The following is a 72,089-nucleotide window of genomic DNA, read 5'->3' on the forward strand; positions in this document are numbered from 1 at the left end:
CGGCTCCAAATACACGTATCACCTTTAATTAATTATTCCCTTTTTCACTTGGAGGTTTAGCCAAATTAAAATGCACACTTGGTAGTTAATACTAGTAGGGAGCACATGATGCACAAAACCTGATCAAGCAAACAAATAACATTGTAAGCATTTGCATTTAATGCAGGGGAATTAGCAAGCAAACAAAATGTGAACAAAATCTGTTCAAATGTAGGTGAACCCCAGGCATGCAGTAAACATCCTATTGAAAGAGTAAAGACCTCAACAGTTCGACTCAAGAACAGGATTGAGATTAATAAAAGGATCAGGCGTGTCGACCAATAGCAGAATAATGTGGTGCTTCCAGTTCCGAGTTGGAACCTGGCGCCGCAGAGGAGACAGATGTGCAGCGGAATATGCCATCGATTGCCCCCAGGCATTTTCAACAGTTCTAAAGGCTTCCACTGTCAGAAACGAAGCACCGGGGAGCGCACAACACAAAAGTTAAATGAAGGTTAAATAGAAGCACTTCAAAGTGGGAGATCCTCCACAGAAATATAACAAAAAAGGTTAACGTGTGTGTTGTTGAGACAGCTGAGCAGCTTGTAGCTTTTGGGTATGGCAAGTCTGAGGTCCAGTTTGGGCCGACTGCCTCAGGGCCTGGCAATACAGGTATCATTTACCCAGTAACAACGACGACTAGCACATAAATAGGGTTTTTCACAAATGGCTTGAGACGGCAGTTTTCACCCAATCCCCTCTCGGTTGATGCTGCAACTACTTCAATGCCTCAAAAGCTGGGATGATAACTCAGCAGTACGGAGGGATGGTCACACAGCCTGTTCTACCTTATGTGTCCAACATCCCCTTCTGCTGCTGGTGATACTGACCTGTCACTATCAGGTGGGAAAAAAGGAAAGGATGATGTTGGTTTAGAGATATTAGGTATATGTAGTAGTGTAGGGGTATTAGGTAGATATAGTGCTGTATTGGGTATTAGGTATATGTAGTGGTGTAGGGGTATTAGGTACATGTAGTGGTGTAAGGGTATTAGGTAGATGTAGTGGTGTAGGGGTATTAGGTAGATGTAGTGGTGTAGAGAATTAGGTAGATGTAGTGGTGTAGAGTATTAGGTAGATGTAGTGGTGTAGGGGTATTAGGTAGATGTAGGGCTAATAGGTAGAAATAGAGTTATTATGTAGATGTCGTAGTTTAGAGTATTAGCTAGATATAGTGGGTATGGGTTTTAGGTAGATATAGTGGTGTATGGGGAATTAGGATATGTAGTGGTGTAGGGGTATTAGATAGATGTTGTGGTGTAGAGGTATTAGGTAGATGTAGTAGTGTAGGCATATTAGGTAGATGCAGTGGTGTAGTGTAATTAGGAGATGTAGTGGTGTAGGGGTATTAGATAGATGTAGTGGTGTAGAGGTATTAGGTCGATGTAGTGGTGTAGAGGTATTAGGTAAATGCAGTGGTGTAGGGGTATTAGGTAGATATAGTGGTGTAGGGGTATTAGGTAGATGTAGTGGTGTAGATGTACTAGTTAGATGTAGTGGTATTAGGTAGATGTAGAGGTATTAGGTAGATGTAGGGATTTTAGGTGGATGTAGTGGTGTAGAGGTATTAGGTAGATGTAGTGATGTAGTGGTGTATGGGTATTAGGTAGATGTAGTGGTGTAGGGTTATTAGGTAGATGTAAGGGTATTAGGTAGATGTAGGGATATTAGGTGGATGTAGTGGTGTAGAGGTATTAGGTAGATGTAGTGATGTAGTGGTGTATGGGTATTAGGTAGATGTAGTGGTGTAGGGTTATTAGGTAGATATAGTGGTGTAGGGGTATTATGTAGATGTAGTGGTGTAGGGGATTTAGGTAGAGGTAGTGGTGTATCGGTATTAGGTAGATATATTGGTGTAGGGGTATTAGGTAGATGTAGTGGTGTAGGGGTATTAGGTAGATGTAGTGGTGTACAGGTATTAGGATAGATGTAGGGGTATTAGGTAGATGTAGTGGTGTAGGGGTATTAGGTAGATGTAGTGGTGTAGGGGTATTGGGTAGATAAAGTGGTGTAGGGTTATTAGGTAGATGTAATGGTGTAGGGATATTAGGTAGATGCAGTGGCATAGGGGTATTAGGTAGATGTAGTGGTGTAGGGGTATTAGGTAGATGTAGGGGTATTAGGTAGATGTAATGGTGTAGGGGTATTAGGTAGATGCAGTGGCATAGGGGTATTAGGTAGATGTAGTGGTGTAGGGTTATTAGGTAGATGTAGTAGTGTACAGGTATTAGGATATATGTAGTGGTGTAGGCATATTAGGTTGATGTAGTGGTGTAGAAGTATTAGGTAAATGCAGTGGTGTAGGAGAATTAGGAGATATAGTGTTTTAGGTGTATTAGTTAGATGTAGGGCTATTAGGTAGATATAGAGGTATTAGGTAGATATAGTGGTGTAGGGTTATTAGGTAGACGTAGTGGTGTAGGGGTATTAGGTAGATGTAGTGGTGTAGGGTTATTAGGTAGATGGAGTGGTGTATGGGGTATTAGGTAGATGTAGTGGTGAATGGGTATTATGTAGATGTAGTGGTGTAGCAGTATTACGTAGATGTAGTGGTGTATGAGGTAGATGTAGTGGCGTAGGGGTATTAGGTAGATGTAGTGGTTTACAGGTATTAGGATAGATGTAGGGTTATTGGGTAGATGTAGTTGTGTAGGGGTATTTGGTAGATATAGTGGTGTAGGGGTATTAGGTAGATGTAGTGGTGGAGGGGTATTAAGTAGATATAGCGGTGTCGTGATGTATCGGTATTAGACAGATCTCGTGGTGTAGGGGAATTAGGTAGATGTAGTGGTGTAGGGGTATTAGGTAGATGTAGGGGTGTAGGGGTATTAGGTAGATGTAGGGGTGTAGGGGTATTAGGTAGATGTAGTGTTGTAGAGGAATTAGGTAGATGTAGTGTTGTAGAGGAATTAGGTAGATGTAGTGGAGTAGGGGTATTTGGTAGATGTAGTGGTGTAGGGGTATTAGGTAGATATAGTGGTGTGGGGGTATTAGGTAGATGTAGTGGTGTAGGGGTATTAGGTAGATATAATGCTGTAGGGTTATTAGTTAGATGTAGTGGCATAGGGGTATTAGGTAGATGTAGCGGTGTAGGGGTATTAGGTAGATGTAGTGGTGTAGAGGTGTTATGTAGATGTGGTTGTGTAGGGTTATTAGTTAGATGTAGTGGTGTAGGGGTATTAGGTAGATGTAGTGGTGTAGGGGTATTAGGTAGATGTAGCGGTGTAGGGGTATTAGGTAGATATAATGCTGTAGGGTTATTAGGTAGATGTAGTGGCATAGGGGTATTAGGTAGATGTAGCGGTGTAGGGGTATTAGGTAGATGTAGTGGTGTAGGGTTATTTGGTAGATGTAGTGGTGTAGGGGTATTAGGTAGATATAGTGGTGTAGGGTTATTAGGTAGATGTATTGGTGTATGGGTATTAGGTAGATATAGTGGTGTGGGGGTATTAGGTAGATGTAGTGGTTTAGAGGTATTAGGCAGATGTAGTGGTGTGTGGGTATTAGGATAGATGTAGGGGGTATTAGGTAGATGTAGTGGTTTAGGGCTATTAGGTAGATGCAGTGGCGTAGGGGTATTAGGTAGATGTAGTAGTGTAGGGGTATTAGGTAGATGTAGTGGTGTACAGGTATTAGGATAGATGTAGGGTTATTAGGCAGATGTAGTGGTGTAGGGGTATTAGGTTGATATAGTGGTGTAGGTGTATTAGGTAGATGTAGTGGTTTAGGCGTATTAGGTAGATGTAGTGGTGTAGGGGTATTAGGTTGATATATTGGTTAAGGGGTATTAGGTAGATGTAGTGGTGTATGGTTATTAGGTAGATATAATGGTGTAGGGTTATTAGGTAGATGTAGGGGTATTAGGTAGATGTAGTGGTGTAGGGTTATTTTGTAGATGTAGTGATGTAGGGGTATTAGGTAGATGTAGTGGTGTAGGGGTATTAGGTAGATGTAGTGATGTAGGGGTATTGGGTAGATGTAGTGGTGTAGGGGTATTAGGTAGATATACTGGGGTATTTGGTAAATGTAGTGGTGTAGAGGTATTAGGCAGATGTAGTGGTGGAGGGGTATTAGGTAGATGTAGTGGTGTAGGGGTATTAGGTAGATGTCGGGCTAACAGGTAGAAATAGAGTTATTACGTAGATGTAGTAGTGTAGAGCATTAGGTAGATATAGTGGTGTAGAGTATTAGGTAGATGTAGTGGTGTAGGGATATTAGGTCGATGTAGTTCTGTAGGGGTATTAGGTTAATGTAGTAGTGTAGAGCATTAGGTAGATATAGTGGTGTAGGGGTATTAAATAGATGTAGTAGTGTAGAGCATTAGGTAGATATAGTGGTGTAGGGGTATTAAATAGATGTAGTAGTGTAGAGCATTAGGTAGATATAGTGGTGTAGAGTATTAGGTAGATGTAGTGATGTAGGGGTATTGGATAGAGATGTAGTGATGTAGAGATATTAGGTAGATGTAGTGGTTTAGCCGTATTAGGTCGATGTAGTGGTGTAGGGGAATTTGGAGATGTAGTGGTGTAGGGGTATTGGATAGATGTAGTGATGTAGAGGTATTAGGTAGATGTAGTGGTTTAGCCGTATTAGGTCGATGTAGTGGTATATGGGTATTAGGTAGATGTAGTGGTGTAGGCTTATTTGGTAGATGTAGTGGTGTAGGGGTATTAGGTCAATGTAGTGGTGTAGAGGTTTTAGGTAAATGCAGTGGTGTAGGGGAATTAGGAAATATAGTGGTGTAGGGGTATTAGGTAGATGTAGGGCTATTAGGTAGATATAGAGGTATTAGGTATATATAGTGGTGTAGGGTTATGAGGTAGATGTAGTGGTGTATGGGTATTAGGTAGATGTAGTGGTGTAGGGGTATTAGGTAGATGTAGTGGTGTAGGGTTATTAGGTAGATATAGAGGTATTAGGTATATATAGTGGTGTAGGGTTATGAGGTAGATGTAGTGGTGTATGGGTATTAGGTAGATGTAGTGGTGTAAGGTTCTTTGGTAGATGTAGTGGTGTAGGCGTATTAGGTAGATGTAGTGGTGTAGGGGTATTAGGTAGATGTAGTGGTGTAGGGGTATTAGGTAGATGTAGTGGTGTATGGGTATTAGATACATATAGTGGTGTAAAGTATTGGGTATATGTACAGTGCTTCAAAGATCTATGTATTCTTATCAATAATTAAGACATGGACAGATGGGCCCTTTTCATGTACTTGCTATATTTGGCACATCCAGAATGAATTTGAAAATGAGGATGCAATTTATTTGTTTTGCTTGGGAATATGGAGCAATTGACTGCTACACAACTCTTACATGAGATACGTGGAGCCGAGTCATTGTAAAAACCCTGTCCTGTCTGTGACACATTAAAGAAATGTCTAACTTGCCCCTAATGTGCCAGGGGCCCCCCTTTAGTACATCAACTTATCACAACAACGTCAAGAAAATAGGTTCTGTGTCTACGTCGAAACACAATGGGGACAATTAACTGCAAACTATGAGGACTAAATGAAGCCGTGGGGGAATGGTGTTGAACTGAGGCTCTGCAGCTTACCAGGGAATAGTGACACTGTTTTGAAGGTCAGTTCCTCCTGCATTCAAACCCCATACCATCCCCTTGGGGTCCCCTGCCCTGTTAAAATGCCTATCACAGGAAACTAGAGAGGCTCATTGTTCTCCCCTCTCCTGTTGACCCTTACCGCCCCATTAAAATCTAGCCTGAAACCCAGCCTGAGGGTCTTCAGCCATCATCGGCACGCATGCCTTGGTAAACAGCGTTGCATACTAACGAGAGGGTATGCGCAGAGTTGGAGGAGACTGTGGCTTGCATCCTAAAATGTGACAATAGAAACGATCTCTCATACTTATAGGCAAATGCTGAATCAGAACTGGGGACTGGCGTGCTGAAAGCTTTGATGCACTTTCACATTGACTATTGATAGAATACAAATGTAAAGCTACCTGTATGGTGAATGTTAGGGAATAAAAGTCAATGCTACTCCACAAACACACTGTTCACTGATAGGGTTATCAGGTGGTTGATGGTTTAGAATGTTTCAGGCCCTAGAAGGGTGTCATGACGTTGGCATGGGGGTAGGTTTATGACAGTCATAAATACCTCTTCCCCCCCTTTTTCCTCTCTCTACCCTACTGATGTTACATTTGCAAAACCCTTGGTTAACATAGAGATTCTGAGAACATCAGAAAGTGGGGGGAAATTAGCAATATTCTGGTAATCCGACCAATTGAACATATTTGCGGTGGTACTTAATGAATATGATGTCAGTTCGGTTGTCATCTGAGACATTCTCATCAATGATAAGATGACATAAACTCTACAGTGGAAAGTCTACACATCAGAGTTATCGGATTCAAATGGAATTGTTGTTCAATTTAAATGTTTGAATATTAAATTATTCGTGATGGGATGAAATGTGATTTCAGCTTCTAAAATGTGAGATTTGGGTTTTCATAAGATAGGGGCCCTGCTCAACCAGTGGCCCGCCCCTGTGAAGGGACATGGGCTACGTATAAAACTTTTCAAACACGCCCTCCTCCCCCTTCCTATATAAGCCCTTGACGACAATATAACCTCCTGTTCCGAGGACATGAGGACGACGGTCCGATGTCAGAATGGTTCAGATAATAACTACAGAACGAAGCCGACATCAGCATGAGCTTTGGTTGCGAATGGTATGAACTTTGAACTCTTAATCACTACAGAAGTGATACCTCCTAGCCATTGAGTTAGCAACAGCCGCTGCAAACGAGGGTTAGAGAGGAACAGACAGAGTATCCCGTCTACCACACAACGACGTTACTACAACGTATTCAATTTACCAGCAGAGACATTCTTCTTAGGTCAAAGGACAATACGGCCTTCCATCTACCACCAACCTACCGAAGCGCAGCTCAGAGCTTGGTAATTTAGAATGCATAAGATACTGTACGATAGCACAGCTTCGCCCTTTGTTCCTCAGTCTTCCCGCTCTTTCACTCAAACCCAGTCCCTTTTTTTTGTGTAACCAGCTGTCATATATGTTCCGCCCACTAGGGACGTTTTCCTTTATGATGTCATTTGTAATCAAGTTATGATTTAAATATGTATATGTGTAATTCTGTGTGATTAGTAAGGTATTTAGTAAATCAATAATTCAACCCAATTTTGTATTGCTGATTCAACTTGTTAGCCAGGGTTCAGATTTTACAAATAGAATTTACAACTTTCAGTTGAGACTGAATTAAGATGACGATTAATATTGACTGCTATTGATGTAAAATATTACTAGGTCTTTAAGAGTTTATTCAGAAGATAACAGCTCTATAAATATTATTTTGTGGTGCCCGACTCTAGTTAATTACATTTACATGATTAGCTCAATCAGGTAATATTAATTACGGAGAAATTATTTATAGAATAGCATGTCATATCACTTAATCCGGCATAGCCAAAGACACGAGAAGAGTGACAGCTGATTTGCCTCTCTCAAAATACCATTTCACATTTGGATTTTGGGATCATCATAAGGCGCCTGTCAAGACTATAGGTTTAAAGGGATAGTTCATCAACATTTCTTAATACTTATTTATTTCCTTACCCTGAACGCAGTCTATGGACAAGGAGAGGCAGTAATCCATGCTTTCTTTTTTTTTTTACTTCTAGCCACTTTTACAAGTCGCTAACATGAGCATTTTCGAACAACAAACAATGAAAGTCAATGTAGCCAGTATTAGCATTTTCATGAAGCAAATCATGCCCAGACGATCAATCAGAGATTCACACCAATTATACAGACAGAATAAATGAAACACTGTGCGGTGAACAGAGGATGTGTTCCCATAATCTTTTATTTGACTATTGCGATGCAACTTCTTTATATTACAATTACAAAAATGTAATTGGTCGTCTGCGTAACCCGTGTGATACTTATCCTTGCCTTGAAATGACAATTGCAGAGGTAGTGGAATTACTGACACAATCTGACATACAGTATGATTGTCTATTCTATTACAACACTGGGACTCAGCTACTGACAGAAGCTCATGTTTGTACCTGCTTAAGTGAAATCGTTGAAGTGGGCACACAAAACAATATCATATACATCATTCGCTCAGAATCGGTGCATTAAACTTTCCTACGTGCTTGCATCCTTAGACTAGTATGGTAATGTATGTGTTGTTATGCATACAACCAACGTAGTTGAAAACATGGCCTTTTATATTGTTTAAGAGGCGTTATCACCAAGGTGTTATGCTCATTGACTTCTTTGTGTCCTTATTTTTTATTTAATCTTTATTTAACTATGCAAATCAGTTAAGAACAAATTCTTATTTACAATGACAGCCTACCCCGGCCAAACCCGGACCACGCTGGGCCAATTGTGCACCACCCTATGGGATTCCCAATCACGGCCAGATGTGATGCAGCATGGATTTGAACCAGGAACTGCAGTGACGCCTCTTGCAGTGCCTTAGACCGGCGGTGCCAATCAGGAGCCCTTATGTAAGGCAGACATTCAAGTACTGAAATGTTAGGATTTTTGTTTGTCACTGTGGCTGGGTTCCCTACCACATAAATCCAAGTGTATGGTCTCAAAAATGTGCTGAACATAACAACTGTGGAAGACTGAAAATAAAAATAAATGTCACATTCATTTCTCCAAATGAATTACTCACATTAGATCAGATGATGGATAAGGATTTGTAAACATCAAGGAGTAAACTGAGAAAAAAATAGACAAATTAAAAAAAAAAATACTGTCACAGTTGACTCTCTCAAAATGCAGTGTCAACACCAATTAAACAAATTAATTCATTGTTAATTGCTTATGGATGGATAATATTTAAATGCAATATTCATCAGGGTCTAATAAGGCACAGTAACTTGTTAACTTACACATTTATTCATAATACCTTTTCAATAGTGTGAAATTAATGACAGCTTTTAGCCTCTTAGTACAGCAAGACATTTCTGCAATTGCAAATCATCTGCAGTTTTTAATCCCCATGTTGATATCCAGATCCATCTGTGAAAACAGATGTGTGAAATAAAAATTGATTGTGGCTAAATATGTATTTTCATACTTATAGAGCGTTTTCCTTGCCACACCAACAATGTCCATTGCGCGGTTAAGCTGCTAAGTGTTTTTCAGCCCTTCTGATGAAAAAAGAATGGCTATTAAAGTGTTTTGTCACAAGTCCTGTATGAGTCATAATTGAGATACAGTCTAAGCTGTGAATTAATCAAAAGAGGATTGTTTTACTTCCAAAAAAACAATTTCCGTTACGCTATGACACAACCCGAGTCGATTACATTATGTCCAGAGTCAGCACATCAAGAGAACTCCATCTTTAAATACATAATTACTCGAGTTACAGCCTTACCATATTAGGCAATATGTTCAATAGCTACAGCAGGATAAAAGACATGTGTGTATAAGAGATAAAAACTGAAAATGTATTAACAAAAATAAAAAGTAGAAACATTCATTGAAATTCCTTGTGATGTATCAGATGCTGTTTGACCATCTGATACCATGTATAACTATTTAGGCTTAGCATTTCGTTCAGATTAACCTGTACAGAAAAATATATATTTATAAGTCACCGACATACCAAACATGCCCAACATACAACATTATAATACAGAATCCTTCATACATAGGAGCCAAGTGTATTTGATAAGGCTAATGGTGCATAATTGTTATTCAATTGACCCAAATTTAAATATTGACATTAATAATAGTCTGAATCAATATAATTTCATTTTGGTCCTCAAATAATATGCAAATCATTTCAGCATGACACATTTAAAAACGCATCACATCGCCTTCACATTACTATGTACAGAATAATCTGGATACTGTAGATTCATTGTATATAATGAGTATAGTGAACTATTATTTTTTTTCAATATATGTCATATATATTATACTTAATTGTGGCACAAATCCAAGTTACAGCCTGGTCGTTATACTGTGTTGCATTGGAATAAAGAAAATACTATATAAGTGAAAGTGTTACAACCTTATTTGATTATGTTTCCTTCACAATAATAACAGGATATAACTTGTAAGAAAAGGAAAGAAACCGCTGAATATTGAAGAGTTAAATAATTCCAAAAACAGCACAACAAATCCTTCAGTTTAGCTCATCCACATTGTCTATGGAATGACAATAAGCAATTGATATGGTAGCTTAAGGGAAAAGCAACACTATGATTTTATTATTTTAGAAATAATGCCTCTGATTATACAAAACACAAACTCAAATCATTCACATACTACACATGGTTGAAAATGGAAATGAACATGATTTTGCTCCAGAACAAACATAATTGCCTACAAATGGCTTTGCCACAGCAGCACATGACTGCAGTGTGTTTATTAAGTCAATCTACTGTTAATGTACACCCTGTGAAATACTAGTATATACACACACCTGTTGAAGCTATAGAAGGAAAATAAAAGTACAAAGAAAATATATTCAATGGCCATAAAAATAAAATAAAAACAAACTTAAAATACAGAACATCAAAACTAAAGAGAGATCATTTTTTATTTATTACTTATTTCATTTTGGAATTTCTTATCTTTTGACATCACAAAAGAGCAGCCAATGTGTCGCTCTGCTATTTGAGGGCAGCTCAGATTGTAACATTTGGTCTAGGTCTTTTGAAACCAGTAGGGGGCAGTGCTATTTGATATATAAAAATGATTGCACAGTTCAGTCATCCTTTAAGAACTACTGCATACTGACCCCTATTGTCAGTGACCGGGAATAGAGACTGCAGCCGCAAGCAAAAAGTAGGCCAGATAACAAGTGACACTTGCCAATGTAATTCGAGCCCACAGCCAAGTTAAAAACTACCAGAAACCACATAATGATATGAAAAAATATATTTCTAAATATGAAATAGGCTACACATAAATTGGGACGGTAAGCAAATTACCACAATCTAACAAGTGTATAAAAATCTGTTTCAAGCTGTGTTGAGCTATTTGACCAGAACACAAGAAGTGATGGATGTTAAGAATTATAAAAAAATATGAATAATTTTCACTGTAGATGGCATCCAGCCAACGCCGGATTTAGAATCAATGTCAAACAATGTTATGGTATATTGCACATTAAAATATATTGCATATAACATTATATAGTTAATTACTGTTAATTTAGGTAATTATTTGCACAAATTATAATTAAACATATATTAAATCATATTGACATTTGTGGTGCAGTGAAAGAGATATTATTAATTAAGTGAAGCTTACTTTCAATTGTGTAAATACGGTACTGCACATGAACGTTGTTCATTATTATGTTAATAGAAATTGCTGACATAATTCTCCAAGCAAACATTATGCTTACTACAACTTCCCTCAAAAAGTCATTTCAGAGAGTTAGAGTTGAAAGGAAGAAATACTGTACTTAAAAATGAAGGTCACATAAGAAGCTGTTTTACCGTTTCACAACAGGCATGTTCATTTGGTGATTTCTATAACACTTCAATAAATACTTTTTCATGTATACTTTTTCATGTACACACAGTACCAGTCAAAAGTTTGGACACATCTACTCATCCAAGGATTTTTCTTTATTTTGGCTATTTTCTACATTGTAGAATAATAGTGAAGACATCAAAACTATGAAATAACACATATGGAATCATGTAGTAACCAAAAAAGTGTTAAACAAATCAAAATATATTTTACATTTGAGATTCTTCAAAGTAGCCACCCTTTGCCTTGATGACAGCTTTGCACACTCTTGACATTCTCTCTACCAGCTTCGTATTAGTATCCTATAATTCATTTCAATAAACAGGTGTGTCTTGTTAAAAGTTCATTTGTGTAATTTCTTTCCTTCTTAATGCTTTTGAGCCAATCAGTTGTGTTGTCACAAGGTAGGGGTGGTATACAGAAGATATCCCTATGTGGTAAAATACTGAGTTCATATAATGTCAAGAACAACTGAAATAGGCAAAGAGAAACGACAATCCATCATTATTTTAAGACATGAAGGTCAGTCAATTCAGAAAATGTCAAGAACTTTGAACGTTTCTTCAAGTGCAGTCACAAAAACCATCAAGCGCTATGATTAAAATGTCTCTCATGAGGACCGCCACAGGAAAGGAAGACCCAGAGTTACCTCCGCTGCAGAGGATAAGAGTTACCAGCCTCAGAAATTGCAGCCCAAATAAATGTTTCAGTTCAAGAAACAGACACATCTCAACATCAACTGTTCAGAGAAGACTGCGTAAATCAGGCCAAATTGCTGCAAAGAAACCACTACTAAAGGACACCAATAAGAAGAAGACACTTGCTTGGGCCAAGAAACACGAGCAATGGACATCAGACCGGTGGAAATCTGTCCTTTGGTCTGATGAGTCCAAATTTGAGATTTTTGGTTCCAACCACTGTGTCTTTGTGAGATGCAGTGTAGGCTTTTCTGGTGACACTGTGAGTGATTTATTTAGAGTTCAAGGCACATTTAACCAGCATGGCTACCACAGCATTCTGCAGCGATACGCCATCCCATCTGGTTTGCGCTTAGTGGGACTATAATTTGTTTTCAACAGGACAATGACCCAGCACAACTCCAGGCTGTGTAAGACCTATTTGAACAAGAAGGAGAGTGATGGGATGCTGCATCAGATGACCTGGCCTCCACACCCGACCTCAACCCAAATGAGATGGTTTGGGATGGTTGGACAGTAGAGGGAAGGAAAAGCAGCCAACAAGTGCTCAGCATATGTGGAAACTCTTTCAAGGCTGTTGGAAAAGCATTCCAGGTGAAGCTGGTTGAGAGAATGCCAAGAGTGTGAAAACCTGTCATCAAGGCAAAGGGTGGCTACTTTGAAGAATCTGAAATATAAAATATATTTTGATTTGTTGAACCCTTTTTTGGTTACTACATGATTCCATATGTGTTATTTCATAGTTTTGATGTCTTCACTATTATTCTACAATATAGAAAATAAAGAAAAACCCTTGAATGAGTAGGTGTGTCCAAACTTTTGACTGGTACTGCATATTTGACACAACTTAGTTGCATTCTTTACGTAAGGCAATGTATCATTGGTGTAAGTTAAACAGCTACTCCCAGAAATGACCATTGACTACAAAAATGAATATCCCTGTATATACGTACATCAATACAATGGCTAGGGATAGGTTATATTGCTCATGGATTCTTTATTTGGTATAAACCAACAATATGCACATTTATAGATAATATTGATTGTGAATATCAAGTATTCTTAATAAGGCCCTTGGAAACACAGCCAATAAAATGAATTTACATCCAACCTCATTAAATATGATTAAATTGCATTTGTTTCATTGTTGTTTTGGATGAGGCCTAAACATGGCCAGTTTAGAAGTAGTGCAGTGTATACGGACTCCATGTGCAATATGCAATAGTAAATAAAACAGTGGGTGTGTTATCGTTAGATTAGAAGCTTGGCAGTTGTGCAGGTTTAGCTAACGAACACAACTGACACAGTGCGCTAAAGGACAGTATAATACATTGGGATTGGAGCCACCAAACCGAGAACTCATCTCTGTTCCTGTGTTGCAACGATATCTGTCTCTCACCATAACCCTGGTACTAACGGACATTATGTGTCCTGGCATGTCAGCTCCCAGCATAGGAAGCTAGGATATTAATCTGTATTGATTTCAATCAGAACAGTTGAATTGGGTTGCTGGTGTGGTAGGTTTAGTGGCACAGACTAAATACATGAGCAGTGCTAGATTTCTGTCGACAGGTCGCATTTCACAGACAAAAGCTTCTTTCTCATATTCCAAGCCTTGTGGCCTCCTAACATGCGTTCTGTATCTTACACCATTATCTCCGGCTAGTCTGATGTCTGAGTAGTAGTCAGGGCAGTCACCCCTTCCTCCAGCAATACACCTTGCAGTATCCCACAACATGGTTGTCGTTGTTACTCTGGCAGTTTGAGTGTTTCGGAAACAGAGGGGCCACTGCGGGGAGGCCCCCGAGCGGAACCCTGGAGAGTAAAAGACCAGGAGGAACCCCCCTTGAGCTCTGTCTGCAGTTTGATAGTGGCAGAGGGGGACGTGAAGGTGGTGGTGAAGGGGGGTGTGGTTGGCAGTAGGGAGGGGCTCTAGATGTTGGTCTCCCTCTGCATGGCGTCCTCATCTTTGGGGTCTACCATGTCCTCCAAAGCCTGGGCGTCCCCGTCTGTCTCCTTTTGGTCCTGGTCCCGGTCGGGGTCCTCTGTTTCAGTCCGTTTGTACATCTCCTCCTGCTTGCGTTCCTTGGCCAGGAGTCTGTAGTTGATGAAGTTGCCGATGAACAGCCAAATGCTGGCCATGATCACCACAGCCCCACAGCAAAAATACATGTACTTGTAGTTTTTGGTGATGTCCACCAGTTTACCTGTAAATAAGAGCATAGAAAGGGTAAATGTGATGAAGGCCTGTCATATCGCTATTTTCTGCATTTCCAAATATGCCTTTATCAGTTTCTTCATGTCTACTGATCTTTAATGAGGAACATTATCTCAAATAAATGAAGCATTTTGTCAAGGACCAATAATCACAGAATTAACTTTCCATTTGTTGTTATTGTAATTAGACAAATAAGCACATATTATAAGAATGCCAAAATGTAATATTGCTTTTCCACTCTAAATCAGCAAACTCTATAACCAAGATCAAACCAAGTGAATGATTACTAAGCAATAGCACTCCTTAAAACTATAATTGAGTGACTTTAATTTATTCCTTTGGCATATCAACTGCTTAAAAAGTAAACAACGTCTCAGAACTGAATTAAGTAGTAATGAGTTGAGAGATCAGTGACATACCTGCCAGGGGTGGACCAATGAGGACAGGGCAGCACTCCACAATGGTGGTGAGCCCCACGGCACTGGAGAACCTCTGAGCCCCCACCAGATCCATCAGGGTCTCAAACAGCACCGAGCTGACCATGCCGAAGGCAAAGCCAAAGAATACGGCATACACCACCAGGCCTGTGTAGCTCTCCACCAGGGGGCAGAGGATGTGGCACACCCCGTTGTAGAGCACGGCGAAGCTGAAGAAGTACTGGATCCTGGGCCGGATCCACTTGGAGTTGGCCAGGAGCCCCATGGAGGGCCGGGCAAACATGTCCACGAAGGCCAGGATGGAGAGCAGGAAGGCGGCCGAGTACTCATCCACGCCTATGTCCTTGGCGTAGGCCGTCAGGAAGACTATTGGTGAGAAAAAGCCCAAGAACATGATGACGTTGCCCGACAGGTAGATGAGGAAACCGCGGTGCTTGAAAAGCGACAGGTCAATGAACTTGTTGACAGTCCCCAAACAAGTGGTCGTCTCCTTCTTCTTGGTGGCAGTTTTGGCAACGACCAACTCCTCATCCTTCTTGATCTTGCCCAGCGGTGGCCCCAGGGGCCTCATCAGGGAGCCAGCCACACAGCAATTGAGCAGTATGCCCCCCAGGATGAGGAAGCTGCCCCTCCAGCCGAAGGAGTTGAACAGGTACTGGTTGAAAGGGGCTAGGCTGCTCAGGAACACTGGGCTACCGGCCATGGCTATTCCGTTAGCGATGGGACGCTTCTTATAGAAGTACTTGCCAATCATAGTCAGTGCTGGCTGAAGGTTAAAGGCTAGGCCCAGGCCTTTGTGAGGAGAGAGGATAATATGATTTAGAGTTAAAAAAATAACATACATTTCTAACAAGAAAATGATCTGATAAGATAATTCAGGCATATATGACAGTGAGCATAAAGTACACATTCGGAATAATATACATTTTCTTCAAGTAGCCAGACAGTGGTCATTAAATGATTTGACAAATCAAGCTTAACTGTACTCTTGTAATGTATCTATAGTCTTTTACTATGATCTTTGTGAAACACAGATTGGAAAACTCCGAATCAGTTGTAGGCCTATTTTCAACCAGCCACTTAAGGAGTTTGACACTATAATCAAATTAACTCTGAATGAGGTGAAATGGATTTCATCGGAATTACCTCCTATAAGACCGATGCAAACATAAAGCTCCACCACGCTGTTGCAGAAGGAAGCGGATATCAACCCGATAGAAGACAGCACTCCCCCCATGATCATGACAGGTCTGCAGCCATATGTGTTTACCAGTACACTGCTTATGGGACCTGGAAGAGAAACAAATGAGATACTAAAAACATGGTCTTTCATCCAACCCATACATTCAGCCTGCAATAGACTCGGGTAATCATGTAGTGATTACTTAACGGTTTAAGCTTGTTAGCGTTGAAAGACAGCGTGCAACTTCCCAGCTCTGGAAATAGAGGCACATAAACAAGGCATTGTTGATACTGGTAAACAATGTACAACATCGTGTTGTGTGTTCTGCATGTATTCTTAAGGGGGCGAGGGCTACATTGAGAGATCAGTAACAAACAGGCATGGGTATAACACAGCATTATCTTAGTAGTCAAACAAACAAATGGCCTCATTGCCAATAAGTACAGAGCACGTTGACAAAACATCTGTTATTTTCCAGCGTAGCTACGTATGTATCAGAGATCCCATCACGACAAGCAATACATGTACTGTTGGACCAACAAGACCAATGACACAGAGTGCAGGTGAGGTCTTGGACATAACTCAGGACCTAGACAATTAACCAATGGGTGCCTGTCAGCCTTGGACAGGTTGCACTGAGAGCCAAACAGAGAGTGTTAGTCAAACGGAATGAGTCAGAATCGATCAAGCATCATCGACACGCTGAGTGAAGACATTGAACTGAGCTCTGGTTGGACACGCAATGGGTCTCTCTGTCTCCTAAGCTTTCAAGGCACAGCTTCCATGCTAATGCAAAACAGAGACCCAACGTGGCAACCAGTTATCTTATGAAGTGGATGATAGACACTGACTGTATGAATACACACTGTATGGGCATAGATAGGTTTCATATGTGACAGCGAGAGAATGCTGGTTAACGTAAATGGACTCTGTTGAATTGGAGCATCCCCAGATATATTTGCAGAAAGTGCACTGCAATGCAATGTTTTCATATCTGAAAAGAGGGGGAATCATGAACTATGATACACACACACCTTGAAGTGAGCTGAAGACCTTGGCTCCATGGCCCATTTGTCCCTCAGCTCAGTTTCTCTGTAATTCACAATTTTTCATGAGTAACAGTAAGCACTCTATATTGGTAGTAAACGCACAGATGAGTTGAGTGGGGCCGACCAGCATCGCGCTACTATGCCACACAGCACTTTCCATTTCCTTGTTACCTTCAATAAGGGCTTGCCACACAACTTCTTCTTAGAGGCATACAACACAAGACAATGGGCAGGAAGTGAATCTTAGCAGATTTTGGTTTTAGTGGGTCAACCCCTGTTATTGAACCCTCTCTATGGTCATTGATAGTACATCAAACAGACTGGTCCAAACAATTCCTTTTAAATTGTGTCCTTGTCAAATTTCTAAAAGTTGTTGTTGAGGGAAACTTTGTCCTTTGTATTTCTAAAGTCCTGTTATGTTTGAACCTCTGGTCTCCATTACCTGATAGGGTGAGGCATGACTCTGCTTCTATGGCATGTCACAATGTCCTCTTTCATGACAGACTTTAAACAAAAGGAAGAGTAAATTGAATAAGAAACGATAAGAGTAATGAAAGATTTTTCCCTTTTTTGAATAATGCCCCCATTAGCAAGCAGAAGATGTGCCGTATCTGTGTCGGACTCGGGGAGCGGTGCTATTTAAAAACAGGTTGGGGAAGAAGTCGCCTGACTTCATTTGCTCTGCGTGAATCTTTTTCCGACCTTGAGGAGAGGAGCCCTCCTCATTTGCATACAGAGCACTTATCAGTATTCTCCCGAGTCTGGTGGTGAAACCTGGATAGGCCAAGTGGAGGGAGCCCTTGAGGTTTCATATTAACTCATTTTAAAAAGGAATTCATAAGTGAAGTTTAATTGCTGCAATAGCTGGACACACTTTCCAGGTTGCCAAAAGCAAATTAGGAGTTTGTTTTGACAGTAACTATAAGGACAAACAATTTGACTACTATTGACCGTGCTTCTACACCTGCATTGCTTGCTGTTTGGGGTTTTAGGCTGGGTTTCTGTACAGCACTTTGAGATATCAGCGGATGTACGAAGGGCTATATAAATACATTTGATTTGATTTTGATTTGACATTCAACATGGCATCTTTGAACATACTGTATCTCAGCCCCTACCAACATCCTTCGGCTCATTAATAAAACATTTTATTGAAATATGATCAGATAACATAACTTAATGTTGCTTGTGTCTAGACTTGAGGCAAAATATGGGCTCAATCATGGAAACAAATACCTACAAGAGGATGGGTACACCCGTCATTTACCCTTCCAGCTGTGATTTATTTCACAGGACATAAAAGCTAGACAGCAGAAAGATGGAAGTTTGTGTAACACATTTGTGTACCACTCCCTGATTTGTGAGGTTGGAAAAGAAAAGGTTGATAAGCCGTCAAGATAGCTGACTATGCAGGAAACTGATGTTTGCAATCCATCATACTATTAATGTCTCTCTCATTATGGAAAAAGCGCTGATATTATATGAAGCTTAGAGTTGTTTTCCAGAGCAGTCATACAAGGACGCAAACATGAATTCTATCAGTGGTTGATCGACTAATAACACAGCTTAGCTAGCCATATTTCTTCTGGACAGTTCAGTTAGCATTGAGGCTAATGTACCTGGCAGTGAGAGAGCTCTGCTGTGCTGACTGTCAACAGAGGAAGGTACTGTATGTAGCCATGCTGCCTAGCCTAGTCAAGGTCAACTCTCCCTCTCTCTGTGTGGATTAGTGACATTGATCCAACACTGACACACACACAGCCTCCATATTAGCACGTCACTGCAGAGCGACACTCAGCCAGGCTAGAAGGGAGGGACGGGAGAACATGACATCTGCAGTTGGCATATAGATGATGCAATAGTGTGCAATATTTCACAATATTTCCCTTTGGGCTCTTTTCTGTACCCATCATCATCATTACTAATCATTCATCTCAGTGTCTGTGTTACACCCTGGGTTACAGAGACAAACATCCAGGAAGATATGAAATAGTTGCCTTCACTTCCAGTTGTTGCGCATTTGTGGTCGTATCTAATTATATGTGTGTGAGGCCGTTCATCATAAAAAATAGGTTGGCTGCTGTTTGAAATCAGCAAGAGCCACACATTGGCATATCCTGATGTTTGAGGATATGGCAAGCATTTCCAGTTTGTTTGCTCTGTGATTGCGTCCAACCAGCATCATAAGTGGCACTGCTATCTTATCAGTTAGGGAGTCTGCCTGATGACTGCCCTGGAGAATTCAGTAAGTGTCTGACCTCTGAACTCGATGTGAAAACAACAGGTACGTTGTAAAAGAGCCACAGGTCTCCTTTCTCTTCCAAGAGGACAAACACCCTCAATAAGCAGCTCTCTGATTGGGGTAAATATTTGGTGATGCGTGATTGTTTTCCTGCCATGTTATTCCAGAGAGCAGCATATGTCAGTTGCTTGTAGAAATAAAGAATGCATTAAACACTGAATGGACAATTGCTTTATCAGCCTACAGCTGGTGCAAACACATAGGACAAGAGAGCAGGTGTTTAATGAATAGCTGATGAAGCTCTGTTCTCCCCTTTTGCTCAGAGATCAATATGAATGAATTACACTAAACATTTTAATGAGGGACAAGTGCCTTGTACAGGCTTGTCACATATAGAGGATGGTATTGTGTGTCCTTGGCTCTCTATGGCCAACTGGCCTTCACTGTCACCATCCTCACAACAACGGTCTAGGATACAATAAACCCTGTTGACAGCAACAATTAGAAATGACTGGATAGGATGGCATCCGCTAACAGATGGCCAGCGTGGCATTGCCAAGCAAGGTGCCTACTGGCTAACCTAGTGAGGGGTAAAGTCACGCTGAGAAGGAGAACGTGATGCATTACTACTAAAATACGCTTATGACTAGTCACAGAAACCGTGTGTTCTTCTTGAATGTCAATTTAAATATGGTCATAGGTTCTCATAGGAGACACACAATCAGATCAGAACAGGTACCTTGCCCAATACAATACTACAAAAGGTCACATGGTGAAGAAAATCTCAGGGCACTGCATATTCAGGAACCCAACTCTTCTTAACAAATCAGACAGACGACTTCCTCAAGAGACTACCTGGACACCAACTTCTTGTCTTGGTCTTACCTCCTGCGTACATGACGGCCAGCATGATGGAGGAGATCCATGCTATCTGGCTGTAGGAGCAATCGAAGATCTTCTGGATGTCCTTGAAGTAGACGGTGATGGCCTTTGGGAAGGCGTAGGAGAAGCCGATAGAGATGAAGGATCCCAGCACCACGGCCCAGCCCCAGCCCCCGTCCGGAGGGGTCACTGCTGGGGGGCCTGCGGCAGGGGGTGGCATCTCTGGCCCGGCTGGCTCTCAGCGCTCACTGTTTACTGGAGGGGGAAAGACGAAGAGGAAAGAGGGCTCAGTACAGGGGAGACATGAAGAGGAAAGAGAGGGTCGGTACAGGGGAAATATGAAGAGGAAGAGAGGGTCGGTACAGGGGAAATATGAAGAGGAAAGAGGGGTCGGTACAGGGGAAATATGAAGAGGAAAGAGAGGGTCTGTACTGGGGAAATATGAAGAGGAAAGAGAGGGTCTGTACTGGGGAAATATGAAGAGGAAAGAGGGGTCAGTACAGGGGAAATATGAAGAGGAAGAGAAACCGTTGAAAAGCTCTCTTGGTTGGGGAACTGAACAATAATGATGATAATGACGTCTCCATTCCTTCTAAGATGAATTTCTGTACTGTAAACTTAGGCTTGAAAAACAAATAAAAAGTGTAAGTTATAAAAAATGTGTAATAAAAAAAAGGTCTCATATGTGGACTACTATTCTCTCCCACATAAGGTGGGCCACTTATATGGACCATTACGCACTATATTCAGAGGTTAAAGGTTGTTTGGAGACAATTGTAGCTAACACCAATACCACATTGACAATGGCATGTTTTAACACCTCTTGGTGTTCGCTATTTTAATTTTTGGATGAAAAACGTTGCCGTTTTAAACAAGATATTTTGTCACGAAAAGATGCTTGACTATGCATATAATTGACAGCTTTGGAAAGAAAACACTCTGACGTTTCCAAAACTGCAAAGATATTGTCTGTGAGTGCAACAGAACTGATGTTACAGGCGAAACCCAGGAAGTGACGCATTTTTTAAAACCGCCTCATGCCAATGACTCCTTATATGGCTGTGAATGAGCTACGAATGAGCTTAAGTTTTCCACGTATTCCCCAAGGTGTCTACAGCATTGTGACGTCTTTTTACGCATTTCCATTGAAGAATAGCCGTAAGGGACAATATTTAGCAAGTGGTCACATGGTGTCTCCAGCAGAAAATCTTGCGTAAAATACTGAGGTAGCCATTTTTCCAATCGCTTCTTATGAGAAACCAATTGCCTCGATGGATTTATTATCGAATATATATGTTGAAAACACCTTGAGGATTGATCCTAAACAACTAATTTAGGAGCTAATTTGTATAAAAGTTTGGCGTTCTAGTGGTAGCATTTTCCGGTCGATTTCTCAGCCAAGCATGATGAACAAACGGGAGCTATTTCGCCTACAAAAATAATATTTTTGGAAAAAAGGAACATTTGCTATCTAACTGGGAGTCTCCTGAGTGAAAAAATCCAAAGTTCTTCAAAGGTAAATTATTTAATTTGGTTGCTTTTCTTATTTTCGTGAAAATGTTGCCTGCTGCCAGCAGAGCCTAGCATAGCATTATGCCATGATAAACTTACATGACAAATGCTTGTCTAGCGTTGGCTGTAACGCATATTTTGAAAATCTGAGATGACAGTGTGATAAACAAAAGGCTAAGCTTGTGTTTGAATATATTTCATTTGCGATTTTCATGAATAGGAAAAGTTTCTAGGGGTATTTATGTCCGCTGCGTTATGCTAATTCGTTTGAGGCTATGATTACGCTCCCGGATCCGGGATTGCTAGTCTTAAATGTATGTCCTATTGTTTCCCACCGGTTGAGGCCATGTCCCTTTTGTCATTTAAACTCTTGACTGTTGGGTCATAAGACCAAATCTCAGCTCCAGAATGCACGTGGGCGCACACACACTAACAGAGTTAATCACCCTTGTCACAAGGTTGAGTTTCTACCTGAAACCAGACCAGCCCTTGCCCCACCCACTTTTCACCTTGAGGGTATCCCCCTGGTGTGACAGGGGAGAGGTGTACGGGCAGCAGTGACCAAGATCACTTGTCTTTATTGACAAAGCAAACATGTCTCTGATCGTATATAAACACATACACCACACATACACACTTTCTAAATTGTTCGAGAGATATCATGGGTAAGAGGCAGCTGCTTAGTTCCAGGCACACAATCTACAACACCTGATGAGTGATATTGATAGGTGCCTCCGTGATCCAATGAGCTTAATCAACAACAACAAAAATATTGCATCAATTATATAATTCTGATTTCACATACGTTGACATGACACAACTAACCACTGGCTTATGAAGGCATTTCAACATCACAAGTAAAAGCTTATTCAAATGGGATTATTGTAGTTTAGCAAAACATGCACAGCCATACTCTAGACGATACAGCTTAACAGGGGTATGGCATGGCTTTGATTAGGTGGGTTAGAAGATTGAAGGGAGACACATAGATCTAAAGGCGACCCATAGCACACTAACTCTATTCAAAAAATAAGAATTTGTTCTTAACTGACTTGCCTAATTAAATGAAGGTAAAAAAAAAAAATAAAAAAAAAAAAATTCAAGGTAAAGTGTTGAGAAAAGTGGTTGAAGTTCCAACCAAACCAGAAGGGCACAAAAACACTAAAACTAGAACCTCCCATTTCAATCTCAAGAGTGGCTGTAAAACAGGCTCCATGACAACAACAGGGTGCACTGAAGTCAGTGGCATCAATAAATTATATCGTCTCTGTCTCTCATCAAGACGTGGCCAGATCAGATTGCACTGCTGTGGAGCCTCATTCATATTCAGCCCTGTCTCAGCTGTCAATAACAGGCAATTAGCTAAACTAGTCGCCATGTGCTGTGATTGGTTGACCTCCCAGAAAGAAAAAGGAAAATGTGAATGAAGACAGTTACTAAAATCAAATCAAACTTTATTTGTCACGTGCCGAATACAACAAGTGTATACTTACCTGTGAAATGCTTACTTACAAGCACTTAACCAACAGTGCAGTTCAAGAAGAAGAAAATATTGACCAAGTAGACTAAAATAAAAAGTAATAATAAAAACACAATAAGAATAACAATAACGAGGCTATATACAGGGGGCCCTGGTACCGAGTCACTGTGAGGGGGTACAGGCTTGTTGAGGTAATCTGTGCATGCAGGTGGGGGCGAAGTGACGATGCATAGAAAACAAACAAACAGCGAGTAGGAGCAATGTCAATGTAAATTGTCCGGTGGTGATTTTATGAATTCTTCAGCAGTCTTATGGCTTGGGGGTAGAAGTTGTTGAGGATCCTTTTGGTCCTAGACTTGGCGCTCTGGTACCACTTGCCGTGCGGTAGCAGAGAAAACAGTCTATAACTTGGGAAACTAGAGTCTCTGACAATTTTATGGCTTTCGTCTGACACCACCTATTATATTGGTCCTGGATGGCAGGAAGCTTGGCCCCAGTGATGCATTACCCTGTGTGGCGCCTTACGGTCAGATGCCGAGCAGTTGCCATAGCAGGCGGTGATGCAACCGGCCAGGATCCTCTCGATAGTGCAGCCGTAGAACCTTTTGAGGATCTGGGGACCCACGCCAAATCTTTTCAGTCTCCTGAGGGGGAAAAAAGGGTTTGTCGTGCCTTGGTATGTTTGGACCACGATAGTCCGTTGGTGATGTGGACACCAAGGAACTTAAAACTGTTAAGGATCAGCGTGGCAGACATGTTGTTTCCTACTCTTACCACCTGGGGGCAGCCCATCAGGGAGTCCAGGATTCAGTTGCAGAGGGAGGTGTTTAGACCCAGAGTCTTTAGCTTAGTGATGAGCTTTGTGGTTATTATGGTGTTGAACACTGAGCTGTAGTCAATGAACAGAATTCTCACATAGGTGTTCCTTTTGTCCAGGTGAGAAAGGGCAGTGTGGAGTGTGATTGAGATTGCGTCATCTGTGGATCTGTTGGGGCGGTATGCAAATTGGAGTGGGGTCTTGGGTGTCCGGGAGGATGCTGTTGATGTGAGCCATGACCAGCCTTTCAAAGCACTTCATGGCTACCGACGTGAGTGCCAGGGGGCGGTAATCATTTAGGCAGGTTACCTTCGCTTCCTTGGGCACAGGGACTATGGTGGTCTGCTTGAAACATGTAGGTATTACAGACTCGGTCAGGGAAAGGTTGAAAATGTCAGTGAAGACACTTGACAGTTGGTCCGTGCATGCTCAACGTCACTATAAAGACATTAAAAAGTATATTTTAGTTTAATGCTAAAACTGATAGTAGTTGAAATTTGAGATTTTATCAGCTGGTTTATAACTACTACATGACTTCTGACACACACACACACAACATTGTTTAGGTAAGGAATACCTCCAGCCTAGCTTTTCTAAATAAAGGTATTGTTTCATCACAACTACAGTGCCTTGCGAAAGTATTCGGCCCCCTTGAACTTTGCGACCTTTTGCCACATTTCAGGCTTCAAACATAAAGATATAAAACTGTATTTTTTTGTGAAGAATCAACAACAAGTGGGACACAATCATGAAGTGGAACGACATTTATTGGATATTTCAAACTTTTTTAACAAATCAAAAACTTAAAAATTGGGCGTGCAAAATTATTCAGCCCCCTTAAGTTAATTCTTTGTAGCGCCACCTTTTGCTGCGATTACAGCTGTAAGTCGCTTGGGGTATGTCTCTATCAGTTTTGCACATCGAGAGACTGACATTTTTTCCCATTCCTCCTTGCAAACAGCTCGAGCTCAGTGAGGTTGGATGGAGAGCATTTGTGAACAGCAGTTTTCAGTTCTTTCCACAGATTCTCGATTGGATTCAGGTCTGGACTTTGACTTGGCCATTTTAACACCTGGATATGTTTATTTTTGAACCATTCCATTGTAGATTTTGCTTTATGTTTTGGATCATTATCTTGTTGGAAGACAAATCTCCGTCCCAGTCTCAGGTCTTTTGCAGACTCCATCAGGTTTTCTTCCAGAATGGTCCTGTATTTGGCTCCATCCATCTTCCCATCAATTTTAACCATCTTCCCTGTCCCTGCTGAAGAAAAGCAGGCCCAAACCCTGATGCTGCCACCACCATGTTTGACAGTGGGGATGGTGTGTTCAGCTGTGTTGCTTTTACGCCAAACATAACGTTTTGCATTGTTGCCAAAAAGTTCAATTTTGGTTTCATCTGACCAGAGCACCTTCTTCCACATGTTTGGTGTGTCTCCCAGGTGGCTTGTGGCAAACTTTAACCGACACTTTTTATGGATATCTTTAAGAAATGGCTTTCTTCTTGCCACTCTTCCATAAAGGCCAGATTTGTGCAATATACGACTGATTGTTGTCCTATGGACAGAGTCTCCCACATCAGCTGTAGATCTCTGCAGTTCATCCAGAGTGATCATGGGCCTCTTGGCTGCATCTCTGATCAGTCTTCTCCTTGTATGAGCTGAAAGTTTAGAGGGACGGCCAGGTCTTGGTAGATTTGCAGTGGTCTGATACTCCTTCCATTTAAATATTATCGCTTGCACAGTGCTCCTTGGGATGTTTAAAGCTTGGGAAATATTTTTGTATCCAAATCCGGCTTTAAACTTCTTCACAACAGTATCTCGGACCTGCCTGGTGTGTTCCTTGTTCTTCATGATGCTCTCTGCGCTTTTAACGGACCTCTGAGACTATCACAGTGCAGGTGCATTTATACGGAGACTTGATTACACACAGGTGGATTGTATTTATCATCATTAGTCATTTAGGTCAACATTGGATCATTCAGAGATCCTCACTGAACTTCTGGAGAGAGTTTGCTGCACTGAAAGTAAAGGGGCTGAATAATTTTGCACGCCCAATTTTTCAGTTTTTGATTTGTTAAAAAAGTTTGAAATATCCAATAAATGCCGTTCCACTTCATGATAGTGTCCCACTTGTTGTTGATTCTTCACAAAAAAATACAGTTTTATATCTTTATGTTTGAAGCCTGAAATGTGGCAAAAGGTCGCAAAGTTCAAGGGGGCCGAATACTTTCGCAAGGCACTGTATGTAAACACGGTTGTTATTTAACAGACACCATGAGTATTTGTCACCTGTATTATGAGGGCTTAACGGAGGGTGAAGTGGTCCTGAAAATGTATTCTTACAGGCATTCTGGGCATCTTCCCGTCACTCTGTTCAGGTGCTTGACTTACATTTTCTTTTACAATTCTAACTTAAGCAAAAAAAAATTGCTAATCACTAAAATATACTGTATAATCCTCTGTGCATATTCCCATGTGTTGCTCTTTTAATTAAACTCAAGAGATTGTCTATTTTTCAAAACATCCATATGGTAATAAAGTTTAATCTGATTATTGTCTGGGGTTGATAGTGGGGTTGATTGATTAAACGTGACGACTATGCATAACATGGTCTCAGGACTCATAAGCTGCTTAGGTTTATAAATCTGAATAGTATACTGAAAATACCAAAACACACAGTGTAAGCGATGATAAGTCACACAAAAATGTGCGGTCACGCACAAAAAAAAACTTTCTGTGAGTAAACAAAGCAAGTTTGTTTAGGCTATTTGACATACTACTGTTTTTCAAGAGAAGTTTATTCATTATTTGTGCTCCACAGTAGTTTCTCCCCATGATGTCATCATGTGTCCTCTGTAATGTGTCTTTCCTCTGTTTGGTGTCTCCGAATAGCAGCTGACACAGAGGGATGGGCAGATGCTTTCACAGCCAGAGACAACCAACCACAGTCCCACCCAACCAGAGGGATGTGTCCCGTCTAAGCCAATCACAAGACACCTCAGATGCCTGTCCTTGCCCGTTGTTGAACTGAGCAAACAGTGTGCCTACCTGTGCTCAAAACACTCCTGTTATCTTAAACTTCAGGGAAGGTTAAATGGACAATGGAGCCTTAGAATTAGAATGCAGAGGCAGGCAGCCAACAACTACAACAGCATTCCTCTAATTGAATTATCTCAATGACAAGCTGATCAAAGCATGTAACACAATAGTGTGTGTGTGTGAATCTGTCTGTGTTCTGTTTCAGGTGAGCTACATTGAGTAACCATGGAGCCTGACACAGAGAAGACGTGTAACTGAGTTAACGGACACAATGCACCACCTGCAGCAACACGACTGACTGCCCATGAGCCACATGACGAGCAGGATTGGTGGCTTTGTGTCTCTTGGTACACCCAACAGGATTATGTAGGATAGAGTGTGCAGAGTGAAAACGAAAATGGATAGGTAACCTACTCTAGAGCTATCTTGGCACCACGCTGACAGAACAATTTGAGTAAATATAGAGCCACTCTGAGGCTGGTTGCGGTTTTGAGCTGTGCAATTTACAGGATAATCACCCTTTTTTCCATTGACATTGTGTTATAATTTTGGTTTTATAAATAGCAGCTACTCCATTTGCCACCGTTGTAGAGTTGAAGTAAAAAAAATGATAAACAAACACTTACATTTTTCTCATATCTAGTCACTGCCTAAATGTAAAACAGTCAGTGTAGCAGTGTCTTGTTGGGCCCTTGCACAGAGGTATGAATGGCATTCAGGCATTGCGAGGTCACTAACGTCGCCATGCTGTACTCTGGTTTGTGTATCCACAGGCCTTCAGGCAGGTACAGGCCACTACTGTGGCAGTCTAAGTCCTCAAGGAATCTTGTGTCACCTTGGATGAAACTGACAAGGAGATTTGAGCCAAGTGTTTTCATAAGCATCATACACTACCTGAAGACATGAGGAAGAGATGGAGGGAGAGGGAGAAGATGAGTGCTTGTAAAGGGGACTTTCCAGGAGAACAAAATGGAGAGCAGTTATTGATCACATCAATTCAGGGAGAACATCTCCAGAGCAGAAGCCAAAAGAAATGTCTACTCCGCCTTCTCTAAATGTTGCTGGTTCGAATACCTGAGCTGACAAAGGTGTAAAACCTGTCAAAGTGACCTTGAGCAAGGCACTTAACCCTAATTTGTTCCAGGGGCGCCGCACTACTATGGCTGACCCTGTTAAAGCAACACATTTCACTGTATGTGACAATTAAACATATCCCCCCCCACCCCCTTTTTATTTTATCTCACAGCACCAATGTTCTCTAAACAACAGCCAGAGAGTCTTGTACAAAGTCACGACAAAAGACAGTAACTTTGCCGGCTGCTTTCCACCAGACACTGGGTGATGAATTCATACAAAGCTCATAAGGTCATCAATAAAATATCAGTGTGCCCTCGGTTCAGATTATAATTTTTCAACGCCGATACCGATTATTGGAGGACCAAAAAAAGCCGATACCGATTAATCAGCCGATTAAAAAAAAAAAAAATGTAATTATGACAATTACAACAATACTGAATTAACACTTATTTTAACTTAATATAATACATCAATAAAAATCTATTTAGCCTCAAATAAATAATGAAACATGTTCAATTTGGTTTAAATAATGCAAAAACAAAGTTTTGGAGAAGAAAGTAAAAGTCCAATATGTGTCACGAACGTTGGTTGAATTAATGGACCAAGGCGCAGCATACATAGAGTTCCACAAACTCACAGAAAACAATAAAGCGCAAAAACGAAACGTGAAGCCAATGTAGTGCTCGCAGGCAACTATACATAGACAAGATCACACAAAAACCCGGTGGGAAAAGGCTGCCTAAATATGATCTCCTATCAGAGACAACGATAGACAGCTGCCTCTGATTGGGAACCATACCAGGCCAACATAAAAATGAAAGAACTAAACTACCCACCCTAGGCACAGGGCGTGACAATATGTGCCATGTAAAAAAGCTAACGTTTAAGTTCCTTGCTCTAAAATGAGAACATATGAAAGCTGGTGGTTCCTTTTAACATGAGACTTCAATATTCCAAGGTAAGAGGTTTTAGGTTGTAGTTAATATAGTATTTATAGGACTATTTCTCTCTATACCATTTGTATTTCATATACCTTTGACTATTGGATGTTCTTACAGGCACTTCAGTATTGCCAGTATAGCAGTATACCTTCAGTATAGCTTCCGTCCCTCTCCTCGCCCCTACCTGGGCTTGAACCAGGAACACATCGACAACAACCTCGAAGCATCGTTACCCATCGCTCCACAAAATCTACGGCCCTTGCAGAGCAAGGGGAACAACTACTCCAAGTCTCAGAGCGAGTGACGTTTAAAACACTATTAGCGCACACCCCGCTAAATAGCTTGCCATTTCACATCGGTTACACCAACCTAATCTCGGGAGTTGATAGGCTTGAAGTCATAAACAGCTCCATTTTTATTTTACAAGTTTTTTTTTATTTTTCAAGTCAGTCAAGAAAAAATTATTATTTTCAATGATGGCCTAGGAACAGTGGGTTAACTGCCTGTTCAGGGGTAGAACGACAGATTTGTACCTTGTCAGCTGGGGGGTTTGAACTTGCAACCTTCCAGTTACTAGTCCAAAGCTCTAACCACTAGGCTACCTTGCCACCCAATGCTTGAAGCACAGCGAAGCTGCTGGCAAAACGCACTAAAGTGCTGTTTGAATGAATGCTTACGAGCCTGCTGCTACCTACCACCACTCAGTCAGACCGCTCTATCAAATATCAAATCATAGACTTAATTATAACATAATAACACACAGAAATACGAGCCTTTGGTCATTAATATGGTTGAATCCGGAAACTATCATTTCGAAAACAAAATGTTTATTATTTCAGTGAAATACGGAACCGTTCTGTATTTTATCTAACGGGTGGCATCCCTAAGTCTAAATATTGCTGTTACATTGTACAACCTTCAATGTTATGTCATAATTACGTAAAATTCTGGCAAATTGAGCCAGGAGCCAAACTGTTGCATATACCCTGCCTCTGCGTGCAATGAACGCAAGAGTATCGACACAATTTCACCTGGTTATTATTGCCTTCTAACCTGGATTTCTTTTAGCTAAATATGCAGGATTAAAATATATACTTCTGTGTATTGATTTTAAGAAAGGCATTGATGTTTATGGTTAGGTACAGTCGTGCAACGACTGTGCTATTTTCGAAAATGCGCTTTTGTTAAATCATCCCCCGTTTGGTGAAGTTGGCTGTCTTTGTTAGGAAGAAATAGTCTTCACACAGTTCGCAACGAGCCAGGCGGACCAAACTGCTGCATATACCCTGACTCCGCTGCAAGAGAAGTGACACAATCTCCCTAGTTAAACGAAATTCATGTTAGCAGGCAATATTAACTAAATGTGCAGGTTTAAAAAAATATACTTGTGTATTGACTTTAAGAAAGGCATTGATGTTTATGGTTAGGTACACGATGGAGCAACGACAGTCCTTTTTCGCGAATGCGCACCGCATCGATTATACGCAACGCAGGACACGCTAGATAAACTAGTAATATCATCAACCATGTGTAGTTAACTAGTGATTATGATTGATTGATTGATTGTTTTTTATAAGATAAGTTTAATGCTAGCTAGCAACTTACCTTGGCTTCTTACTGCATTCGCGTAACAGGCAGGCTCCTCGTGGAGTGCAATGAGAGGCAGGTGGTTAGAGAGTTGGACTTGTTAACTGTAAGTTTGCAAGATAGAATCCCCGAGCTGACAAGGTAAAAATCTGTCGTTCTGCCCCTGAACAAGGCAGTTAACCCACCGTTCCTAGGCCGTCAATGAAAATAAGAATGTGTTTCAATGATATAATGAAAGCAAACTGAAAGCAACCAAATGAACTCTCATTCTCTCAATACATTAATTCTAGGACTTGGCATGTCAAAAGTGTAAGCCAGGGTTGAAGGGGCTTGAAGCCTTTTCGATAGCAGGCACGTGACCTCGACGTCACCTTAAAGTAATGCATGTACTGTAGCTAAAGTGTATTCTTACAACTAGTTCATTATTAACCACAACTGCCAACTCTCACGTCACACAAAGTGATTCAATGTTGACGTAAACATTCATCAAGATGGAAGGTAATCTAGCAGAAACACTGATCCAGTATACAGTTGCCTCTTTGAAGCCCTGTATAGTAAAGACGCAACAGCAACAGCAACCTGCATGGTTTCTCAATAGAAGAAAGACTACTGCGAGACAATGGGGCCATTGACAGCCAGAGTAGACACACCCTGCCCAGCAGTCAGGTGTCTTTCCATGAAAATAATCAATAGGTGTTCGATACCTTATTATTGTAGTTTCTGCTTTCTAACTTCTATGGCAACACACACAGAAAGTAGTCTTACATGAACAACTGGTAATGGCAAAGCACACAATAAGTCTATCTACCACATTTAGGGCTATAAGGAGACATTTTGAGCAACAATATACCTGTTAATATAATGGCATTACAAGAGTAAATACCAAGTTACTACACAGGTATGAGAACAACTTGGTGTAAAGTGTTACCAGGTGCCTTTTACTACAGGTTCTCTTAACCCACTACCGAGCTGATTCTGTTCAAATGCATGGGTGGTGACTAATCTACCATCTACCAGTTAACCACACCCACTTAGACTACTTATTACACGTCTTCAGCTGCTAAGTACGTACCTTTAATTACCATGGAAGGCCTCGAGCGGTGTTTGTGCATAGTCAGCAGGTGCGATTGATTTAGCTCACCCAGCACGCCAGGTAGGTGGTGTTAACTTTTGGAACCGTTCCATTGGTCTTTAAGTGGCAACCCTGCCCTCCAGGCGCACAGGGCGAGCTAAATCAAGTGGTGATTTCTGTCTAGGCAGAGTGTCATGGCCCCCGGAGCAACATCCAGTGCTGCCAGTGCCAAGAACTAACCTGTTAATCCATGCCAGTATTTGCTGCAGCGTCAACGCCTAAGTAATGGTATGGGAAAACGTGACATATTACACCACACATTTTAAGAGTAAAGTTTTAGTAGTTTGATAACGGCGTGTAGAGGATTCTTCTAAATTCTTCTACAACAAACATTTTTTAATTAGCTTACATTGATTTGAGGGACATGTAATCCAAGTATTTGTTTGAGAGGGGGTCAAAGGGGACCACTGAGGAAGTGTTAGGCTATGTAAACACCAAACAGGACATTCATAACTGGAGAAAAAGCATAAACAAACTGGGCTCTGACCAAACATGAACTGTCTCTTACAACTTCTTTTAATAAGCTACGGCTGTAGAGGACTGCTCAACTACTCACAGGGGATTAGAGTCTGAGCTCCACTTCCCTCCCTGTTTTCTACGACAGCACCATGGGACTGGAGCACTGGACACAGCACCTAAGCCACGTTGTTGATCAAGGGTTCTTGTGCCAGGCTAGGGACTTACTGAAGGTATGCAACCTAATACAAACCTGACTCCAGTTGACATATTACAGGGTATACATCAACTGCATTTGTATGCCTAATATTCTGTGGTGTAGGATACCGGAAAGGGTTTCATATTGAATATTGCAAGCACTTATTAAACATCATGTATACTAGGGCTGGAAATTGCCAGAGAGCTCATGAAATATTATCACGATATTTACGGTAAGATGCTTATAAGATATGTATTGTGATTCTCATAATTCTATATGTATTGCGATTCGATACGATTTGATGTTCCAAATTTTCAAACATATGGGAACACATTGCTCACTAAATCTGCTGCAGAGACAAGAGAGCATGAGAAATGTTGTTTTGATTAGTCATGGAAATAAAAGTGCTGGAAACATGTTGTTTCAATATTTAAAAAGAAGATGGAGAACAAGCTTAAGGATGAACAATACCAGAGTTCTGGCGCAGGTACAGCTGACTAGTGCTAGCTAACGCTGATTAGAAAATCATTATTACATCTATATATTTGTCCAAAACAATATTGCGAAATGTAACTCTATGGATTTTCCCCCCATCACTATTGTGTGCGCAACAATAATCATAACTACTGCTTTGTAAATACTATGTCAACACCACAAACTTGTTTGGGAATTATTGTAACACATAAGGGCTAAAACCTCAGCAACTCAGCAGCCCTAAGGATTGATTTCTACCCACATGCTCAGGGAGAACACTGCTTTTTGTTGACATGAAAACAGTGAACCACATTAGTGCAGAGGACAATGAATGTGGCTTGAGGGCTATGACAACAGTCCAGTATTTAGGATCGAGTCAGAAGTCATATTACCCTAATCACACCAGTGAATGACGACCTACGGGCTGCTGACGATGGCTGGCTGGTCACTGCTTGTTTTAGTCCAGATGACAAACCCCTTTCCCCAGTGAGTTGGCTGTCTATAAAACTGATTTATCACCAGAGGGGTTGGGAAGTCAGATGGAGATGGATGGCGAGGCTGATGACAAAGGGCTGTGGAGATGAGTCAGCTAAGCATGAAAATAACCATCCATGTATTATTTAGCTACATAGACTAGCGCACTAGCATGCACCATTTCTATTGGGATTTTAATGGTTCCTAGCCATCTGTCAGGTCAACTATGAAGTGGTGGCTCAACAAAGTGGAGAGGCCCATATGTGGGTTACAGTACACCAATGCTACAAAGGATTATTATGTCTGCAATGTCTACATACTACCTTGCCTTTAGTAACCCAAAGAAAGTAGTCCAGTACCAGAGGCAGAACCAGCCTACGCCAGTACCAGAACTTCTCCAATAGGCCTCTCATAGAGCAAAGAGCAAAGTATGACCTGGGGAGGAATGTGAAAACACCTCAAGTGCATTATTAATTCATAATCAATATGTGCACATAGCAAGATCTATGGCCCATTGTTCTTTGTCTACATTTCTTTCAACAATGCAAGTCATAAATTGCCCAATTTCCCATAACATCTCTCATTACCCAAGAACCAGGCAGACTTCGCAGGTCATTTTGTAAAAAAACAGGTTTATCTCATGCTAAATATCCCCCTTTACCTTCCCTATATCAAATCAAGGTGGAAACAAGGCAGGCCAAATGTGACTGACAGGTGTTATATTTAAAGCCCACCAGCTGACCAGGGGAGTGAAACATCCTCTGCATGGCCCAAACCTGCTTAAGGAACAACCTTCAGATCAGATCCTTAGATAATAATAGACTAGTAGGATTTAGTAACTGTGTCATCTCTCAGTGGGAAAATGGCTACTTCACATTAGGTATCGAGACGCACGTGATGAGAAGAGAGATGTACATTAGACCTACTGATTGATCAGTGATGACTCAAACGAGGATGCACTACGCGCGTGTAGATCCTAATCCGTGTGGTCAGATACTCTGTGTGCGTGTGCTGCTGATACAAACCGGATGGAACCAGCCAAATATGCATACCATAATTTACAATGGGCCTACATTAAAAAAAGTACTCAGAATTCTCTAGACTACTGTAGTCTATAAGCATCATTCGCACAATCTTGGGAGTATTCTAAGTGTAACGAAGAACATGTCTGTCGGTGCCACATTGGGTTAACTCCGTGATTACGCACAATATATGTGAATTTCAAACTGAAACATAATATAATTCAAAATCCAGCCGATTGTTTGTTTTATAAAGCATTACGCCTACGTGTTGTAGGCTATTCTTGCCCCGATGACCAAGCAGCTCTCTCAATGCCGACGAAGCAACGCGTTTCATTGTAGGACAAAAAAAACGCACGGGCAGTTTCGTAAGTGTTATTCCATCACGCATAACTTTCAGGAAACGCATATTACCTTTTGCGAATATAGGCGCGGTCTATCCCCAAATGTGGTATGTGGTCCTTGGTCGCTGACCTTGTCAGTGTTGCGGGAAGATGGGGCTGTATTCTATTTGAATTCCCTTACTAGGAAGCTGAATGTGACGTACAGCGTTGAAAGAAGGCGGCCCATCCTGCTGCTACTGTTGCTATTCTTGACCACGGGTAGCCTAGCGCTGGAGACAAGAGACCAGACAGAGCATCAAGTAAAACCAGCCGGCTTGCGGCGGTTGGGAGGAGAGGGGGGCGTTCGACAATTTGTTTGAGGGAGTTTCTCATTCTTTTGTTATTGAAACCTTATGTGGTTTCGCTTCCACTGGAGAACGATTCCGCGTGTTGTGCCCCCATTCAACACTTCAAAACAAGCTCGAAGTAGGTCATCCGTTTTATCACGGGGATTCATTTAAACAGTCGTGTAATGAGAGAGCTGTCAAAACGCTTGTTTCATGCTAGTAAACTATGCATCAAAATATTGTAGCGAATATAATTTCACATCCCTTATGTTGGCCAATTTGACCAGTTTATCTGTTTGAAGAGCAATTGAAACCCAGAGCGCCAATCGCCCATCTTGTGATACACATGTATATATATATACACAGAACAAAAAATATAAACGCAACATGCAACAATTTCAAAGGTTTTACTGAGTTACAGTTCATATAAGGAAATCAGTCAATCGAAATGAAATCATTAGGGCCTAATCTATGGACTGGGAATACACATATGCATCTGTTGGTCACAGATATCTTTACCTTTAAATAAATAAAAAAAAGGTAGGGTCATGAATCAGAAAACCAGTCAGTATCTGGTGTGACCATGATTTGCCTCATGCAGCACCACCCATTTCGTTTGCATAGAGTTGATCAGGTTGTTGATTGTGGCCTGTGGAATGTTGTCCCACTCCTCTTCAATGGCTGTGCGAAGTTGCTGGGTATTGGCGGGAATCGATCCAGAGCATCCCAAACACGCTCAATGGGGGACATGTCAGGTGAGTATGCAGGTCATGGAAGAACTGGGACATTTTCAACTTCCAGGAATTGTGTACAAATCCTTGTGACATTGGGCTGTGCATTATCATGATGAAACATGAGGTGATGGCAGAGAATGGCACGATAATGGGCCTCAGGATCTCGTCACGGTATCTCTGTGCATTCAAATTACCATCATAAAATGCAATAGTATTTGTTGCCCATAGCTTATGCCTACCCATACCGTAACCCCACCGACACCATGGGGTCACTCTGTTCACAACATTGACATCAGCAAACTGCTCGCCCATCAGCAAACTGCTCGCCCAAGGGAGTAGTACACAGCGTTTTACCAGATCTTCAAATTCTTGCCAATTTCTCGCATGGAATAGCCTTCATTTCTTAGAACAAGAATAGACTGACGAGTTTCAGAAGAAAGTTCTTTGTTTCTGGCCATTTTGAGCCTATAATCGAACCCACAAATGCTGATGCTCCAGATCCTCAACTAGTCTAAAGAAGGACAGTTTTATTGCTTCTTTAATGAGCACCACAGTTTTCAGCTGTGCTAACATAATTGCAAAAGGGTTTTCTAATGATCAATTAGCCTTTTAAAATGATAAACTTGGATTAGCTAACACAATGTGCTTTTGGGACACAGGAGTGATGGTTGCTGATAATGGGCCTCTGTACGCCTATATAGATATTCCATCCAAAATCAGCCGTTTCCAGCTACATCATTTACAACATTAACAATGTCTACACTGTATTTCTGATCAATTTGATGTTATTTTAATGGACAAAAATGTGCCTTTCTTTCAAAAACAAGGACATTTCTAAATGAATCCAAACTTTTGAACGGTAGTGTATATCATTGAGTTAATAAAGCCGCACACAAACATGGTCTCTTTTTTGTTTTCTTGAGTAAGGCAGCTCCAAAATGCAGGTGCTTCAGCCCAGCTCAGTGCTTTCTGTGGTGGTGGGGCAAGCCAGCAGAAAATACATAGCATTGCGCTGTGATTGACTCAGTGTTCTGTCACTCATGGGGAAACTACGTCACCGCGAAGTCTAAGGGGAGACCTCAAAAATTCTAGCTATTTGGGTGCTGACATAGAGTTACATTAGAAGTGCACATCAAAGAAGGCTCAAGGTCATTGGCCACAGATAAAATAACATGAAATCACGTTATATGTACAGTAGCTTTCATCATGAATCAAGTTGACAATCTACTGGCAAATCCTTTTCAATCCTTGTCATATGAAGATAAATAATGAAGAGAAATTATAGATAAAACGTATTGGTGCTCATCGGCCATTGGACGTAAACATTACACAAGTTGGAAATCGCAAATTCAACAATGAGTGGTGTGTAAGGAAGTGAGCACAGCACAACAAAGTCCAAAAATGTATTGTATGCTGCTGCATAAATTATGTAATATGCCAGGGAGATATGTACAGTACCAGTCAAAGGTTTGGACACACCTACTCGATTAAGGGTTTTTCTTTATTTTTACTATTTTCTACATTGTAAAAAAGTAGTGAAGACATCAAAACAATGAAATAACACATATGGGCTATTCAGTCTGTGTCAGGGCTATTTGACTAAGAAGAAGAGTGATGTAGTTCTGCATCAGATGGCCTGGCCTCCACAATCACCCGACCTCAACCCAATTGAGATGGTTTGGGTTGAGTTGGACCGCAGAGGGAAGGAAAAACAGACAACAAGTGGTCAGCATATGTGGGAACTCATTCAAGACTGTTGGAAAAGCATTCCAGGTGAAGCTGGTTGAGAGAATACCAAGATTGTTCAAAGCTGTCTTTAAGGCAATGGGTGGCTACTTTGAAGAATCTCAAATATATTTTTTATTTGTTTAACATTTGTTTGCTTACTACATGATTCCATGTGTGTTATTTCATAGTTTTGATGTCTTCACTTATTCTACAATGTAGAAAATAGTAAAAATAACTAAAAACTCTGCAATGAGTAGGTATGTCCAAACATTTGACTGATACTGTATCTATTATATATAACAATAATTATAATAATAACACAAGGAATAAACAGAAAAATAATAACACAGGTAGTCAAAAGTACTATAGTGCCTTCAGAAAGTATTCACACCCTGTGTCTCCAGATTTTGTTGTGTTACAGCCTGAATTTAAAATGGATAAAATTTAGATTTTTTTGTCACTGGCCTTAACACAATGCCCCATTATGTCAAAGTGGAATTGTGTTTTTTCGAAATTTTTACAAATTAAAAAAATGAAAGCTTAAATCTCTTTAAGTATCCAACCCCTTTGTTAAGGCAAGCCTAAATAAGTTTGGAGTAAAAAAAAATATGCTTAACAAGTCACATAATACGTTGCATAGACTCACTCTTTGTACAATAATAGTGGGATTTTTTTTATGACTACCTCATCTCTCTACCCCACACAGACAATTATATGTAAGGTCCCTCAGTCAAGCACTGAATTTCAAACACAAATTCAACCACAAAGACCAGGGAGTTTTTCCAATGTCTCGTGAATAAGGGCCTAATGGTAGATGAGTACATTTTTTTTAAAGCAGACATTGAATACCCCTTTTAATGGTAAAGTTATTAATTACACTTTGGATGATGTATCAATACACTACAAATATACAGGCGTCCTTCCTAACGCAGTTGCTCAAGAGAAAGGAAACCACTCAGGGATTCCACCACTAGGCCAATGGTAGGGTTGAATGGCGGGAATCCGGTTACCGAGATTTACCACCCAAAACCACTCCCCTTTACCTGAGATAAATAACTGCGAGAAACCGGTAAATTATAATATATTATTTATATGAGCAGCATGGCGTGAAATGGAACTGTTCAATGATATGCAATGTCTAAATCTGGCTTCTATATGGCCTCTGCTTGATGAATCAACACTCAGGGTGGGGACAGACCCATCTCAGTATGGAGTGCAGTTCACAATCAAATCAAATCAAATTTATTTATATAGCCCTTCGTACATCAGCTGATATCTCAAAGTGCTGTACAGAAACCCGGCCTAAAACCCCAAACAGCAAGCAATGCAGGTGTAGAAGCACGGTGGCTAGGAAAAACTCCCTAGAAAGGCCAAAACCTAGGAAGAAACCTAGAGAGGAACCAGGCTATGTGGGGTGGCCAGTCCTCTTCTGGCTGTGCCGGGTGGAGATTATAACAACATGGCCAAGATGTTCAAATGTTCATAAATTACCAGCATGGTCCAATAATAATAAGGCAGAACAGTTGAAACTGGAGCAGCAGCACGTCCAGGTGGACTGGGGACAGCAAGGAGTCATCATGTCAGGTAGTCCTGAGGCATGGTCCTAGGGCTCAGGTCCTCTGAGAGAGAGAGAGAAAGAAAGAGAGAATTAGAGAGAGCACACTTAAATTCACACAGGACACCGAATAGGACAGGAGAAGTACTCCAGAAATAACAGACTGACCCTAGCCCTCCGACACAAACTACTGCAGCATAAATACCGGAGGCTGAGACAGGAGGGGTCATGTAGACCAATCATCTCATCATAGTAACTTTTTTTCTTGTGACAGATAGGCCTAAATTTGCTGCAGTAATATAAAGACCGAATGCGCTTCTAATTTACCCATCTCCATCTGACTTTCGGGGGTCACCTTGTCACCTTGTTTTTTAATTGTAAAGATTTTATTATTTATTGCAGCTGCAGAGTTTTAAAACAGCCTCTCACTTGAATATTGTTGCTTAAAATCAGTGCACACTCTCTCTCACAGTCTTTCTCTCTCTCCATCAACTCCATTGCAATTGCATCCAATTCACATATAGCCCTATACAAACTCAGCAAAAAAAGAAACTTTTTTAGGACCCTGTCTTTCAAAAATAATTTGTAAAAATCCAAATAACTTCAGAGATCTTCATTGTAAAGGGTTTAAACACTGTTTCCCATGCTTGTTCAATGAACCATAAACAATTAATGAACATGCACCTGTGGAACGGTCGTTAAGACACTAACAGCTTACGGACGGTAGGCAATTAAGGTCACAGTTATGAAAACTTAGGACACTAAAGAGGCCTTTCTACTGACTCTGAAAAAAACACCAAAAGAAAGATGCCCAGGGTTCCTGCTCATCTGCGTGAACATGCATTAGGCTTGCTGCAAGGAGGCATGAGGACTGCAGATGTGGCCAGGGCAATAAATTGCAATGTCCGTACTGTGAGACGCCCAAGACAGCGCTACAGGGAGACAGGAAGGACAGCTGATCATCCTCATGGTGGCAGACCACGTGTAACAACACCTGCACAGGATCGTGACATCTGAATATCACACCTGCGGTACAGGTACAGGATGGCAACAACAACTGCCCGAGTTACTCCAGGAACGCACAACCCCTCCATCAGTGCGCAGACTGTCCACAATAGGCTGAGAGAGGCTGGACTGAGGGCTTGTAGGCCTGTTGTAAGGCAGGTCCTCACCAGACATAACCGGCAACAATGCCGCCTATGGGCACAAACCCACCGTCGCTGGACCAGACAGGACTGTCAAAAAGTGCTCTTCACTGACGAGTCGTGGTTTTGTCTCACCAGGGGTGATGGTCGGATTCATGTTTATTGTCAAAGGAATGAGCATTACACCGAGGCCTGTACTCTGGAGCGGGATAGATTTGGAGGTGGAGGGTCCGTCATGGTCTGGGGCGGTGTGTCACAGCATCATCGGACTGAGCTTGTTGTCATTGCAGGCAATCTCAACACTGTGCGTTACAGGGAAGACATCCTCCTCCCTCATGTGGTACCCTTCCTGCAGGCTCATCCTGACATGACCCTCCAGCATGACAATGCAACCAACCATACTGCACATTGTGTGCATGATTTCCTGTAAGACAGGGAGGTCAGTGTTCTGCCATGGCCAGCGAAGAGCCCGGATCTCAATCCCATTGAGCACGTCTGGATCGAAGGGTGAGGGCTAGAGCCATTCCCCCCAGAAATGTCTGGGAACTTGCAAGTGCCTTGGTGGAAGAGTGGGGTAACATCTCACAGCAAGAACTAGCTAATCTGGTGCAGTCCATGAGGAGGAGATGCACCGCAGTACTTAATGCAGCTGGTGGCCACACCAGACACTGACTGTTACTTTTGATTTTGCCCCCCCCCCCCCCCCCCTTTGTTCAGGGACACATCATTCCATTCTTGTTAGTCACATGTCTGTGGAACTTGTTCAGTTTATGTCTCAGTTGTTGAATCTTGTTATGTTCATACAAATATTTACACATGTTAAGTTTGCTGAAAATAAACGCAGTTGACAGTGAGAGGACGTTTCTTTTTTTGCTGAGTTTATATAAAAATTACAGTGCATCCGGAAAGTATTCAGACCCCTAGACTCTTTCCACATGTTGTTAAGTTACAGCCTTATTATAACATGGATTAGATTAAAACAAATTCATCATCAATCTACAGACAATACCCTATAATGACAAGCAAAAACAGGTTTTTAGACATTTTTGCAAATGTATAGTAAAAAAAGTTTTTAAAACTTATTTACAGAAGTGTTCAGACCCTTTGCTATGAGTCTCGAAATTGAGCTCAGGTGCATCCTGTTTCCATTGATAATCCTCGAGATGTGTCTACAACTTGGTTGGACATGATTTGGAAAGGCACACACCTGTCTACAGTTTATAAGGTCCCACAGTTGACAGTGCATATCAGAGCAAAAAGCAAGCCATGATGTCGTAGGAACTGTTCGTAGAGCTCTGAGACAGGCTCTAGAGAGGCACAGATCTAGGGAAGGGTACCAAAACATTTATGCAGCATTGAAGGTCCCCAAGAACACACTGGCCTCCATCATTTTTAAATGGAAGAAGTTTGGAACTCTTCCTAGAGATGGCCGCCTGGCTAAACAGAGCAATCGGGGGAGAAAGGCCTTGGTCAGGGAGGTGACCAAGAACCTGATGGTCACTCTTACAGAGCTCCAGAGTTCCTCTGTGGAGATGGGCGAAGCTTCCAGAAGGACAACCATCTCTGCAGCACTCCACCAATCAGGCCTTTATGGTGGATTGGCCAGACGGAACCACTCCTCAGTAAAAAGCACATGCCAGCCCGTTTTGATTTTGCCAAAAAGCAGCTTAAGGACTCTCAGACCATGACAAACAAAATTCTCTGGTCTGATGAAACTCTTCGGCCTGAATGCCAAGCATCATAACCCCACAGCATCATGCTGGGGGGTTATTTTTAAGCAGCGAGGAATGTGAGACTAGTCAGGATCGAGGGAAAAATGAACGGAGCAAAGTACAGTGCAATCGTTGATGAAAACCTGCTCCAGAGTGCTCAGTACCTCAGACTGGGGCGAAGGTTCCCCGTCCAACAGGACAACAACCCTAAGCACACAGCCAAAACAACGCAGGAGTGGCTTCGGGACAAATCTCTGAATGTCCTTGAGTGGCCCAGCAAGAGCCCGGTCTTGAACCCGATCTAACACCTTTGGAGAGACCTGAAAATAGCTGTGCAGCGACGCTCTCCATCCAACCTGACAGTGCTTGAGAGGATCTGCAGAGAAGAATGGGAGAAACTCCCCAAAAGTGCCAAGCTTGTAGCGTCATACCCCTGAAGACTCTAGGCTGTAATCACTGCCAAAGGTGCTTCAACAAAGTACTGAGTAAAGGGTATGAATACTTTTGTAAATGTGATATCTCAGTTTTCTATTTTTAATACATTTGCAAACAGTTTTTGCTTTGTCATTATGGGGTATTGTGTGTAGATTGATGAGGGGGGAAAAACGATTTAATCCATGTTAGAATAAGGCTGTAACGTAACAAAATGTTTAAAAAGTCAAGAGGGTCTGAATGCTTTCTGAATGCACTGTAGACGTCCTTGCCTACCTCTACCAGGTAATAAATTCAATGCAGTATTTGCCTTATATTTGACTAATTATTTATGGGTTATGCACAATAAGCTTCTAACATATAGTCTCTGCCTCTGGCCTCTCCTTAACGAATACTCCTTAGCTCTTGGAGTCCCATTCAAGAAAAGCTCAACTGGAATAGCTTGCTGGTTATTATTTTTTTTGTTGCATTTCTTATACCTGTAGACTATTCGAAGACGGACACAAGCTATTTTTTGCTAAATGTTAAATACAGCAGCCAATAGAACATGACAGAAGAGTGAACACTCGATGGCGGTAGGCCATAGCAGTTATATATTCAAACCCATAACCATTCAATCTTCGTAAAGAGAAGTCATTAGAATGATTAAGATAAGGACAATGAAACATATTTAATTTAACTGTTGAAAGCGAGGAAGGAATGAAGCAATAGAGAAAGAGGGGATAGGCTAATAACATTAGTGGAAATATTATGAAAAGTAAAGTTGAAGTCAGAAGTTTATATACACTTAGGTTGGAGTCATTAAAACTCATTTTCAACCACTCCACACATTTCTTGTTAACAAACTATAGTTTTGGCAAGACAGTTAGGACATCTACTTTGTGCAAGACACAAGTAATTTTTCCAACAATAGTTTACAGACAGATAATTTCCCTTATAATTCACTGTATCACAATTCTAGTGGGTCAGAAGTTTACATACACTACGTTGACTGTGCCTTTAACCAGCTTGGAAATTTCCTGAAAATTATGTCATGGCTTTAGAAGCTTCTGATAGGCTAATTGACATAATTTGAGTCAATTGGAGGTATACCTGTGGATGTATTTCAAGGCCTACCTTCAAACTCAGTGCCTCTTCGCTTGACATCATGGGAAAATCAAAAAACATTGTAGACCTCCACAAGTCTGGTTCATCCATGGGAGCAATTTCCAAACGCCTGAAGGTACCACGTTCATCTGTACGAACAATAGTATGCAAGTATAAACACCATGGGACTACGCAGCCGTCATACCGCTCAGGAAGGAGACGCGTTCTGTGTCCTAAAGATGAACGTACTTTGGTGCAAAAAGTGCAAATCAATCCCAGAACAACAGCAAAGGACCTTGTGAAGATGCTGGAGGAAACAGGTACAGAAGTATCTATATCCACAGTAAAACGAGTCCTATATCGACATAACCTGAAAGGCTGCTCAGCAAGGAAGAAGCCACTGCTCCAAAACCACCATAAAAAAGCAAGACTACGGTTTGCAACTGCCCACGGGGCCCACAGAGGACATTTTGGAGAAATGTCCTCTGGTCTGATGAAACAAAAATAGAACTGTTTGGCCATAATGACCATCGTTATGTTTGGAGGAAAAGGGGGGAGGCTTGCAAGCTGAAGAAAACCATCTGAAACATGAAACACAGGGGTGGCAGCATCATGTTGTGGGGGTGCCTTGCTGCAGGAGGGACTGGTGCACTTCACAAAATAAATTGCGTCATGAGGGAGGAAAATTATGTGGATATATTGAAGCAACATTTCAAGACATCAGTCAGGAAGTTAAAGCTTGGTTGCAAATTGGTCTTCCAAATGGACAATGACCCCAAGCATACTTCCAAAGTTGTGGCAAAATGGCTTAAGGACAACAAAGTCAAGGTATTGGAGTGGCCATCACAAAGCCCTGACCTCAATCCTATAGAAAATGTGTTGGCAGAACTGAAAAAGCATGTGCGAGCAAGGAGGCCTACAAACCTGATTCAGTTACACCAGCTCTGTCAAGAGGAATGGGCCAAAATTCACAGAATTTATTGTGGGAAACTTGTGGAAGACTACCTGAAACGTTAAACAAAAGTTAACAATTTAAAGGCAATGCTACCAAATACTAATTGAGTGTATGTACATTTCTGACCCACTGGGAATGTGATGAAAGAAATAAAAGCTGAAATAAATCATTCTCTCTACTATTATTCTGACATTACAGATTCTTAAAATAAAGTGGTGATCCTAACTGACCTAAGACAGGGAATCTTTATTAGGATTAAATGTCAGAAATTGTGAAAAACTGAGTTTAAATGTATTTGGCTAAGGTGTACGTAAACTTCCGACTTCAACTGTATATATGCGTCAGCCTACTAATTACACAATTAGGCCTTATTATATTTCAAATTAAATTCGCTAGCCTATAGGCCGCATGTGCTGCACCAGAATCGCATGTTCTCTCCCTGCTTTATCATGTTTTGAACAATGTGCGTAATTCCAATCTATATAATACAATACAGTACAGTAATACAGTTCACACTCAAAAATATTAGCCTACTGAAGCTAACTTAATTTACTTACCCAAGAGAGCATATATCTATCAACATAAATGAGCTTTTATGTTTTTCTATTGTGAATAGGGGGGGTCGTTATTGGCCCTGCGATGGCCGGGGTAGGCCGTCATTGTAAATAAGAATTTGTTCTCAACTGACTTACCTAGTTAAATAAAGGTAAACATATATATATATATATATATATATATATATATATATATATATATATATATATATATATATATATATATATATATATATTAATGTGCAGTAACCTATATCATACAGAAAATGTATACGGATAATGGCACAATCATTTGGGCTTTTTTGGGCTTGGGTGTAATGAACACTAGGGGAGACAGAGAGCTGGTTCCAAGCGCAGGGCACTGCAGGTGTTTATTGCAAAGGACCACATGAGGAGGCAGGTAGCTGGGTCCAGGGGCAGGCAGAAGGTCATACACAGAGGGTCCAAAAGGGCAACAGTACAGGCAGGGAAAAGGCTAGTAACGTAGTCTGGGAGATCAGGCAATAGGTAGATAACAGGAAATCCGCTAAAGTACAGGCAGGGAATAGGCAAAAGGCGTCTTTCCTGAAGCAGGCAAAAACTATCATACATGGGAGCAGTAAACCACGGGAAAACCAGAGCTCTGAAAGACGTGTAGCGCAAAACACACAATACCTCACAGTGATGGAGTGCAAAGAACTGAACTAAATAGTGTGGGATAATGGCATACAGGTGTGTGAACAGCTGTGCCCTGGACACCATATGTGAAATGATTGCCCCCCATCTATCTTCAGAGCTCGTACTGTTAGGTGACCTAAACTGGGACATGCTTAACACCCCGGCCATCCTACAATCTAAGCTTGATGCCCTTAATCTCACACAAGTTATCAATGAACGTACCAGGTACAACCCCAGATCCGTAAACACGGGCACCCTCATTTATATAATCCTAACCAACCTGCCCTCCAAATACACCTCTGCTGTCTTCAACCAGGATCTCAGCAATCACTGCTTCATTGCCTGCGTCCGTAATGGGTCAAACGACCACCCCTCATCACTGTCAAACGCTCCCTAAAACACTTCAGCGAGCAGGCCTTTCTAATCGACCTGGCCTGGGTATCCTGGAAGGATATTGACCTCATTCCGTCAGTAGAGGATGCCTGGTTATTCTTTAAAAGTGCTTTCCTCACCATCTTAAATAAGCATGCCCCATTCAAAAAAGAAATAGAACCAGGAACAGACTGCCCTTGAACAGCACAAAAACATCCTGTGGCGTACTGCATTAGCAACGAATATCCCGCGCGATATGCAACTTTTCAGGGAAGTTAGGAACCAATATACACATGCAATTAGGAAAGCAAAGGCTAGCTTTTTCAAACAGAAATTTGCATCCTGTAGCACAAACTCCAAAAAGTTCTGGGACACTGTAAAGTCCATGGAGAATAAGAGCACCTGCTCCCAGCTGCCCACTGCACTGAGGTTAGGAAACACTGTCACCACCAATAAATCCACGATAATTGAGAATTTCAACAAGCATTTTTCTATGGCTGGCCATGCTTTCCTCCTGGCTACCCCTACCCCGGTCAACAGCCCTGCACCCCCCCACAGCAACTTGCCCAAACCTCCCCCATTTCTCCTTCACCCAAATCCAGATAGCTGATGTTCTGAAAGAGCTGCAAAATCTGGACCCCTGCAAATCAGCCGGGCTAGACAATCTGGACCCTCTTTTTCTAAAATTATCTGCCAAAATTGTTGCAACCCCCATTTCTAGACTGTTCAACCTCTCTTTTGTATTGTCTGAGTTCCCCAAAGATTTGAAAGCTGCCGCGGTCATCCCCATCCTCAAACGGGGAGACACTCTAGACCCAAACTGCTACAGACCTATATCTATCCTACCCTGCCTTTCTAAGGTCTTCGAAAGCCAACCGACCATTTCGAATCCCACCGTACCTTCTCCGCTATGCAATCTGGTTTCCGAGCTGGTCTTGGGTGCACCTCAGCCATGCTCAAGGTCCTAAACGATATCATAACCGCCATCGATAAGAGACAATACTATGCAGCTGTATTTATTGACCTGGCCAAGCCTTTCGACTCTGTCAATCACCACATTCTTATCGGCAGACTCAACAGCCTTGGTTTCTCAAATGACTGCCTCGCCTGGTTCACCAACGACTTCACAGACAGAGTTCCATGTGTCAAATTGGAGGGCCTGTTGTCCGGACCTCTGGCAGTCTCTATGGGGGAGCCACAGGGTTCAATTCTCGGGCCGAATCTTTTCTCTGGATTCTCTGATCCACCTCTACGCAGACGACACCATTCTATTTACTTCTGGTCCTTCTTTGGACACTGTGTTAACTAACCTCCAGACAAGCTTTAATGCCATACAACTCTCCTTCTGTGGCCTCCAACTGCTCTTAAATGCAAGTAAAACTAAATGCATGCTCTTCAACCGATCGCCGCCCACACCTGCCCGCCTGTCCAGCATCACTACTCTGGACGGTTCTGACTTAGAATATGTGGACAACTACAAATACCTAGGTGTCTGATTAGACTGTAAACTCTCCTTCCAGACTCACATTAAGCATCTCCAATCCAAAATTAAATCTAGAATCGGCTTCCTATTTTATAACAAAGCATCCTTCACTCATGCTGCCAAACATACCCTCGTAAAACTGACTATCCTACCGATGCTTGACTTCGGCGATGTAATTTACAAAACAGCCTCCAACACTCTACTCAGCAAATTGGATGCAGTCTATCACAGTGCCATACGTTTTGTCACCAACACCTCATGTACTACCCACCACTGCGACCTGTATGCTCTCGTTGGCTGGCCCTCGCTTTATATTCGTCGCTAAACCCACTGGCTCCAGGTCATCTATAAGTCTTTGCTAGGTAAAGCCCCGCCTTATCTCAGCTCACTGGTCACCATAACAGCACCCACCCGTAGCACACGCTCCAGCAGGTATATTTCTCTGGTCACCCCCAAAGCCAATTCCTCCTTTTGCCACCTTTCCTTCCAGTTCTTTGCTGCCAATGACTGAAACAAATTGCAAAAATCACTGAAGCTGGAGACTCATATCTCCCTCACTAACTTTAAGCACCAGCTGCCAGAGCAGCTCACAGATCACTGCACCTGTACACAGCCCATCTGTAAAAAGCCCATCCAACTACCTCATCCCCATACTGTTATTTATTTTACTTATTTTGCTCCTTTGCACCCCAGTATCTCTACTTGCACACTCATCTTCTGCACAACTATCACTTTTTTTCGATTGTATTATTGACTATATGTTTGTTTATTCCATGTGTTGTTGTTTGTGTTGCAGTGCTTTGCTTTATCTTGGCCAGGTCGCAGTTGTAAATGAGAGCTTATTCTCATCCAGCCTACCTGGCTAAATAAATATGAAATAAAAATTAAATAAAAATGAGAATTCAGGTGATTGGGATCTGGAGAGTGAGCTGCGTTCAGGGGATCTATGTGTTTGAGGGTGAGTTGGAAGCAGACCAACTGGGTTCATTGGGTTCATTAAATGTTGTTAACGTAGGGCTCATGAAATGTATTTAATATAGGGCTCATTAAGCTAAGGTAGCGTCAGGTTTGACATTTTCATGATGACCAAAGCTCTTATCAAATCCAGACATTTATATGCATTATAATGCTTTTGAATTACACTTCAGGTTATGGCGGGAAATACCGGGTTACCAGGGAAAATTTGATTTATTATCGGCATGGAACATTTGTAAAATACCGGAGAAATATTCAACCCTAACCAATGGTGACTTTAAAACAGTTACAGAGTTGAATGCCTGTATTAGGAGAAAACTGAGGATGGATCAACAACATTGTAGTTACTTTGCAACAAGGCGCTAAAGTAATACTACAAATAAATTGGCAAAGCAATTCACTTTTTGTCCTGAATACAAATTGTTATGTTTGTAGCAAATACAATACAACATATTACCGAGTACCACTCTCCATATTTAAAAACATAGTGGTGGCTGCATCATATTATGGGTATGCTTGTAATTGTTAAGGACTGGGGAGTTTTTCCAGGATAAAAAGAAACAGAATAGAATTAAGCACAGGCAAAATACTAGAGGAAAACCTGTTTGTCTGCTTTGCACCAAACACTGGGAGATGAATTCACCTTTGAGCAGGACAATAACCTAAAACACAAGGCCAAATCTACACTGGAGTTGATTACCAAGAAGACAGTGAATGTTGCTGAGTGGCCAAGTTAGTTTTGACTTAAATCTACTTGAAAATCTATGACAAGACCTGAATATGGTTGTCTAGCAATGATCAACAACCAATTTAAAGAATTAGAGCTTAAAGAATTTTGAAAATAATCAAATGCGCAAATGTCGCACAATCGAGGTGTGGAAAGCTCTTAGAGATTCACAGCTGTAACCACTGCCAATGGTGCTTCTACAAAATGTTGACCCAGGGGTGTGAATACTTATGTAAATGAGATATTTATGTATTTCATTTTCAATAAACTTACAAACATTTCTAAAAATGTTTTCAAATTGTCATTCCCGGAGGATTGTATGTAGATGGGTGAAAAGACATTTCTGTAACTCTACGTGTGGGATAAGTCAAGGGGTATGAAGACATTCTGATGGCACTGTATACAGTATATACTGTATATAATACTATAGTAGTCTATTGATGCTAGGTAAAATGTCAGGGCTGCAGCTATCCATAACTTCGGTTGGGAATTCCTGCCCTCCCTCTACATTCTGACACAGCAAACATGGTTAATTCAGCATTCTCAACAGAGATATGATAGTGATTACATGGAGCCAACAGTGATTATTTCAGTGCAAAAGTCCTAGACCCTTGCAGACAGGCAGTTGCTGCTCTCATTATGCCATATTTATCCTCCTGGAACCAGGTCTGCAGCTCAGTCAGATGATTTATAATTTTTTTTATCATATTTAGATATTTAAAATAATTCCAAAAGTTGCTGCCCTTATTAATTAAGGGCCTCTTCACTCTCCTTAAGTCCACATAGTGTTATGTCCTGTTTGCTTTGGCATGATCACGATTCCTTTCTACAAATGAATAGTCCATGACCTCCAGGTTAAATTGATTTAAAAGTTAATTTACTCCTGGTTTGATTGCGATGATTTGCACTGTAGCCTTCAAACTGATCCAGTGCAAAGTAGTGGGGTTGGCTAGCCTGGTGCTTGACGCATGCCTCGCGAAGGTACTTCCAATCATTATATCTGTCTCTAACAAATTAGCCTTCCACAGTGGCCTCAGGGAAATGTCTACACATGTTACAGAAAACAGTGTCCCTTTAAGAACTGCAAATAAAACTGTCCATACCACTTCCATGAGAAACACCACACTTTCCATCGATCACTGTAGTGGGGAACACTTGCATGTCATGGACTCGTAATGACATGCTCACCGTGACGAGGTGGGGCCGGGCGATGGTGAGCTAGATTGGCTGTGGAAGTCGAAGTAGTAGCCATGCTAATATCCTCATGAGCAAATAATTGCAGAGGGTCAAAACTATTTGCACACAGTTAGCTAACTAGTAGGCATGTTAGATCAACCAGTTAGATCCCAGGAACTGCCTACTGCCTTTTCAAAAAAAAATAACAGTCAGGAGACAATACAACACATCAAATTTGCCAAGTCTTGGTTGATCTTTGCCATGCGCAATTCAGTCATCATGCACTTTTGAAGGTTATTCCAAAAAAACTTCCCAATTAAATGTTGACTACAAAGTCTACCTGGCAGAATGATATCATGATTATTTGTATCAATCATGAGGGCATTTGCTTTGCAAACTCTGCCATCACATGTGCACTGTAGGACTACATTGCACAGTACAGAAACACCACTAGCCAAACATCTACACAACTGAATTAAAGAGCAACTACACCATCCCAAAACATATTTTTATAGATTTTTCCCAGTCCTAAAAAATGGTCTCCTGATGTACAGTAGTTTGGGCTTTGTTGTGGACTCACATGTTTGTATTGTTTCTATAAATAAGTGTGATTTTGAAAGTTAAATCTGAAAAAACTATAGGAAAACAGAATTTTTCACACGTTCTTCGACAGGTAGGCTGTTTGGATTTTTTTTTCTCATAATTACAGTACTGTATACCCACTTCTCCAGGCACCACTACACCACTGCACATGCCAGATAATGACAATGCCACTAATCATGCTAATTGCAATAACCTACCACAAGGTACATAACCAAACAGATTATGTTTGCCTCACACAGCGCCTGTCTGAAACTGTAATTAGGCATACATTAATCCAAGCACAAATTTTACACTGTGCACATGGACATAAAAGTACATTTTATTCATCCATCTTGAGAAGTGATAGTCCGGCGTCCCATTGTGACATAGTTAAGCGTCTCTGAGAGCACCATCCCCAGGGGACACAGACCGATGCCACCTCCCTACAATTCCCAACCAACATGTCTCTGGTACACATCCTCTATTCATTTGAATGTGTTGACAGTTGGAGAAATTGCTTGAGCTGCGCTGAGAATTAGAAAAATATGAAAGCTAATGGTCCAATATTCTAGAACACTGCTGTGTGTAAGGGTAAACGCTTGGTACTCTGATAGACCCTTTAGGCTTATCCAGAATCTGTCAATGATCTATCTTTCTGTATCTGACTTGGGGAACCTCCTTAGGCCTCAATCACTCTCAAATGTCCATCCAATCAAAATCTATTGTCATTGTTCCCACTGTTATATTAGACATAGGAACATTCCACACACTATGCTTAGCCTGTAGGCTTATGCATGAGTGAATCCTAACTGAGCAGGATACATTTCTGAAGCCAATGAACTCTAGTTTCTTGTAGTAATAACCAGGCTGTTTTTTTACAGAAGTATCACACAAACTGAGTAATGTATTGACTGGAATAGAGAGCTACTGGTACATGACATGTCAGTGACACAGAGATGCTTCCTGCACAGGCCCAGGTGTCACTGCGTGTGGGGAGAGAGAGCGTTACAGTTGGTGGTGGTGGGTGATATAAATAGCCTAGCATCTTATGGTGATTGATGTTTTGCTCTCTGTAGCACCAGTGTCATGGCAGGATGGATTAAATTCATTGAGTGCATTGCTTCCATCATCACTGGAGCTATACGTTAGGCTACATAGACAGTGGTAAAATTGCAAGGAGTATGAACAGGCAGGAAACATTGCAGTCAGTGATACAAATCTATGTGATGTTCTTCAGGAAATGACATTTGTTAGATATATTTTCTTTTTCTGTATCTTGAACTGAAACCAGTCTCTCGAGTGCCATAAGCCAGTCAGCAATTATTAGTTTGGTTCCCAATTTTGTGATAGATGGTAAATACCACAAAACATTGTTTCTTCACAGCAGTTTAAATGTTTCAACGTATCAGAACACAAAGATTTGCCCACCTTGTCTTGTATTAGACCCAATGTTTCTATAATTAATATTACATAATTATTATTTTCAGTCATCTATTATTGAAGATGTTATACACTACATGACCAAAAGTTTATGGACACCCGCTCAACGAACATCTAATTAAAAAAATGGGCATTAATATGGAGTTGGTCCCCCTTTGCTGCTATAAAAGCCTCCACTCTTCTGGGCAGGCATTCCACTAGATGTTGGAAAATTGCTTCCATTCAGCCACAAGAGCATTTGTGAGGTCGGGCACTGATGTTGGGCGATTAGGCCTAGCTTGCAGTCGCTGTACCAATTCATCCCAAAGGTGTTTGATGGGGTTGAGGTCAGGGCTCTGTGCAGGCCAGTCAAGTTCTTCCACACAGACCTCAACAAACCATCTCTGTATGGACTTCACTTTGTGCACGGGGGGCATTGTCATGCTGAAACAGGAAAGGGCCTTCCCCAAACTGTTGCCACAAAGTTGGAAGCACAGAAACGTCTTCAATGTCATTGTATGCTGTAGCAAAAGCCAAAGATAAACATCCAACTAGTATGTGCTTTCTATGAAGTATAGGAGAAGTTTCAAGTGAAAGCCAAGAAAAATAAATGAGCTTTTCACTGCTGTAGTAAGTTTAGTTACAACAAAGGACTGTGTGTATTTTAAACTGGACCAAGAGAGAAAAATACCATAAAAACGTTCAAGATAAGCACCTTCTTTGATGGGAAAACACTATCATAATATACAGTAAACTAGTCGCCATGGCGCATGAAAGCAGAAAATAAAAAGAAAGTGACATTCACAGAACAAAAATATAAACGCAACATGCAACAATTTCAAATATTTTACTGAGTTACGGTTCATATAATAAAATTAAGTAAATTCTTTAGGCCCTAATCTATGGAGTTCACATGACTGGAAATACAGATATGCAACTGTTGGTGACAGATACCTTTTTAAAAAATGTACGGGTGTTGTAAGGCTCCGGGTGTCGTGGGTGTGGAGTCAAATGCAGGAGACAGAGAGTTCAATGCTGTGCGTTTTTTAATAGCACCAACGCGCCACAGGGTGCTCACAAAAGTTACGTTCCCAAACACAGGGAATCAAAATGTACAATGGAAGAAAAAAAAATCACGACCAGGCACTAACACGTACCTCTTACAACAGAGCCGAAGGTTACATTGAAATAATCCCGCACAACAACCAGGCGGGCCGGCTGTCTAATAAAGACAAACTAATTAAACATAAACAGGTGCTACCACTAAACATACAAGGAGGGGGATGAAAGACAATCAGTGGCGGCTAATACGGGGAAACACCCTCGTGACAGGTGTGGATCAGAAAACCAGTCAGTATCTGTTGTGACCACCATTTGCCTCATGCAGCGCAACAGTTCTTATTCGCATAGAGTTGATCAGGACGTTGTTGATTGTGGCCTGTGAAATGTTGCCCCACTCCTCTTCAATGGCTGTGCGAAGTTGCTGTATATTGTCTGGATCTGGAACACGCTGTCGTACACGTCGATCCCAAACAGGCTCAATTGGTGACATGTCTGGTGAGAACTCTGACATTTTCAGCTTCCAGGAATTGTGTACAGATAGATACTCAGCGTTATCATGCTTAAACATGAGGTAATGGCGGCGGATGAATGGCACGACAATGGGCCTCAAGCGCTCATCACGGTATCTCTGTGCATTCAAAATGCCATCGATAAAATGCAATTGTTTGTTGTCCGTAGCTTATGCCTGCCCATACCATAACCCCACTGTCAGCATGCCAGTTACACGCTCCCTCAAAACTTGAGAGAAATAAACTTTTATGCTTATGGAACATTTCTGGGATCTTTTATTTCAGCTCGAGAAACATGGAACCACCTTTTAGATGTTGAGTATATATTTTGTTCAGTGTATATTCAAAGAGTGTGTGAAAATAGACTAAAGGCACACTGAAATTAATTATTTTAATAATCAATATTGGCTAATCTAAATTAACGAATAAATAAAAAATCTATGTAATAGTATGTATTGCCATGAGCCATGATGCCATGGGCACTGTTCTTTGTATGACTGATGCCAACTGATCACCACCAGGTGGCAATATTGTCAATGAATATGTGTGTTGCCCAGCACATGAAGGGACTGCGTGATGTGTAGTAAATGCTGGAATACAATGTTGTTACTAGTAATAACCATGTAATAACAAATGTATAAGAGTAAATTATAGTAAGTTACCAACTTGGGTTCTGTGCTAACTGAAGACCTATTATTAAAGGATAAGGATTTGTGAGAATGTTAACATGCAATATGTGAGTTTTATTGCAGTGGTTGTATTTATATTGGTTTTGGCATGTAGAATTCATACTATGTATCCATATTCATACTCCCCTCTTGTAGTTTTTCTGTCTTGAGGTTTCCAAACCAAGATGTTTTTGCAAGTTGGTCTGTGCTGCTTTTTTAGCAAATTGATTGTTGAACCACAGTGCTTGCTGTGCTAAGCACATACCCCTAAAGACAATTCTTAATGGCTGTGCTTCATATTGACTGTAGATAACTTCTCTTTTTACTTTCCCAATCCATTCTATCTTTCGATCTACTAATCAGTTCAGATGTTAGATGATATCGCTCTTGGTTGATTTTATGGTAGTGTACTACTGTCCCAAGACTTTCAAGTCAATTGATCTCTAACTTCTGCCCCTAGAGGTCACACTAGTCACCAGAAACATCCCATGGAGGCTTCAAATAACCAGGAAGAAAATCAAGATACCAATCAAATCAAATTTCATTGGTCACATACACATATTTAGCAGATGTTATTGCGGGTGAAGTGAAATGCTTGCAAAAAAAAAAATATTACTGCAAAGTTCCCAGGGAGCTAGAAGCATAGCTGCCATGTCTATCGGCGTCATCTTCTGTTCAATTGTTGCTTACAACTTTACTTAGACAGTAGTAAAGCAACTGTGCTACTCATGACAAATGTTCTCATCCTGTCAACTCAAAATATGCAAGCCTGCTAGAGTACTGCTTAAGTGCACTGTACTTCTAATTCAAGCTTTATTTAGACACCATTTGATCCAGTGACGGATAAGACCACCGTAGGACGCGGTTCTCTCAACACCTTAATGTTTACTGCTGTTGTCACGTTGTTTCCACAAAGGCAGGTGTACCTGTGTAAAAGACCTTGGGTGTTTTGGTGACCCCTTTGAGAAGCTGCAGCTGGGGGTAGTATAGTGTTGATAGGTGGAATGGAGATATGGAGGGCTTCCCCTTCCCCCATTCTTACCTCACCACCTCCCCCTGTGACATTGTGGGGGAAGAGAGGAGACAACCAAATCAAATCAAATTGTATTAGTCAGATGCGCCGAATACAACAGGTGTAGACCTTACAGTGAAATGCTTATTTACTAGCCCCTAACCAACAATGAAGCTAAATAAGAATAAGAAATAACAGTAACAAGTGATTAAAGAGCAGCAGTAAAATAACAACAGCGAGACTATATACAAGGGGGTACCGGTACAGAGTCAATGTGTGGCGGCACCGGTTAGTTGAGGTAATATGTACATGTAGGTAGAGTTATTAAAGTGACTATGCATAGATGATAACAACAGAGAGTAGCAGCAGTGTAAAAGGGGGGTGGCAACACAAATACTCTGGGTGGCCATTTCATTAGATGTTCAGGAGTCTTATGGCTTTGGGGTAGAAGCTGTTTAGAAGCCTCTTGGACTTAGACTTGGCGCTCCGGTACCGCTTACCGTGCAGTAGCAGAGAGAACAATCTATGACTAGGGTGGCTGGAGTCTTTGACAATTTTTAGGGCCTTCCTCTGACACCGCCTGGTATAGAGGTCTTGGATGGCAGAAAGCTTGTCCCCAGTGATGTACTGGGCCGCACGCACTACCCTCTGTAGTGTCTTGCGGTCGGAGGCCGAGCAGTTGCCGTACCAGGCAGTGATGCAATCAGTCAGGATGCTTTCGATGGTGCAGCTGTAGAAATCTTTGAGGATCTGAGGACCCATGACAAATCTTTTCCGTCTCCTGAGGGGGAATAGGTTTTGTCGTGCCCTCTTCACGACTGTCTTGGTGTGCTTGGACCATGTTAGTTTGTTGGTGATGTGGACACTAAGGAACTTGAAGCTCTCAACCTGCTCCACTGCAGGCCCATCGATGAGAATGGGGGCATGCTTGGCCCTCTTTCTCCTGTAGTGCACAATCATCTCCTTTGTCTTGAGCAGGTGTATTCTTACCAAGCCCTCTAACCAAGGTCTTTCCATGCTTTCACATAACACACAGAGAAACGGACAGGCACACATACATTCATGCACACGTACACACTCATATGCACACACATACACACAGTTTCTGTCCTTCTAAGGAAAAAATCAATGTATTTCTTTGCTAAAGTTCCTTCTACCTACACAAAGAGTAGTGTGATTACTACTGAGGTATCCCATGCTGCCCTGAATAAACAACACTAGCCTTGCACGGTTGATCTACAAACAAAAGCTCAGGATGGAGGGAGGGATAGGGGAGGTAGGAAGATAGGAGGGGGAGGTAGGGTGCATAATCAGCACTCCACAGGGAAACCTATAGGTGTTGTCTCTGTGGAGTTCACCCCCTCTCCCCCTTGCTTTCCAGAGGTGGTAAGGCCTTTTGTCTTTTTCCCTGCCCCCAATTCACCAAGCTCCCTGCATCTTCTTTGTATTTGACCTACACAAGGAACTGGGCTGTGAAATGAGTTATGCATGGTTATTTTGTCCCTTTCCATTTACTGATGTATTGTAATTGATAGCACAGTCCCTATGTGTCACCTTGTGGTCGCCATTCACAGGAAATGCATCAGCTAGGCCTATTGTAGGTCCTCTTGCAAATTAGAAATCAGTTACATATTATTAGCTCTACATTGTTTTCCTTGACATCCCTTAACACTGCTGATCACCCTTAACAATGCTGACCTGATTGTTAGGGGGTTGCATGCCCGTCTTCAAGTCTTTGAAATGCAAATTCTACTAAACAGCAAATATCTAACTGATTTTGTCTTGAAAACCTGGAGATAGTATCAAATTTATCAGGCTGATATATTTTTGGAAAAACCTTAGAGACCAATGATTTTGAAGAACGTTCTCCAATGGTCCACCATATAGGCAGACCTGGAATCAGTCTGGACTGAGACAGGGAGGTACAGTATGTCAGGATCAACCTCTGTCATGGTACTAATATTGGCCTTCTCAGCTGTGACAGCTAGCTGGAGAATTGGTGGATCCATCATGCCTGTCAGGTTTCCTGCAGTACTGTGCTTTGCTTCACATTAAAGACTTTCTAGACCGGAGGCCCTCTATAGCAGCACATGAAGAATCACATTTTCTATAGAGGCACACATCCCGTTTTTGACCATGGGCATGTTTGCCACATGTTTGCACCATTGGACGTATGTGCTCACAATGGAAAATGGGATATGATTCCTCCTAGACCTATGGTTTGGAACAGTGCGTGACTATACAGTTTGGTTAGAGGACTAAAGGGATGATTTCATGTAAATCTCTGTTGTCATGTTAATATAATCTGACTCACATAGATGCAGTTACATTATTTTCTATACTAGGTTGTGGAACAATATTCCAGAATCCTGGCATGCGTGGGCGAAATAGTGACATGGATGGATGGATTATGGCAAATCACTAGGTTAGAAAGGTTTCTCAAATATCCTGTTTATTTGAATCGGCCATACCTTGAAGATTGTGGCAGAAAGTCTGCTCCTGTTTTGGTCACGTTCACGTGTGTCAAGAAGAACACCCTAATGATACAACTCTGCCTCCCACAATGCATGTGATGGCTGCAGGGACTTGCTGTGACTATCAAAAACTGCGTGACCTTCCGTCGGTTCTGGTAAAGTTCAGGCAGTTGACATGCGGCTTTTATAACCATAATGCGGCACACTTTCAAAATTCAGTGATCACTGGGTCATTCCACCAAATGAGTAGCCTTTGGGTAGTGTAACTTCGTAAGAAAGAACAAAAAAACTTTACATTAAGTTTGCCCTATTACTATGTAACTACACAGTAATTACTGTAATAATGACGTACTAATAACATAGGCGTTACTATGTAATTGCGTGGTAATAAGGTTTGGCGCGCTATGGGTTATTAGACCATTGAAACAAGCACTGTGTAATTACACATCCACTTGGTGAAGGTTATTCCACGTGTGTAATTGCTGATGTTATTACACATGTTTTTGTTCCACTATGTAATTAATGTTGTTCCATAATTACACGTTTGAAAGTCACTTGTAAAATTACCATGTTAATAACTCAAGCCAAAATCTGATCTTCGTTACATGTAAATACAAGGTGCCTGGCAACAACAACTGTAACAAGGTACACCTTGTCATTAACTTCCAGTCATTTTCAATTAGTTTACTTCTGTGTTATGACCTGACTCAAAGGTTATACCGAGTCAAGAGTAAAGTAAGAACAATCTAGTTACATAGGATATAATTGTAATTATAAACTGGGTGGTTCGAGCCCTGAATGCTGTTTGGCTGACAGCCATAGTATATCAGACCGTATACCAAGGGTATGACAAAACATTTATTTTTACTGCTCTAATTACATTGGTAATGGTGGTATATGGCCAATATACCATGGCTAAAGCCTATATCCAAGCACTCCGTGTTGCGTAGTGTGTAAGAACACCCCTTAGCCGTGGTATATTGGCCATATACAAAACCCCTGAGGTCCTTCTTGCTTAATTATCATGTACCTCCCCGGGAGCATGTAACTTCATGTAAAGTGAAACCCATGGGGTATAACCTTTATTATTACTATGTGGTTACAATATAACAACCTTTGCGGACAATAGGCTAACAAGGAGAAATAAGGAGACAGCAGAACAATTGGGATTTAAGTGGGTTAAAATCTTCCTAGACGTCACAGAGGGTGTACAGAGGAACATGTCAAAACGCTGAATTTTGGCACTTTGGCACGTCTTTATTCATATAAAAAACATATTTGTTGAATTTTCCATGTGGTCTATATTAAAGGGCACTTCATTTAATATAACAGGCTTGAACATTAATTTAACATACCAAACGACCCCAATGCTGATCACTGCTGATGATGACTGGGAAGTTTGGTAAAGTTTCCACAACCAAGTGAGGACTGACCTATTTTCCAATCAATAACAATAACAATAACCGCTAGGCTACCTGCCGCCCATTGTGAGATTGAAGGAAGTTTTAGTCCTACTAATGCTTTCTCTTTGCCTCACCAGAGGCCTGGAACCAGTTTGTCTGTCTGCCAGCCTGACCCCTGCTCTTTGATCAGAGAGCTGGCTGTGCTGAAGGAGAAATTGGGAACCACGGACCAGAAACTGGGAGCTGTGGAGGAGATGAGGAGTAGGAACAAAGTTCAAGAGGAAGAACTGAAGACTTTGAAGGAGGGTTTAAAGTGTCTGGTTCTGGGCGTTTGGACCGATCTCCACCGACATCCATTTACAGTAGAAGCGAGTATTCTCCAACATTGGCAGTGGCTACAACTCTGCTAAAGGTGTCTTCACAGCCATGGTGAAGGGGGTGTATTTCTTCCATTACTCCAGCCTTTCCCAAACTCTGTCCTGGGGAACCCAAGTGGTGTACGCTTAGTTTTTTGCCAGAGTACTACACAGCTGATTTTAAATAATGAACTCATCATCAAGCTTTGATTATTTGAATCAGCTGTGTAGTACTAGGGCAAAAAAACTAAATGTGCACCCCTTCGTGTCCCCCACCCCTTCGTGTCCCCAGGACCGAGTTTGGGAAACACAGCGTTACACCATGTACAACCAAGGAAGTTTACCATCTGCCATGTCTACGATGAAGAAAGGCTACCTGCGTCTACCTGGTAAAGCACCAAAGATCGTGACAATGACAGTAACACAGCCGTAGTGAAGCTGGAGGTGGGAGCCAGTGTTTACGTACAGCTATGGGCTACCAGGGTTGTCTTCAATGATACTGGAATCGACAATGGTAATGCAGGTTTTAATCAAATACCTATTAAACAGTCATACTATCATAATGTATTTGTTTGTTGCTCTGCTGCATTTAGTCTTGGATGTCAGGATCTTACTACCCTTCACCAAAATATTTATTTGGGGGTTAATTTTAGATCGTTTCTTCTTGTCATACTGTTAATGTTAAAAGTATTCACATAAATAAATGAACAATAAAATGGATAATTAAAGGTGTGTTGCTTAAACAAAAAAAGTAACATGAATGGGGGCTGGTGTGTAGTTTCTTGAGTCTGTCCTGAGCTGTTGAGGCTGCATTTTTATTTATTTGTAAACACGAAAAAACTAGCTGTCTATTTACAATTCGAATCAACCCCCTTTTTTCTTCCCTGTGTGGCTCAGATCTCCATTGGGGGTTAATCTGTGCTGTTGGAACAGCTAGTGTTTCTTTATCATTGAGTTTGACTCCACTACTCATTTCTCCTGGTAGGGGAGGTTTCCTCATGTGAGAAGGGCCCAGCAGGAGAGAGATCTTGACTTGACTGACGCCTCCTTGTTTGGCCAAGTGCACCAGAAACAAACAAACCACCACCGTTTTCTGGTTTATGGATTATCCCCTATATATTGTAAAATGCTCACAATTGCTGTAGCCGTTGTTCTATCTTTATTTGACCAACAAACAAAAAAAAAAGGGTTGTACCTTTTCACTTCATATCTGTCAGGAGACATAACAAACTACAGTAGGACAGATCTTATGGATCACCATCACTGAAGACTATGTTGTCATGGTGATGGATACATGTCTACGCACTCAAAGTATTAGTCTGAAACATGATACATGTATAGTCTCCAGCCACTGAGTGTCCCAGAAGCTATTTGTCAGAAAAACAGGCTCATTGCCTGGGACTGAAAATATTGCCTTACCCATCATTATAAGACGGATGAACTGTACCTGAGGTACCTGAGTCTGTATCAAATACATTGTGATTCTATGACCCACTGCATTGTACTGGTGAGTGGGAGAGTGGAACAATTATTCAATTGGAGATAAACAACACCAAGGGAATGTAATTTAAAATAAGCTGCAAACAAAATCAGGGGGTCTTCATCCATCTAGGCTATCAATGTCCTTGTTTGAGTTGTCAACATAGAAGTTCGCTGCCTCTGGTCTGGATTTATAAGAAATAAAAGTCATGACCGTCAAAAATGTTACATCATTTGGTATGTTTTATTGGAGTAATTATAGGTCATTTGAGACAATCCCTTTTACTGTGTTCAGTGGTTATAAGAAGTAGGGCTGCCAGAGCATGGCGAGTTCTAGAACCTTAGTCTACATGGTACTATGAAAAACAGTTCTCTCATATATGGCAGTAAACAGGTCAGATGACCTCTGTGGGACATTTCACACTCACTTGTGGGGACAGTTGTTGTTCGTGGGGACAGGCAAGCCTTATGGGGACAATTAAATGAGATGTGAGACACAGCCACATCCTGCCTGACAACTGTCACACAGCCCTTTCTGTCATAGTGAGGGACTCACACACAGATGGTTTTGTGATGAATGGTGCAGATGCCGAGCTCCACTGTAAAACTATCTCTGCTCTTCCCATCTATCTGAGAAGGCATCAGCGATGCATCATCGTTTTCCTTCAGATTATGTCGCGAGTCATCTTTTAATAATGCTGGATTCCATTCAGACGTTCAGTGTTAACATCGTTGGCAGAGGTTCAGTCAGGCTCTTTTTCAGCTCAGCAGTTTTTCAAGAGGGGAAACTCAGCATCTGGGGAACTCATGTCTCCACTGTTCTTCTCATTGCCTTTTTGAACAATTAATAAGAAACCCAGGCCCTGTCAACTCTCTCACACACACACACACACACACACACACACACACACACACACACACACACACACACACACACACACACACACACACACACACATGCCCATCATATTGTGAGCTGTGGAAATGTCATTAGATTTTGTCTCCCACAGTGTGACGTATTGATTGAGGCAGGAATTAGGGCAGTCCTTCACCAGCAATACTGTAGTCATAATGTGTACTCGCACCCAGTGTCTGATTGCCTTATACCCTGCAATCCCAGTGTAGTAGTGACTACATTTGGACAATATCTACTTTTAGTACAGCTGTCCCCCATATCAAACAACATGACTTGTGTTTACTTACTGCTGTCATACCACCTACTTTAGTTGTTATAAATGACTGAAATCAGAGGACAACTAGATAATTACATATCTATAATCAATAGTGACATGAGGCTGTAGACTTTTAGCATTGAACCATAAAACATTAATACAATTTTCCACTAGCGTTCTTTCAATGTACAGACATTAGCTACTAGGACCCACAATTTAACAGTAGTACACTTCTTTTTAGAGTCCCAAATTGGACAGGGAAGGTTGTGGGGATTTTATCCACTAAAAACACCTCACCTGGGATCAAACTCGGATCCCACTATGCACGCAGAGAAAGTGGTACTATGGCTTTATGGGTTATAGGGTGAGTGAGGGCTTGTTGACAAATTGCTGGGTGATCGACTGGCGACCACACTCAATGCCCACGGCTGTCATCTCATTAATTATAAGCGGCATGTATCCCTGACCATGAAATATGCATCTGCACACTGCCGTCTTTATGCCACGTCCCAGTCAACACAACGTTTATTTTGTTTAGGGGTCTCCGACCTGTAATTGGCGAAGGCCACACAACTCAGACCCAAACACAGACCACTTTTGCACCCACTCAGCCACCCATCAACAGAAACCTCACACAGTCATGGGGATAGGAGGCTTGTGTGTGTAACCTTGACAACGGCCACTCTGTTCTGACACTTGCCTGTGGTAGCGAGTCGATGAGCCGAGTAGTCTGGGAAAAGTGATGTTGTTTGTGCATTTTGGTAGTCAAGAGTTTTGAGGTGAGATGAGGTCTCATAAACCTGGTACGTGTCTAGATGTGTTTCTAGATGCTCCACATTCCAATGGCTGGTTTCACTCTCAGAAGCATGATGCATCAGTTTTCAGTTAGAATCTCATTTGCTATTGATCCATTTTCAATGTGACACAAACATATGCAGTCACATTTTAGTCACTCAGTCACATTATGAGGTGACACTGTCACTACAATGTTCTATTTTCCCATGACTGTTTTTAACTGTTGTTTATTATATTTCCATTGGATGCTGTCTATCAACTATTTTCCATGTCCTCCCCCAACCCAAATTAAAGTTTTATCAAGTGCAACTGTGTCTGACATTTTAGATGGAGTAGACTGCAGGTTTATACAGACACAGTACCCCATTCTGACTCTGGGTAAAGAAACGTGTATAAACAGTGTCTGCCTTCTGTTGCCTGTAGAGAGACCCCTCCCTCCCATGCACACACACAAACACACACACCCGTCAACCCTCCTCAATGTTTTTACTGGCCAACGTTGATACCTGGAGCTAGGCATGCTGGGTAGACATGTTTTAATTCTGTTACTATTCTGAGTATAATGACTGGCACCTAGCCACTTGGAGAGTCCACTGCCAACCTCTGTACGTGCTTCCGAGGACTTCCAGGTCTTCAATGCCTTTATTTTCTTACATTCCAGACACTTGTCTTATTAAACCACACTTGATGGACCTGTAGTTCTCATGTAAGAGAAGAGTACCTCAAAGCTATCCTCTGTGTGGGGTGCGGTGGATGTTCCGTGGCCAGCGAAGCATCCATCATCTAGGCGCCAAACAACTCAGCAGCCAAGAAGAGAAAATATGATTTCACCAAGTAGGGAATGCTTTAGCTGGCATGTGTTTTAGCTGAACGAGGGTCTGCTTCAGTGCTTCTCCAGACAGCAGAAAAATGTGCGTCTTTGTTGAATGTGTCTCGAATGTTTGTTTGGGAATGTGTCACAATAAATGTCACTCGCATTACACACAGCCAGATTACAAACAAAGCTCTGTCTTTGTAATGTGCTTTCGCTCTCTCACCTTTTCATAAAGGTTTGTGGAGACATGCAAAGACATGTATTGGTTCGCGTTCACCCAGTGGTTTTTATGTTAAAGACTGTGGGTTGGTTGGTTTAACAACTGCTGTTGTTGCTCTCATCTCCATGCTCTCAGTCTGAGAGTGAGACCACTGCAGAGTGTTGAAGCATGAGGAAGCGATCAACTGATCAGGGATTGGACTTCCTAGGGCCCTTTAGGCATGTCACCCACCATCCAGGCCTGGTTGGCCTATACGCCCCCCCCCCCCCCCCCCCCCTCCCCTCCCCTCCCCTCTTTCCACTAATCCAGAAGGGGTCCCCAGGGACCTAATACATCACGGCAGTCATGCAGATAGGCATGCCTTTCCACCCCCAAACTCCCACACTGTGATTGTTCCAGGGTGCTATTACTAAGTCAGACGTTCTAGAAAATGTGCCGTTGTCTGTGGATTTAGTCCAATTCAATGTATTGGAATGAAGTGTTGAAGACTGTTTTTGCTGCTGGTAAAATAACAGATAACACATAGACACAGAACAACAATACTTTTGCTGTCATTGTTTGAGCATTGGCTATAACAGATTGATGAAAAAACAACTACTGGTTCTAGGCTACGAAAGATAAAGGACCGTTTTTTTCAGGTTGTTACATACTTGTTCAATACTGATCACAAATAAACTTTTACAGAGGATTGAAACCGAGTTGAGTCTCTAATGATATGTTAAAGGGGACCATAATTCTATCTAGTTCTAGTACAATCCAATAATTATCGTTGATCAATCGTTTTTAATGGAAAACTTGACTATCCATTGGATTGAGTGGTATGATTGGTATTGAATGTGGCATACCAATACTGTCTTATCTATGCTTCTCACATTCTATATTGCCAACACACCATGTTGGTGTTTTAGATGAATATCCTACCTTATCTAAGGTGCATACCTTAATACCTTACAAAAAGATACTCACTTAAATTGCAGCATTTATTTTTTGCAATTTGACTGCAAACCATTCAGAATATATGCACCTTACATAATGGAAACCCACACCTCTAATGTGCCTTAGACATTTATGAATTTGGAGTGCAGAGAGCTATACTTGTAAAGATAATTAACAGGACAGTCCAAGAAGATAGCTCCTAATTTGTTGCTGAAGTTTTAGCACAGAATAAAATAATGAAGTTGCTCTCTGGCTGTACTGGCGGCAATGAGAATTGATTCTCCTGTGCCCCAGTTTGCTTGTATTCTGATTCTAGAGGCCAATTTCATTTTCAATTGACCAGGTGACCCATTTTGAATACAAATGACTAAGCTAATTGGGGCAACTGGGCCGAAGGACAAGTCTCACACCTTGCCGTTTCAATTATTGATGCAATAAAGCAGTCAAGAGACTGCTTAAAGACAACAATACACATGCCTCAACTTAATGACTTTCATTGTGAGTTGGAGGGGAAAAGCTAATACAATGTATTTTCCAAACAAGAGGTACTTTGGGGGAAAAGGAAAGATTGAGCCCATTTGGGATAACAAGAGGATGTGCAATTTTCGGATGAAATTGGGGTGAGTTTTTTTGTGTGTAATTGGGCAAAAATGGGGGAGGAAATGGAGTCAGTTATGCTGCAAGCAATCAGGACTTATTAGAAGCATGCATTATTCAGGTTGTTTTGCCTGAAGGAGTGGAGTGAACTGCAATTCATGGAAATGTAACCAACTGGTATCAGACCCTGGCCAAAGTACACCTACAGTATGTCCACAGTCACACCTAATAACATGGGAGATTGAATGATAAGCCGAAAGAGAAACAACTGAAAATAGAATTTACAGGAAACTGCTCTTTCACACTCCGCCTACAGGAAGGCTCGATACATTACAATGGGCCATGAAGTGTCATGATGTGTCTTTCACATGGTCATAAATAATGACACTGGAGTTTCTTAAATTCTCATAGTAGTTCTTGTGTGGTTTTTATTCTTACTTTTATTTTATGTTCTATTTTCTATTATCTATATTATTATCATTGTTGGAAAGAGCTCTCAAGGTGAGAATTTCACTGTACTGTTTTACACCTGTTGTATTTCACATGGTAATAAGCAAAGAGAGGGGAAAGTATCCTTCATCTTGCTAATGTAATCATTTATCAGAGATTACACATTGTTAAGCTTTCGGGAATTTACAACCAGTAATAAGTCATAAAAACAAATGACCTTTGGCCATGCGTTCTCAAAAACCTTAGTTTTATCTGTGGTAAGACTGTCTTTGATACACATGAGCAAATATTTCTGTGAAATGTCTCCATTAAACAATAAGCAGTCTGTTTGTGTCATCAACATTATGGTGTAAACAAAGTTGTGTAAAATTGGAATAAAATTCAACTGGAACAGTTGTAAGGTGGTTGCTGGATCGAATCCCCGAAATGACAAGGTACAAATCTGTCGTTCTTGCCCACAGTTCCCCGGTAGGCCGTCATTGTAAATAAGAATCTGTTCTTAACGGACTTGCCTAGTAAAATAAAGGTTAAATTAAAAGATAGGCCTACTATCTACACTCCCCTCCCGGTGCGCATCACTCCAACAACCAATAGAGGGGCAGGCTGTTGGGAGCCTTGGAAGTAGTGGCTGCTACGAGGGCAAAGCAAAAAGAATGCTAGTACAGGCAAAAACTTTTACAGAGGTATGGAGAAGTTTAGGTCCCGTAAAAATATTTTACATGTTCGTAGTGTCAAAGGAATACGGTCGAGGAATTGGATTTAAGGACTAAACCGGACAACATTGTCCTTGGGTTGTAACTTTTACTACATTGTATTTTCTCGCGCTTTTCTCTAAAACTTGGGTAGGACTTCAGTGTGGCTAAAATGTCCGCATCTATGCAGCCTCTCAACGCTGTGATGTATGCGGTCGTTTTCTTACTGTTTTTCCGAATAGAACTTATACTTGGATATGATGAAAACACAAGGACGTGTCCGTCTCCATGCACATGTTTTGGAGACCTGTTGGACTGCAGTCGGTTGAAAAGGCGTGGAATTCCTGAAAATCTTCCCGAATGGACCGTACAATTGTAAGTCAATTTAGAAAGCTTTTGTTGACTTGCCATTTTATCTTCACTACCCATATATACGAACAGCTATCTTAATTACTTTTCACACCTATGTTTGAAATGAGTAATTTGATAGATACAGGTTTTAACATAGTTACAACAAGTGTATGAATGGAATACTCGAATAGATAAATTACATATATGCAGAGAATTACGTGATTTGTTACATTGTTGCCAACTTTGTTACGTTGTTGCTTACTGACGATTCGAAGATAATGAAACCGTTTGAAAGCAAAGTTTATTTCCCTTCACATCGACAAGAAAGGGAAATCAGTCCTAAATCCTTACTTTTTATTCCCAAAGACTGGTTTGCTGTTTAGAAAGTATTTCGCAATGACAGGCCACTCCATTTTCCAAGGTGCAAGCGTTTCGTTTTTTTGTAATTCAGCAGACGCTGTAATCCAGAGCGATTTCATACATTTTTGTACTTTTTCCCTTGCTGCCCCCCTGTGGGACTCGAACCCACAATCCCGGCGTTGCAAGCGCCATGTTCTACCAACTGAGCCATAAAGATATTTACTGAATAAACGTCGTGTTTGTCACATTTAGAATTATGTTATTGTTTTCTTTATATTTATTTATGGTAATTTCGAATTCTGAAAGATGTAGTGATATATTGGGTCACTTTACCCCATTGTTTACCATTCCTTAGCAGCATTTGGTGTTATTTCAGATATAGAAAAATACTGTAAACATCAAGGAAATAGGGATTTTGCACTCGAACTACACTGTAATTTAAATCAAACGTATTTCTTGCAATGTCACACTGCCTACAATTATTCCATGTGAAAACCTATAGGATATGTGAGCCATACTCCTTAGGCACAAGAGGGAAGCTCAGTCTTGTAAATAATAAAGCAGGCTGTTTTAGAAAAATATATAACACTGATGACCTTTGTACATCAATGTCCCATTATCAGTCGTTCTACACTAGTGAATCATTAGTTGGACTACCTACGGCATGGAGTTTTTTTTATTAGGATTTTTCCAATCACCCATTAGGCCCAACAAGACATGCCAACATCAGTAGGCTAGTGAGTTGGTAGTACTGTTTGCTTTTGAGTTTGTTGTTAGTGCAGTGAGGTACAATAATTTGCCAACGTTATATAGTTCATGGAGAACTTTCAACAGGCTTTTGGGATTTTGGAGCTATCACAATTTCCATGAACGAAGAGAATAAAAAGCCATCATAAACAATTGATTACAATTCATTTTGACAACTTGTTGAACCTGAAGAGGTTGGTCAACTGTTTTTTCAGCATGTAAATATCAGGTGACATCATGATAAGGAGCTAATGCAGAATACAGATGTCCATTACACTAGGCCCTAGATGAGACCAACTGCTGAATGACAATTGTTTTCCTTTTGTTTATGAGGTGATACCATCATTGGGCCTTTCCATATTATGTGAGCTCAGAAGTTCTTCAGGCCCCAGGGCTATTAAGACAATAAACACATCATGTCAAATGAAGTCATAGGCACTCCAGGCCAATCTCCCATGGTAATGCCTCAAATAGTTGTTTAACATGTATTAATAAGCAGATGTTCATAGGTCTGCCTGCCTGGCTTCCATTCAGACATGTTGATATATCCTCACTACTAGCTTGTGTTTTTTTCTAGTTCATATTTGACAACACAGCTAGGCTAGTTAGTCCCCTGTTAGAATGTTTGTTTGGCATTTACAAAATGTGTGCTGCCTGCTCTGGAAATTTTACGTTGCCAGAAAACACAGGCACAGCCTCGTAACTGACCAAAAAGGGAGAGAAAAAAGTTCCACATGGGGGGAAAATTCTTTGCACTCCGGCATGCTAATTTACGAGTGTCTCTCCAGCACATCTTAAACTGCCCGGCCCTTTGTTTTCCAGCACCCCATTATTTCTGCTGAATTAGCATCTCCAGAGCCACCGATGGTACTGATTACGGAGCCACTGTTGGATTAGTTCGTACAAACTCTCTGAAAGAGAGCGAAAGCGAGGGAAGGAGGGATGGATGGAGGGAGGGAGTGAATGTGGGAGGGAGAAGCATTTAGTTTGAGCTTCAGATTTCTCAGTGAGTGAGCACAGGTTTTACAATTCAAATGTAGACACGTTTTAATTTTCCCAAGTTTTTTAGGGTTTATAGGAATGTAGCATAATATGCATTTGAGGAGGTAAGCACTCTCAGGAGACTCACTCAACATTGCTGTATTACCAGGCAATTCCATCCACAGCCAGTTCTCACCTCACTAAAAGCAGACGTGATTAACTATTAGAATAACTTGGCATTATAAAATAACTTTACGTTTTCACAGATTTACATGAGCGAGACGGGCTTCAGTGTCTACTGAAAAAAATCCAAGTTAAAGTGTGATATCAAGACCTTATGTTATGGCACTTCAGAGATAAGGAGAGAAAGCGCTCTGGATTATAATGTGAGAGCTTTAGCTGGTGGGAAAGGGTATGCCTTTTATCAGTTTGGAAGTCAATGACCTATTTTCCCTTGTGAATCTGTATTAGTCCAAGTGCTTTATAACCACATCAAAGAACCAGCAGGTCTATCTTATCTCATTACTAAGAGGATGGATAACTTGGTTTCATTCACTCGTCAGACACGGATAAATGTGTGGCGCACATTTTCAAGTCTAATAGACACAGGCCAAAGCTGTAGTGATTTAATCTGGTCCACTTCTGGACCTGGATTTTTGAAGGAAGTGTAAGTGTCAGAAACCCTCAGGGCTTATCTGGCCATTTTTGATACTACACCTCTCCACTTCTCCCATATGGCCCGATTAGTGGAACAAAAACATACAGCTGCGTGTTGGGAAGGGAAAAAAGTTTCAGAGAGAGAAGTAAAACTCTTGTTGAAGAGTTGAAGAAACTATTTGCTGAAGAATAAAACCAGAGCCAGATCTAGAAAATGGCTTAGAAACTCGCTTTCCCGGCATTGTGAATAGATTACCAGTTGTTCGTTTTTTTCCCTCCCTCCTCTCAGCTCCAGTTGATGGATTCCAGATGGGGGGCAATCCAAAAAAAGGGGTCTGGCACCACAATGTTGATCGTGCACAGCAGCGTCAATAACTCCACAGCTTTATAACACTCTGGGACAGGCAGGCTTCTCTAGGCATGTTTTCCACCCCCTCTTAAAAATGGAGAAAAAAAATTGAATCTCTCCCTTCCGTAACTTAGCTGGTTGTCTGTTTTGGCTCGGTGATTCAAGAGCGGATTGGATCCATGAGCTTGTCTGGCTGGATTTTCTCTCAATGTTTAAAAAAAAAGGCTGCTATGCCAAAACTAGGCCTAAAGCTGGTTAGCTTTACTTTTTTGCATACAGTGGTTTGTTTTGAAAATGACTCAGTTGCTTTCCGACATTACTTCAGTTGGAGCTGTATAGGCTAGGCTCACTCAGACAAGTTATGTCTCCTGTTTAAAAACAGAAAGGCCAGTATATGATTGGTTGTGAAGTGAACGGCCCTCCATGTTGTGCAACTTTCCTCTAACAAACGTCTTTCTTCACAGGGACCTGAGCCATAATAAATTGCAGTCGCTCGACAGCACTGTGTTTAGGAAACTGCGGTACCTAAGTGAGATGTAAGTATACTCTGTGTTCTGTACTTCCTAGAGTAAACAACGTCAGTCACAAACACTCTCCCTCCACACCACATGTGACAAACAACCTTTGTGCCTGTGTGTTTACAGAAAGCTAAACAACAATGAATTTGAGACGGTACCTGATTTGGGCCCTCATGCGGCAAACATCACCACCCTCATTCTGTAAGTATTACTTTTGAAACAACCCTCCCCCCACCAACCCACCCATCAGAGTTGTCAGTACTAGTTAACAGTGTAGAGCTGCTAAGCCCTGCTCCTCCCTCCTTGGTGGAACCCCTTTTGGCTGAGTTGGTTCCCAGACTGGGTTGTCCCAGGCATGGCAGCCAGTTTGAGACAAGTCAGTCACATGTCTGAAAATGAATGTCATCGTTAAAAATGGAATCGCCAGAGGTGGTTCCAGTGTTTCCATAAGTGCTGATCCAGGATCTGTAAGAATAGAGTTTTCTGTCTGTCCATCTCATTTCCGTTATAGATAGTCTGTATGAATAGTGTGGTATTTCATCCATCTGGAGGTTGAGTGTTTGTATACACTCCTAGTAGGATGGCCCCAGAACATGATGGAGCAATGTGGGGCTTTCATGTGTTTTCAAAGACAAATAGACCCATCAGTGTCAGAGGTTTCAAAGCATTGATTTCAAACTTTTCCCCCGGCACAATGTCTCACAAAATCAACGGATAGGACATTTCTCCCCCACAAGAATGCATCCATCTCAAAAACTAGAAGAGGCATATTGCTCATCAAGCCTGAACTTGACAAGCAGTAACACCAGAGAAAGAAGCCAACAGCCAAAGGGGATTCAGAAGTCGGCTATTAGTCAATTTGTCTTCAGACTTTTAGGTGTATAGCCTATAGGCCACAGATGTGGCTGGCGGTATTACCTGGAACTAAAACAAAATACAGTATACACCAGGGTATGTTTGATTTCCAGTAGGTCTGATGAATTTTTTAACTTGTAAACATTATCCGTCAGACAACATTCAGAGGTTTTAGGAGTTGTACAATAGTATTCCCCTCTACTCTCAATTCTCCA

General features: G+C 41.3%; 2 protein-coding genes and 1 long non-coding RNA gene across 4 annotated transcripts in view; 2 read left to right on the plus strand and 1 right to left on the minus strand.

Moving 5' to 3' along the window:
* Positions 1-12,983: 12,983 nt before the first annotated feature.
* On the minus strand, positions 12,984-35,084 carry LOC110500080 (monocarboxylate transporter 2). Of its 2 annotated transcripts, XM_036957360.1 has the most exons (5): positions 34,870-35,084; positions 20,251-20,502; positions 16,038-16,181; positions 14,874-15,683; positions 14,169-14,443 (listed from the first exon to the last, which is right to left on the minus strand). In XM_036957360.1, exons 2-5 carry the CDS (start codon positions 20,465-20,467, stop codon positions 14,169-14,171), a joined length of 1,446 nt encoding a protein of 481 aa, XP_036813255.1. In that variant the 5' UTR covers positions 20,468-20,502; positions 34,870-35,084. The 2 variants fall into 2 exon arrangements, with proteins under 2 accessions (XP_021432908.1, XP_036813255.1); XM_021577233.2 differs by lacking the exon at positions 34,870-35,084 and having other exon boundaries at positions 12,984-14,443; positions 20,251-20,467.
* Positions 35,085-53,913: 18,829 nt separating this feature from the next.
* On the plus strand, positions 53,914-60,633 carry LOC118943007. Its single transcript, XR_005038743.1, has 2 exons — positions 53,914-53,974; positions 59,683-60,633. It is a non-coding gene; the product is annotated as an uncharacterized LOC118943007 (long non-coding RNA).
* Positions 60,634-66,950: 6,317 nt separating this feature from the next.
* Positions 66,951-72,089, plus strand: part of LOC110500082 (leucine-rich repeats and immunoglobulin-like domains protein 3) — a 26,555-nt gene continuing 21,416 nt past the window's right edge. Inside the window, exons 1-3 of the mRNA XM_036957362.1 lie at positions 66,951-67,431; positions 70,966-71,037; positions 71,146-71,220. Of these exons, the coding sequence (XP_036813257.1) occupies positions 67,229-67,431; positions 70,966-71,037; positions 71,146-71,220 (350 nt within the window). The 5' untranslated portion in view covers positions 66,951-67,228. The remainder of the gene's footprint in view (positions 67,432-70,965; positions 71,038-71,145; positions 71,221-72,089) is intronic.

Source organism: Oncorhynchus mykiss, chromosome 21 (genome assembly GCF_013265735.2).
Source record: "Oncorhynchus mykiss isolate Arlee chromosome 21, USDA_OmykA_1.1, whole genome shotgun sequence".
NCBI lineage: Eukaryota > Metazoa > Chordata > Actinopteri > Salmoniformes > Salmonidae > Oncorhynchus > Oncorhynchus mykiss.

Bases quoted from the DNA above. Each gene is read 5' to 3' on its own strand.
- LOC110500080 (XM_021577233.2), bottom strand. From the start codon at position 20,467: ATGCCACCCCCTGCCGCAGGCCCCCCAGCAGTGACCCCTCCGGACGGG. The intron at 16,182-20,250 runs GTAAGACCAAGA...TTTCTCTTCCAG, and splicing joins GGCCGTCATGTACGCAGGAG to GTCCCATAAGCAGTGTACTG. The intron at 14,444-14,873 runs GTATGTCACTGA...TCTTATTTACAG, and splicing joins CATTGGTCCACCCCTGGCAG to GTAAACTGGTGGACATCACC.